Source organism: Neofelis nebulosa, chromosome 5 (genome assembly GCF_028018385.1).
Source record: "Neofelis nebulosa isolate mNeoNeb1 chromosome 5, mNeoNeb1.pri, whole genome shotgun sequence".
Classification (NCBI taxonomy): Eukaryota; Metazoa; Chordata; class Mammalia; order Carnivora; family Felidae; genus Neofelis; species Neofelis nebulosa.
The window spans coordinates 122971516-123043604 of NC_080786.1; the positions used below are offsets into that span (position 1 = coordinate 122971516).

Here is a 72089-nt window from a genome sequence, read left to right on the forward strand (position 1 = left end):
TTTTCCCATTGAATTAACAGTCCACTCATGAATCAGTTGTTTACAAGGTAGGTCTTCACTGTTTTCCACTAAAACAATGCTGCATGGCTTCTGGTCATCATTCTAGTATAAGTAACTTTTATGTGTTTTAATTTCAATAGAGATATTTTTAGTAGTTATTTAACCATTAGGGACACAAAAATGTGCTGTGCTTTTTCTTTGCTAAACTTCTCCTCATTTGGAGTTACTCCATAAATTTCTATAGCCATTCTCTGTGTCTGTTACCAGCTCATTCTCTTTGATCTACCTTGATATATTTTATTTCATAAAAGTCAGGTGCTTAGCTATTTTTTTTGTGCAGTCTCTCTCTCTCTCTCTCTCTCTCTCTCTCTAGGAAGGATTTGATTCATGCCTAGTTTCAGAAGATATGGAATGGTCTGTGTAACATTTCCATTTGGATGTCTTAAAGATACTGAAAAATCATGGCAAAAACTAGTCTACCTATCTTAACTGGGTTATTCCAAAAAACAGAAGTCAAGACAGGGATTTAGGAGCAGGTAGCCTATTGGAAAGAGTCTTCAGAAAATAAAGTGAAAAACTAGAGAGTGAGATGGTGAACAAAGACTGAAATGTGTGCCATCAAGCTGGTCCTGCAAGTGGGTTCCTCTTGTGACCTATTAGGGACTATGTAAAATACATCAGTATAGGCCCTCTGCAGGATAAGACATTGAAAAAGCGAAAGAAAAATATTTCTGAATTGAAATTCTGCATTCTAAAAACACTGACTATAAAAGTTAAAGGATAGAAAAAATATTAAGGACTAAATGTTGCCTGTTTTTTTATTAGGTTGGCCTATGAAGGATTACACTACTTTTTCTTAGGCAAAATTCTTCACAGGACCCCATGGGGGCTAAGGCTCTTTACAATCTTAAAAATATATATATTAGGGGCATCCAGATGGCTCAGTTGATTAAGCATCCAACCCTTGATTTCAGCTTAGGTAATGGTCTCATGGTTTGTGAGATCAAGCCCCATGTCAGGCTGAGCCTTCTTGGGATTCTCTCTCTCCCTCTCTCTGCACCCCCCTATTTCTCTCTCCCTCTCAAAATAAATAAATAAACTTTTAAAAAATATATACCTTGAAGCTATTTACTTTTAGACACTGGGTGATAATGTGCTTGCCATAAATGGATGTAACAAGTGGCCGTGGCCTTTCCTTGTATACAAATAAAATATTCATAGTAGATTGGTCAGTGAAAAATGATCCTTTGTTGAACACTAGATTATAATCCTTTGCATGATATTAATAATTTGTTCATGGTTTCATCATGAGTAGATAACTATTTTTCCATTTGTCTCTTTTGTAAATCCATTAATAAATTAAAAATTTTAAAGGGTTATATTTTTATATAAAAGTGTTTTTAAATTACTTTTTAATTCATTATTTCTGTAGAAAAATGCTGCACAAAAACATAAATAAGGATAGCCTTTTTTCATGGTTAATTCTTATTGATGCACAATTTGAATGCCAAAATAAACATAATGTAAAAAAATGGTCAAACATTTTATCATTATAGCTGAAACACAGAAAAAATCTGATGTGACTAGATTTAAACTTTACTAAAATGAAATAGTGCAAATTTCATAGTTCTTCTTCCTGTCTTTTTTAACACGCCACTGGTTTAAAATAAAAGAGTAGATAAACCCCTTTAATTTACCGGAAAAAATTCAAGACCTTTGTTTGGCACCAAAAAACTACAGAAATGGGTTTTTAAGCTACATATTTATAATTTCTTTTAACCGCTGTACACATTACTGGATGCCATACATACTCATGATGAAATTAAAACAAAAATAGTCTATATAAATTTTTCTTCTTTGCCATTATGTATAATAATAATACAAGATACAAGTCTCAGATTTGTAATAAGGAAATATAGCAAGTATGTATTCAAGCAAAACAGAAAGGACAATAAGTCTATATAACAACATATCACTATATTAAATGCTGCTTTCTACAACCATATACAATTAAATACTTCCCATACTCATATATGTTATTATACTACACAATTTTTAACAGTAGCAATTATAAAAAATATATTTAATTAAGCCAATTTTCATAATACATTTTATTTATTTCAAAATATTTACTATCATAAATAATACTTTAAAGAATTACTTTTTGTATTTATTTTTGCAGACATTCTTTTATAATTTATTTACTATTCTCTCTTAGCTTTGGAATTACAAACCTAATGAGCAAATGTACTTTTAGAAATGTTGATAAATAGACCATATTGCCCTCCAGAAAATTTTACCAATATTTATTTTGCAAGCTATACATTGAATATGTATTTACCAACAATTCTGCTAAGACAGAATATTATGCTTTTTATTTATTATCAGTTTAATAGCCAAAAGACTGTATCTTTTCAATGTCTAAGTTTAAAGTTTTTGTATTAATAATTTGCAACATTTTCATGTTTTGATTAACCATTCATAATTCTTTAGAGTTGAATTTCCAGGCCAAATTTTATTAACACGTTGTACTTTAGTTTTCTAAATCTCATTTTATAATTTATTTAGAGACTCCTCCTTTTATATATTAGTGGAGATCTGTTCTTTGATGTTAACTGTCAATTCCAAACATTTTGAAGGTTTGGAGCAACCAGATCCTATACATTATAGTGGGAGCCTAAGATAGCATAACGGCTTTGGAAATTTTTTTACCAGCTTCTTATTAAAATTAAGCACTTACCTAACATATGACTTATAAATTCCACTCCTAATCTCATCCCAGATAAATGAAAACACATGTCCACACAGCACATATTTATAATAACTTAATTCATAATACCTGAAAACTGGAAACAACACAGGTATCCATCAAAGGTGAATTCATAAATGAATTGAAGCATATTTCTTTTTTTCAAATGCTTATTTGCTTATTTTTGAGAGAGAGTGAGAGTGAGCAGGGGAGGGGCAGAGAGAGAGGGAGACAGAAAATTCCAAGCAGGCTCCATGCCGTCAGCACAAAGCTGGACATGGGGCTTGATCTCACAAACTGTGAGATCATGACCTGTACCAAAATCAGAAGCTGGACGCTTAACCTACTCAGCCACCCAGGTGCTCCCGAAGCATATTTCTATAACACAATACTATTCACCAATTTTTAAAAAATATTGAAACAGAAAAAAAAAATAAATGAATCCCAAAAGCAGTATATTGGGTAAAAGAAGCTTTATACAAATGATTATGCACTATATACTGCTATATTTATGAAGTTACAGAAAGGAAAAAAACAATAATCCACTACAGAAAAATATATACAAATATATAATAGGGGTGAAGTAAGACTGGTAGAAAGAAAGAGGGAACTTTGGATGCAAAGGAACTATTCTGTATCTCTGTATAATTTGTGTGCACACAGATGTATACGTTTGTAACAACTCAGTAACTGTATATTAAATATTTTGCATTTTATGTGAACTTTGCCTCAAATCTACAACTGTAAACAAACATTGAAATATTGTTAATGATATTCATGATGAAAAATTTAGAAGAAAATATGCTTATTCCTGAAATTTATTGAAATTCTTCATAAAATAAGATATATTAATGGATAAATAGAGGAATGGCTAGATTAGTAGATATAAAGGAAACATGGTGATATGTTAATGGTCAAATTTATTTATTGATCACTATAAAATTCTGTATTTTATATATGTTGGTGTGCTATTTGCTTTTATATGTGAACCTGATTAAACCACAGTACCCAGAGATTTGGTCAAGTAAGTCTGGATGTTGAGGTGAAGGTATTTTTTAAATGAGATTAATATTTAAATTACTAGACTTTGAGTAAAGCAGATTATCCTCCTTAATATGGATGGGCCTTATCCAATCACTTGAAGGTATTAAGAAAAAGATTGAATTCCCTTGAGGAAGAGGGAATTCTGTCAGTCCAGATTTGAACTGCAATGTAATTTCTTTCCTGGGTCTTCAAACTGCCCACCTATTCTGCAGATTTTAGACTTGCCAACCTTCCCATCCAATCATGTGAGCTAATTCCAAAATATAAACAAATAATAACCTATAAGAAAGTTTTAGCAAGGTTTCAAGATGTGATTAATGTAAAACGTCAATTGGATATTAAGCTACTAGCAAAAGAAGTTTCCAAACATGAAATTAAGAAATCAATCTTATTCACAATAACATCAAAAATAATAAAATATTTAGGAACAATTTCAACAAAATAAGTGCAAGACATATGCACTGAAAATTACAAGATATTGCTGAGGGAAATTATCTCTAAATTGAGAAGTATATCATGCTCATTGATTATAAGAATAAATATCGATAATATGACAATTTTTTCCAAACTGATCTACAGATTCAATGAAATTCCTGTCAAAATTCTTGTTTTGTAAATTAGCAAGCTGATCATAACATTTATCTAGAAAAGCAAAGGAGAGCTATAACAATATTGAAAAACAAGTACAAAACTGAAGGATGATCTGAATTCAAAACTTAATATAAAATATCTTATTAATAAAGTATATAAATTGTCATAAGGATAAACAAATAAATCAGTGCAAAAGAATAGGAAATCCAGAAAAACACCAGTATATTCATGGTCAACAGATTTTGGGTAAAATGTGCTAAAGAATTCAATGAAAAAGGGTCAGCTTCTCAATGCACAATGCTAGAAGAACTGGCTGTCCAAAAATATACACACATTCCATAGATGTAAAATGAACTTAAATCCTTACCTCACATCATGCAAAACAAAACAAAACAAAACAAAAACAAAAACAAACAGAAACCCTCAAAATGAATGACAGACATGCATAAAAACTAAAATTATAAAACTAATAGAGAAAATACAGGTAACATTTTGTGTGATCTTTACTTAGGCAAAGATTTCGTATAGACGACACCAGATGTATAATTCATAAAAGACAACATTAAAAAATGCAACTTTCCTTGTGGAAAGTTTAATTTAATTTCCTTGTGGCTAAGAGCTTCAATTTTTTGCTGAAAAAAAAAAAATGGAGCCTGCCCTCTTTCTTAGAGGCCACCTGTAGTTCCTAGCAATCACCTGCAGTTTGTAATTGCTGCCCTCATTTCCTTGCCATGAGGGCTTCTCCAGGATTTGCACTTAACTTCTTCAAGCCAACAATGAGAATCTCTGGAGCAAGCCTGTTAGCAATAGTCATGATGTGACACAATCATGCAAGTGTCATTCCATTAGCTTTGTGTTGTTCTATTGTTTAGAAGCAAGTAATAGGAATTGAAAGCCATCGGGGGCCACCCTAGAATCTGTCCATCACATATGGAGTCCTATTAACTAAGTAAAATAACTGGCTACTTGAATTATTAATATGTATGGCTGAATGAGAAAAATAAATTTTGGTGTTGCATTGACTTTATACCTTAAACTAACATTCTTAACCTATTGTTCATATCATGATTACCTGTGGAGCTTTAAAATACAGAAATGCTTGAATTTAACCCCGAGGTTTCCATTATACAGTATTTATGTAAGGTAGATTTGGGGCCCCACATATGGATTTTAGAAAAAGTGTCACAATTCATTGTGACATATGCATCTCCACTTGCAAGCCACTACTAGACTATTTCCAGAAGTTGCTTCTATATTGATGATTTCAAGGGAATAGTTTTAAATTTTAAATTGCTCTGATAATATGTTTTTCCTTTATGACATGTCTTCTTTTGTATTTCATTCTGTGTGTGTTTCTGTGTGTGTTCTTTTGGTTGATGCTTGTCTCCTCCCCTCTTCTCCCAATTCCCACAGGAGACACCCTAGGAAATTTTAATGGTATTTAATGATTAGCTGCCCAAAACCATATATTTTAGAATATAGCTACTGTGGTTCTAGATTATTTTTTCTTTGATCCATAGGTTGACTCAGAAGCCATGAATTTCTAATTTGTTTGCATATTGCAATGCTAGCAAAGAAATGTACCTGGATATTTGTTAAATTTCCTGGAATTAGAGTTTGGCCCATAACTTTCTTCAAACTCTCAACAAGATCTACAGCCAGGTAAGTATGACTCAACGGGCAGAGTAATCTAACCCTGAAGCACATTTTATTGAAGTATTATGAAAAAAGAAGGAAGGAAGGGAGGGATGGAGGAGGGAAGAAAGGAGAAGGTACAAGTAAACATAGAATATAAATGCTTTCCAGGTCAAGATACTCAGCATCATTAGCAAACCAGAATCCTCATTGGTGACTACTCGTAGTCACTACTCCTTCCCTTCTCACCAAAGTAACCACTACCTGGCATTTAACATTAATGTTAATAAATTAATAAATTTAGTTATTAATAAATAGTTTAACAAGTTGTCTGCTTTATATATATGAAATATACAATCAATATTACTTACATCTGATTTATTTAATCAATTTAATGTGCTATGAGATTCATCCACGTTATTTAGGTATATTAATTTGTTATTTTACATCGCTGTAAGGTATTCATTACATGTATATAACACTTAGGAATACATCTGTGTTGATAAGGATTTGGGTTCCAGAATTATAGTTATAAATAATGTTGTTATGTTATTATGTAATTCCTTTTTGTAGGCAGTATATACTCATTTATGACAGTCCTGGCCAAGGAGTAGAGTTGCTGCATCAAAAGTTAGCATAAATTCAGTTCTTCTGGATACTGCAAAAGAGTTTACCAAAATCTGTATAACCAGTTTACATTCCCACCAGCATGAATGAAGGCTTCTCATTATAGTATTAATTAGCGTTTGTCTGAAGACTAAAAAAGTAAACATCTTTCCATATGCTTCTTGTCCATTGGGTTTTTTTTTAATAAAGTGCCTCCCTACTTTGTCACTGATTGGAACAAGCAGTTCAAGGACTCTCAGCTGATTCATGAGCTGATAAGTAGAAGTGTTCTAGGGAATAAGTCTCTCTTCTCTCTTTACTCTTAGATATTGACTGTATCAGTCATTATTCACTATCACTTCTCTAATGCTATCAAAAAGGTTATTTTTTAGTAGTTTTCCAAGTTTTTCCTAATTCTTCTCAGTAGGAATCTGTTAGTCTGACTTACCTTGACCTCCTTTAATAGAAACAGAGAATACAATTCACTTTTCAGCAATGTCAAGTATTTTTGTTATTTCTAGAATCAATTATCTAGTCTAAAATTTTCACTTACCAACTTGCATGATTTGACAAGGAAGAGAATTGTGTTGAATTTTTTTTTTAATTTCCAAATGTTACAATTTTGGATCTAGTGTAAGCCCTGTTTTATTCATAAAATGGAATAAAATAATATTTTTCATCATTTTAAAGTTTATAGTTTTTGTTAATCCCTTACAGAAAGATAGAGCTAAGTGAAATTTTAATTTATTAAGATGCCATTTCATTTAATATTAACTTTGTAATTTTGATGCTTTTAGAACAACTTCAACACATGGAAAAGTTAATAAGCTTAGTAGTTAAATAAGAACAGATTCTTGAAATATTGGTTGATTGATTGGGCAGAAGTTTACCTAGTAAATTAGATGCCACAACATACCATATTCTGTGCTATGCAGAAACCATCAGTCTAAGCAAATATTGATATTAATTTTTATACCAGAGTAGCATACTTTGGTCTTATGACATTATAATCCTATTATTGCACAAACACTGGATTGATTATCCAGAGTGATCATACACATTGTTCACAAGAAAGACCTCTAACTAACTTCCAGCTATCTTTAATATCAAAAAGGCCAAATGCAATTTCTTAATTGATGTATAGTTGACCAAAAGCCATTTTTAATGAAAGTGAACAAGAAAAAGGCGATTTTACAGACTATTGGATTAATTAATTTTAATAACATTTATATTTATATGAATTTTTTAAAAATCACATAAATGACTAAAACAATAGCCTAATTGATATAATTATTACAAGCAACGGCTTGTAATTAGCAGAGATTAACTGCTACTTTTGTTACAGCAGGTCTGATTTGATTATGCATGGTTTAAGAGTTACTTGATTTAATTATTTGTTTTTGTCCTTGTTTATAATTTATGTCATAGGACCATTCTCTATACATTCAACACCATGTTAAAAATTCATTTTCTAGATGGGAGATAATCTTTCCATCAATTGAAAGTTCAGTTTGAGCTCTTATTTTATCTATGGCTGCATAATTTAAAAGGTTATAAGAGCTAGTCCACAGAACATATTATTTAGCGTATTATTTTCACCTATTTTCTCTTTAGCACAGACTATTTTATAAATTTTACCACTAATTTTATAAGTATAATGCTTTCTTATGTACTTCATACAAGTGTCATTTACAAATTACTAACAGATATAATCTATTGTGAAAACAATTTGCACTATAATAAACATATATTTTTTAAACATAATTGATATAATTTTTATCTTTGGCAACAATTCATAAAATATTTATTTGTTTTAAAAACACTTAAATATACTGGCATTTGTCAAGCCTCTCGTTTCTTTTGCTTTGAACTGTCCAATTTATGTGACCTTCTGTTAGCTTTTGAAAATATGCTCTCAACACTCAGTTCACCACTGAGTTCCAATTTGTGATACACAGAGGGAACTCTAGGAGTCCATTTAGATGACAGATAGAAACATGTTCTTTTTCTTTCACTGAATATCACTTTAAGAACATAATAGGGGGAATGTAGCTTTCACAATATCCCTGGATTCTCAAGAATTCTGTGTTCAGCTAAATCCATTGAAAATTAGAAGACTGTAGATAGCTGATTTCCCCAACTTTATTCAAATGTATTGAGTCAATTTTGTATATTACATGTATTCAGTATCCATTGCCAGCTTTCAAATGTGTGTAATTATTGAATGATTTTGATTTTAGATCAACTGGAATTAACCTCCTTTTAGATCCCTATTTTAAAATGTTTAATTCTATAATATTCTATTGAAATAAAGTCAGTAGCTAGAGACAGTCCATTAATACACCCAAAAAAATTAAGAAACATTTATATATGCCACATTCCTCAAGAATCAACTGTATTGAGAAATAACTTTTGCCAAGAAAATATTTTTAAGAATCCTCATTCCCTCTATAATTAATGAAGTTAGTTAAGTCCCCCTTCTTTAGCTTGGTCCTGTATGCAATCACATTGGATTTAAAAGAGCCTTTTTCTATAATCAAGCACTTTATAATTTCAGACCTAAGGCATCTTTGTGAATAAAATGCCTATGAACAACAATGTTGGGAATTACATCTGGTCAATATGTGCTCTTTGTAGAACTATGAGAAAGGTTCTTCCTCAGCAGTGAACTGGTAAGGTGAATAATTCACGTAAGAATTGACATTGCTGGAGGCCAAATTGCTGAAATATTTCTTGATTAGAATTATAAGAACATGAGAGATTTTTGGAGAGAGAATAAAGGTCATTTGGTCCATCAAGGCATATCCTTTTTAGTACTCCATTTCCCCAAGGATGGCATCTAATTGTTTCTTGAATGACATTCCTGCTTTTTGCCTCAACAACTTTGCCTGCAGGCTCGTCTAAGCATTTATTATTCTCAACATGAAAAGGTACTTTCTGAAATATGTGGTGAATTTATTTTTTAATTTCCATTTATGTCTTTCTGTCCTATAATCTGTATTGAAATGGAAATAATAATTTGGGTTGACATTATCTGTGGCAGTTAAGACTTTATATGCTTCAAATCAGACAGCTCCAACCCTGTCCTTAATATTATATGCCCAGATTTATGGTCCTAACAACCAGCACTGCATAGCAAACAGTGGTAGGGGTCCCAGTGAGAACATTTAATACTTTGAAAATTCACAATCCCTCAAGTATATAACTTTCTTTGCAAAATAAAGACTAGCACTTACTGAAAATAACTGAAAAGTAAATGAATTAATTGGTGTGTAATTCCCTGTCACTTGCATATGTGCATTAATATATATATTTATACACATGTTTGTATATACATGTGTATATACATATATACACATACATATGTGTAATATATATGTGTGTGTACAGGTGTATGTACACCCAATTTAGTTTGGGTGTGTGTATCCTCTTTTTTTCCTTGAAGGAGAGTAATGAGAAAAACAACTAGAAGTTTAGTGCTACCTAATAGATATTTTATTCTGTATTTTTTTTACCCAATATCAAATAATGATTTTATCATTTTTGGCTAAGTATTTACAAAATACAAAACATAATATTCAAAACTTCCACAAATTTAGAAATATGCATGTAAAATACATCATATTTTCAAGTTAACTAAATGTAAAAAATTTACTTTTACACTATTTTATAGACACAAAGAAGTTAAGTCTGAAAACTCATACTTAGTGAGATCCTAAACTGCAACTGGACACCCTTTTTGTTTTTGTTTTTGGAAATGTTAGGAAGGGGAAATCGTTACTTACCCAATATACAATTCTCTTTTTAACATTAAGCAAATATTGGAAGATCAACCATTCTGTTGCAATGACACTGTTTGGCATGTTAGTTAGCCAAATGTTATAAATGAATTTTATATATTATCAAGAAGTTTCCATTACAAAGAAGGTTAGATCTGGAATGAGCAGTAATCCAGGTTAACCAATTAGTTAAATCAATCATTGCCTAACATTATACCAGCCACAGTGAGTACTTCCAGTAGATCCAGTTAGATCGAGGTTCAGAAGTTTGTTCCCACTTATGAAAAACAGTGATGTGTTTTCCCTTATTTATGCATGAAAAAACATGTATCTATTACTGGCGATAGCAAATTGCCAATCAGAAAAGAATTTAAGACACACGAAAATGTGAATGAAATATAGTCTTCTTAAAGTGGGAACTGAAGCCCTGAAGAGCAATCTAAATTTCCATTTTTCAGTTACACCACCAGTGAAACTTTACATTGTGTGAAACAATTTAGTTTGGGTGTTGTTAATTGCAAATGAAAGCATTCAAGCGGGTAATCTAAATTTTATTTTTAAATTAAACTATACCGCTTTAGTTTTTACATATTTATGTGCTTCATATCTGTGTGAGCCTGGATAATCCTAGTTATCATGTTACCCCATAAACTATATTTTCAAGATCATGATAAAATCATAAATAAAGATATTTCAATAGTAGCAGTGTAAAGGTAGGCAACACACATGTGCAGAGATAAACACTAAAAAAGAGGTAGATGGACTAGGGAGCCCATGAACATGGTCTACTGGCTGGTCCTGGCAGCATGTTGACTTCAACAATAGCTAATAGAAACATCACATCTCATGTTAGCTGATTCTTTTTTTTCAATCATATAGTATGGTCTGTATTAGCACAGTTACCCCACATAAATTTATCCATGGGATTGACGGGTCTTTTACAATATCCTGAATTACAGTGTCAGTTTAGACTTCTCACTTGTGAGTTACATCTAAAAAAGGACATAGGTGAAGAAAAATATTTTCTTTCTTTTTTTTTTTTTTAAATCAGGGTCCTTGTCATTAGATTTTATTGCCATAAGAGTAGGAGAAATTTTCCTATGATCATGAGAGATAGTTTAATCACAAAGGAAGTGGAAAGTTATGACAAGAGAATTCTTTTTCTTTTATCACAAGAGCAGCAGGACTCTCCCTTTATCCTAAATAAAGTGAATCTCTTTTCCCATCTTTCCTTTTGAAACACTTTTGGAATAGAGGATCATAAATTTTAGAAAGGAAGAATATGATTCTGAAACAGTTTAGAATTTCTAGGCATATTTTCTAATTTGAAAAATTGTTTAATTTCTAAGATCACTTTTCCAACTATAAAAACCACCCTAATGTTTTTAATCCCTAATGGCTGAGGCATTACAAAACTTAAAATAGAAAAATACAGTATTTCATAAATGTATTTATCCACTCCTGTGATTCCTTGAGTTCAGCATACCGAAGATAGGACAATATAAAATCTTAATGTATGCAATATGTGCAACGTAAAATAATGTAAGACTTTAGAGTAAAAAGAACTCTTAAGATTTAGTCAACAGTCATTAGTTTAAAATGACAAGTGAAAATTGACTTCTTAATGGATGAACTATACAATTTTTATCAAGCTATGCACACTACGCAAGCTATCCAACTTCTGATTAATTTTATGTTGCCCCTTGATGTGGAACATCAATGACTTTATTTGAAGTTAACAAAAAATAGTAGTAGTAAAATGACTTGTTTGTGTATATTCTCAAACTTATATATTTCTTTTTATGAAAATTATACCATTTTTCTAAATATTTCTAATAATAGAAAAACTGTGAATTCAATAAATTTGCATCAGGTCAATTATTCTAATACATAATTGGACTGACCTTCCAACTTCAAAATATTTTAAATAAATTTTTGTTATAGCAATAAAGCTTAGAATATGAATAAACATGCACACTTTTAAAGATTTAAATATTACATATATTATTCAGCCATTTTTCAATGGTTAACAATTTCATATAGTTAATAGAGTACCACCTAACATAGTTAATAGAAAGGCACTTTATTTGCTAATATGTTTGGAAAGGCCAAAAATCATGAGTATGATTAGAGAATTGTATAAACCCCTGTCTTTAATAATTCAATCTAAATAGTTTATGTTATTTGAAGTAGATGAAGATATATTTGCTCTTTATGTGTAAATTATTTCAGCACAATTACAAGTTCTTGATTTACAATGAAGTGTAAAGATTACTGCTATAACATGAGGTTCATGCTTACCACATACCACAGTTATTCTAATAAATGACACCAGATTTCTAAAACAAATAATTATCTGTGAGTAAATTGCACTTTGGCTTGACATTGCCTCCCACAGAAGCTGGCATATCCCTTGCCAATCTCTTTCTTCTCCCTGATCTATCCCTTTTCAACAAACACATTTAACAGCTGTGGATACAAACAAGGCACATTTGGCAAAAGTAGGAACCAGATGCCAAAGTCTGAATGTATGTTCTATTCAAAGCATCAGGGCCTGTTGCTAACTCCTTGGTGTCACCTCTGTTGGCTCCTTTTCTTAATTGTGTACTGGCAGGCAACAGAGGCGCATCTGGAGATTTTGTCGAGGTCATGTAGCTGTGGTCTGGTCTTGGCTACCTTGTGAGATTGCGACCATTTTGAGGTAGTTTCCTATTTCTAAGAATGTGTTAGTAGAAAACGATATGAAAACACTACACACACACACACACACACACACACACACGCACACGCACATGCACACACACACACACTGTTATGAAACATTAAAAGTGCTCGTTGAAATAAAATTCCCAAATTTAAGAATTTCAAATTTTTGCCTGAGAGCAAAACACTGCTATCTGAAACAGTTAAAACACATCCTTGCAACATATATTTGAACATATATAAGGTACGAATTAATATTAAATTTTCTGCATGATAAATTATTTTCGCTACCTGGGCAGAGGATTAGCAGCCTGTCATAGCTCAGATTCTCTTCTGCCTGAAGCCAACTTGTATGCATGGAGTTATTTGGAATTTGAGCCCAGGGAGGAACAGAATGGTGGGGTGGGGGGGACAGGTACTAAAATAGGAAGGGTAGGAAATCCAGCAAAAAGGAGGCAACTCCTGATTAGTACTAGATCCCACAGTGCTTTTTGGGGACCCTTCTGAAATATTTTTTCCAGAGATGCACATTTGAGGGAGGAAAGAGGGAAACATTGGTTTTCATTCCCCAGTGGCTAAGAATTATTTCCTGCTCTCCCATGCCACCTGGAAATTTTGGGTTGTGCATGTGTGAATGTTGACCAGATCTTCCTATTGTATATAAGAGAAGAAAGCAGTATTTTACATGTCATGGGCTTATGTCAAGGCATTGTCAAATTACAACCAAAAGTTGATGGGTTCTGGCATCAAAGGTGGGACTTATGAGATTTGAAATGGTAAATAAACAGTCCCAAACACCCAGCTACAAATAAGAAAAAAAAAAAAAAAAAAAAGCTTCTATTTAATTTGGAAAGCCGTAGGCACTAGAAATCACACGGAAGTAATTGTTGTAAAAATGTTTATTTAAGATGTTATTATCAAAACACATTTAAAGCACCTTAATTTATTGAAGACAATGTATTAAGAATTCTTAGCTCTTTATATATATCGTCACATCAATGCTCACAATAACTCTAAAAGTAGATATTCTTATCATTATGGTTTCATTTTATAGTTGAGGAAACTAAGAATACAGAAAAAAAGTAAGGCGGTTTTCCCAAGATCATTCAGATAGAGAAGCCCCAAACTGGAATTTGATTTTTTCTGAATGATGCACAAAATTCAGTCTCTGTTAGCAGAGACCCTTCTTCACCAGTGACTTAAAGATCTGTTCCTCAGCACAGATGAAATGTCTTGTTCGTTCCAGTGGATAGATGGTCTTCTGAAGTTGCTCCACTCAAAAATGCCTAATGCTGGCCATACATGGTGCTCATGCTTCTCCTTCCTTTCTTCTTTCCCCAGCTCAGGTGACCTTCCAGTAGTGTCTCCTAGCTTCTCCCCTCAGCATCATCCCCCCTCCAGCAAGCACCCATTCATGTGGTTAGTTTTTTATGGTTTTCACAAAAAGAATTGGCAAATAAACCATCTCAAAACCAAACAAAAAAGATGAAATATTCATTTCTCAACGTTATTGAAATAACAATCTATTCTTCAGAGTAATGATGGGTGCTGTTGACTTACTGGAAAAGGAAAAATGAAGGAAAAACAGACAATAATAAAGGAACTAAATAATCAATATTATTATCTACCATCACTTTATATGTGGAATAATCGATTTCTACAAACTGTTTTTTAGAGTTTTGTTAAATTTTAGGTTTAGAAACAAGAAAAGAACAAGGGTGACTTAAATGTGCATTGGATAGCATAGATAATTTGATTTATCTAGTGTGGTAGCACATAGTATAAATTAAAATGAGGATATACACAGAGGTATATGGAAGAAAGCTAACAGTTATCTTCAATCTCACCTAGAGGAAGAATTTGCATTTTATAGACAGAAGCAAAATCAATTTAAGTCCTCAAAGAGGAGGGTGGGAGCATATAACATTTGAAAAAGAAAATCCTAACAGCAATGTTGGAGTTTGGTGTGAATTGAAAAATCAAAAATCAAATGACTGAAATAAGAGAAACAACATAGCTGATTTCTGTAAAGTGAAATATGAGTTTGTGAGGGATACAGATTTATTAAAGACAAAATTGCCAAGATTCATTAATGGGAAAAGTTGTGGAATATATGAATATATGTGATTTTAAGTCACATATGAGAGAAACAAGACTTACTTAGAGTGATAGAGATATTAGATAAGACTGAGAATTTCAAAGAAAATATGTGGTGCACACTAATTTATTATTTTATTTATTTAAATTTGTTTTGCTATATAATTCAATCCATTTTGGATTTGTGAATGAATCAGCAAAAATGTATTGATGAGTAATATAAATGAATGACTCTCAGAAGACAGGAGAGAATATTGTATATTATCAAATCCAGAAAAAGAAGGAAAGAAAGAGAGAGTAAGGGAAAGAAAGAAAGAAAGAAAAAAAGAAAGAAAGAAAGAAAGAAAAAGAAAGAAAGAAAGAAAGAAAGAAAGAAAGAAAGAAAGAAAGAAAAGAAAGAATATAAATGGCTGATCCCAGTAAAAAAATAAATATAAAAAGAGTTTAAGACAGAATTGAGCATACTACAAGCCTTCAGATGTTTTTCAAGTTAATGATTAAAGAAAAAAAAAAAGTAACAGCGAAAGAGACGTAAGGTAACCAAAAATAGAATAGGAGAATCAGAGATATTATCAATATAGAAAAAATAGTGGCATTGGCATCCAATCCTGCAAAAAATCCAAAAATACATATATGAAAAAAAAAACCTTAGTGTGAAGTGACTTGACATCATAGAATGATTCCAGTGACACAGAAAGAAAGAACACTAGAATGCAAGAGATCAGCAGGTATACAGAGAAATACAATAGAAAGCTATATCAAGTTAATTTTACACTAACATAGGAAATGTGGTTTACCTAATTCATCTTTTAATCTCTCAAAATTCATTGTAGAGATACTTGAATAAAGCAAATTCTTATGTGACACAAAATGTCGTTACTGAAACTTTATAAAGTGAGCAAAATAAATGAAACATGTAGTTGTACTTCTGAGAGCTAGCCATAAAATATTAACACACTATGAGGCAAAGAAAATACCTCAATAAGATTGATATATTAAAATATATAACTGTTTAACAGATTAAGGAATTGTAGACGTTTTCCAGATAAGCATGTAAAGCCCTTTAATTGTAGACTTCAAAATTTTAACTTGGCCAATGAATATAAGATACATAATTACATATGCAGTCCATTTTGCTAAGTAACAAGACTCCAAGCATTTGAATAGATTTTTGTCTAGTGAAAGGATTAACAAACTGACAGCTATTCTCCTGCCTCCTATGAGTTGGAAAAATGGTACTGATGTTCTAAGACATACATTTTTGTTGTTGTTGTTCAGTCAGAACTTAAAATATACTAAGAATTCCACGCCTCTGAGAAGGTTATTGAGAAAGCAGAAGATACTATTTTGACATATGAAGCAACTAATAGAAATCTCTATTCTATACTGACATTCGGGTTTATTAACATACTAATAAGGGAAGCAATATATTGTCATTTCTACTTTACAGTCATGAAGGAACTATTTTAAATATGAAGCTACATATTATTGATTGGGAAACTTAATATATGAAAATTAAAGATGTTGTTTCATGTAAAAAACTACATGTTCATCAGTTCAAACCAATGATACTTTTAATATGGTTTAAGTTTCATTTTATTAAACACGTAGGTATTATGCTTGAGAAGGGTGGTGCTCAGAAAAAATATGTTAAAAACTTTGCTTAAGATTTGAATTTTAATTATGAAGTGCCCTTGTTCCTTTAAAATGTGCATTTATTTTAACACACACAACAGATCAATGTCCACTGGTTGAATCATTTTTTTTTTGTATTTTAATGATAAAGCTGTAGGTGGTTTCAAGCAATATTTTTGCAATTTTAAAGTCGAAAACTTTTACATTATGAATACTAAATGGTCAAGAACTAAACACGAAGGAATGAAAAAAGGAGTAGCAGATGGAAAGGATGTGAAGCCAACCATACTTAAGGAGCTGAAGCCAATTAGAAAGGTATCACTGAAAGCTATTCCCCAGCCAACCTAAAATGGAGAGCTAGTATAATAATAAAATGCCATGGTTGATAGTTCCTAAGGCCTGTGGAATGTCAAGAAGCAGTAAGAGTGCAATGTTAGCACCTTAATAAGCAATTTATGAGTAATTCAATGCAAGACTGTTTCTGTTTTTGGATTCTAGATTGAGCACTGGATGAAATGGAAAACAGTTGGGCAATGCTATTAATCTGTGCACTAACCACATGTTCAGATAGCTTCTGTGGGGCTGATAATTGGCAACAGGTTAAAAATGGAAGATCATTACATGTTAAGGATTTAGAAAATGTAATGGTGTGTTCCTCCAGAGAAAGGAAAAAAAATGAACCTGTGGAAAAACTAAGGATTGCTGAACAAGCAGCAAATCATTTCATTATTAGTTTGCTGTGGTAGATTTCAGATTTGTATGAAAAATTAAAGAATCAAATATATAATTATGAACTTTACAAGCTACTTGGAAGGAAAGGAAATATTTTGCATCTAAGAAAAACCTGTAAAACACATTTCAAATAATTTCTCAGTAGTTGTGATGTAAATGAGTTCATACATTGTTTGGGTTTGAAATATGCATAATGAGATTTGCTTTCAGTTTGTGTTCTAAAGCATTTTTGAGATGATATGATAGCTTATATGATAATTTTAGTTATGCAGTATGGCTGATCTCATTGTTTAAGAAACTCAGTCTTTGTAAAGAAGTGGAGTTATAAAATATTTCTCTCTTAATTATTTGAAATAATTTTAGCATATTTAATATAAAAGTATTCACTTTAAGTTCTTCTGAGGAAAATCACTGTAAAACTATACATTATTCAAACTGGTTGCTCATCAGATGCTTTGAAGTATATTATTTCAAACTAGAATAACATTATACATTCATATTCATCTACATAGATTGAACATTCATATGTGGAGATAAAACAATGTAATTGAAATTTAAACATTATGACTGAAAAACTTTGGGGAGAGTAAATTAGGAAAACATGTTCTGCCTTCTTTGACTTAATATATACTAAACTTACAATATATTAACTAAAGATTCTTTTGCAGTGGAAAGCTTACTGAAGATTTTTAAAACTCTGTGTTTACCTGGACTGGGCACTCATTTCACATAGAGAGCAAAAGTAAGTTAATCACAAATGAATGTTAATTTTAAGACTAGAACCTAGTCAATACTTTTAGGTTAATAAAGAACTGTATATATAAAGATTCTGTATTAGAATGAGAATAAAGTAATTGCTGTTCCCTAATTGGATATTGATATGTGTGAACATCTGTACTTCTGACACCTGTTTTGTTTTTTTTTCAATATATGAAGTTTATTGTCAAATTGGTTTCCATACAACACCCAGTGCTCATCCCAAAAGGTGCCCTCCTCAATACCCATCACCCACCCTCCCCTCCCTCCCACCCCCCATCAACCTTCAGTTTGTTCTCAGCTTTTAAGAGTCTCTTATGCTTTGGCTCTCTTCCACTCTAACCTCTTTTTTTTTCCCTTTTTTCTTTTTTCCTTTTTTTCCCCTTTTTTCCTTCCCCTCCCCCATGGGTTTCTGTTTCTGACACCTGTTTTGAATATTGTCTATGAACTACTAAATTTTTCTTACTTTCTGTAAAGTTGTTTAAAATATAAAAATGCGGTTACACATTGGAAAATATGTTATCACCTGGAAGGTTATAAATGGTATTATCTTTACCTTATTAATGCAATCATCACTATTGCTTTCAACTGGAGAAGCAAAAAGATGCAAATAGCATTAGAGTTTTACGTACGGTCTTTCTATTAACCTATATTATTTTCCTCACAGAGGAAAAATACATTGAGACAAGAAAGTGCATTATTCATCTTGGTTCTGTTAATAATTATGCTTTTATCTACCTATGAGAATTGAGGTAGCCTCTTTGGGCATTACTTTTGCCTTTAGATTATCTAGATTTTCCAAAAACTTGTGAAACACAAAGTGATTAACCAGCTATACTGGAGACAAGTGTACCACTCTTGAAGGGCACTATAGCACCACAGGAATTTAAATGAGATACAAATAAGTCAGTCAGAGAAAGAGAAAGACAAATATTATATGATTTCACACATATGTGGAATTTAAGAACAAAACACTTGAGCCTAGGGAAAAAAAAAAGAGACAAACCAAGAAACAGACTCTTAAACTAAAAAGAACAAACTGCTGGTACCAGAGAGGAGGTGGGGGTGAGTTAAATAGGTAATGGGGTTTGGGGTGTATGGTTGGCTCAGTCGGTTAAGGTCCGACTTTGGCTCAGGTCATGATCTCAAGGTTTGTGAGTTTGAGCCCTGCGTTAGGCTCTGTGCTGCCAGCTCGGAGCCTGGAACCTGCTTCTGATTCTGTGTCTCCTTCACTCTCTGCCCCTCCCCCACTTGTGCTCTGTCTCTCTCTGTCTATCAAAAACAAATAAATGTAAAAAAAAAAAATTTAATAGGTTATGGGGATTAAGGAGGGCACTTGTGATGAGTACCGGGTGTTGTATAGAAGTGTTGAATTACTATACTGTATGCCTGAAAGTAATTTTACACTGTATGTTAACTGACTGGAACTTAAAAATAAATAAATGAGATAGAGAAAGTCTTTGTCAGTCAAATGCCTGTGCAGAAAAAAGGAACATGTAGCTAGAAGTAGAACTTTGAAAAGTCGCTTAGGGTAAAGGCCCATATGATCCCCTCAATGCGTGTATAGCCAGATGATACCACTTGTTTGCTCAGCTACTTCTAAGAAGGCTGGACTTTCACACCTATGAGACATTTGTTTGGGTCAGTATAGTATGCAGGTTTGGGTCAACAATTCATTTACTTAGGGCAATGCACTAGAAGCTGAGTACTTCCAGTAGAGAAGTACTGGGATCTCTCTCTCTCTCTCTCTCTGTCTCTCTCTCTCTCTCTTTCTTTTTCTTTTCCCTCTTCCTCTCATCCTCATGGTGCTTAGATTCTTTTCTCCATAAGAGAAATATTTAATAAATGCCACTTAAACAGACATGACCCGTTATTAATTAGCTTACTTGGGGTGTAGTAGTTTGAATTGGTTCTGAATCATCTCTAAAATGCTGTGGGTTGAAGATTTAATAAATGTGCTAACTACCTGTCTCCTCTTCATTTGTGAAGCATTCACAATTGCCACAAAAGCATTAGATACCTACAAGACCCGGCTCTGTCCTGATTTATTTTACCAAATGATCAGATCAAAGAAGCTTCTCTCTGAGGGGCAGGAACAGCATATCATGTTCTTCAGATTTTCCTCTCCCACTTTAACCAGGGGTTAAGGGATAAAATGAAAGCTTCCTGTGGTCTTTAGTAGTTTCATACTCTGATTTCCAGAGGCGATCCTATCATGCTCTATTATCTTTTTGGCTAGTTAATATAAACGTGTTAAAAATAATCCCTCATTTATAAGTGCTAATTCCCACACTACTCTGCATATTCCCTTGAATTACTAGCGCTAAATATGTAATTTTCTCTTACTATGAAACAGTGTTTTTGTATGTGAAATTATTGTGAAGAGGAGGACTACTGTTATTTAATAGTCTGCATTTAGAAATAATAGGTATAATTTGATTTTCAAGCCATCTGTGCTGTTTAGTATATTCATAAACTGGACCCTAATTATCTTTTACATATGAATAGAAGGAACTTGGTATGTCTTCAGTGTTATGTGATTTTCCACCCAGATTTTAACCATGCCAATCAAGGGAAGACTGCATGTTTTTAAAAAAAAATGGAACTTCACTAAAATTGTTCACCATATTGGAAAATTGACTCACCAATAGACTCTGTTGGTGTTAGAGTTGTGGTACAGCACACCACAAGCATTTTGCATTTTTACCTCCTTCAGGGTGATCCTAAGTAGAAATGCAGGCTTCTAACTATGTTATTATATCTTATAGTAGAATCATGTCTGAACATTTATATACTGATGCACATTATTTAATATAAACGATTTCCTTCTGTTTACCCATAGGAATCCTAGGCTATTGCATTGATTTTTAAAGTATCTTTTAAGTTGTTTATATTTTCTATGAATTTCACTTCACAATTTTAAAGTGGTATCACATAATGTTTATTATAAAATGGGACTTTGAAACTGATATGTGTCCTGAGAAATATTGCTCTGAATTAATCTCATTCCCATTTCTCCCCCAAACAGTTTCACTGTGTCATTTCTGAGTAATCTGCCCTGACACTCCATAACGTTCTTGCTTTAATTTAAATATTGCTATTCCTGAATGTACTACTTCATCTACATCCCTCTTAAGTAGATTTATTAATTTATTTCTCTTATATTCTATGTACCAATGCCATAAAGGAGATATAGGTAAAACTTTGTTTCACGTTGCTGCTTGCCAGTGGTCTCACATCCTTCCTTCTTCATGTATAGTCCAGTGCATGGAAAGGTCATCAGAGTTCACTGCATTTCATCCCTTCATGTTATTGTCATTTATTGAAGTTCACTTATGAGTTCAGTACCTAACTCACCTTGTCTTTCTCCTCCACTACTCTTCTCATTGTCATTGATGACTTAAACCATCACATCAGTGATCCATCTAAACTTTTATTGTTTCAATTTCTTTACCTCTTTCTCCAGGACAGTAATCTTTCTTGACAAAACCATAGGCCCCCAAAACACTTGTTTATATTTTTGTCTTTTCATTATTGACTTCAAATATTACTTCTTTTATCCATCTTAGTCAAAAAGTGAAAACAGCCCAAATATCCATCAACTGGTAAATGGCTAAACAAAATTTGGTGTATTCATAGAATGGAATATTATTTGGCATATTAGTTATATTAATTAAAAGAAGTACCGATACATACTACAACACAGATAAACTTTGAAAGAATTATGTTAAGTTAAAGAAACCGGACCCAAAGACCATAGATTTCATTTACATGAAAAGTTCAGAGAAAGTAAATATTTAGGAAAAAGATCAGAATAATGGTTACCTGGGATGGAGGTGGGGATAGGGATTAACTGCAAAAGGGCAGGTGGAATCTTATTAGACTTCTAGGAATGTTCTAAAACTGGGTTGTAGAGATTGTTGCACAAATTGGTAAATTTACTGAAAACTATTGAATTGTACACTTAAAGTGGGGGAATTTGTTACATAAATTATTCTTCACCAGCCTTATGTGCCCCTTCCTTCTTAACCCAACCTAGAGCTAATTGTCATTCTCTATAACTAACTGAAAACTGTGGCTAACTCCATTACACTTCTCTCTGATGCATTAATCTAACTTTTTAAAGCTGCTGACTGTTCTTAGAGACAACCACACAAAGTGCTAAGTATTTCAAAATTATGATGAAAAATGTCAAGTTCTTATCACCGCTGCCAAACAATCATACCAGACTTCTTTAGTAAAGTTATTTTCTGAATTTCTGTTTTACAACATCCCCTGTTTCGTCAGTCTCCTCTAAGCCAACTCGTCCATCACTCCTCTAAGCCAACTTGCCCATCACCCTGCTACTACCCTTGTCATTTCACTCAGCTTCCTGTACCTGAAACCACACACTATGCTTTCATTCCTATTAGCATGGAATAATAAGTGATTGTCCCAATCTAAAGAAAACTTCTCTATTTACACCTCTATTACCCATGTTCTAGTACCCATCCTATATTACTAGCAAAAACAAAACAAAACAAAAGTAATCAAACAGACATCCCTCAATCCTGTACTTGTATCAGTTTTCTCCTTTAACATAATTTTATTCCTTTCCATGGAACCATTGACATTGTTATGGTCATACAATTACCATTGTCATATACCATTCCTTTAGTGGTCACCACCCACCTAAAGAAAATTTTGTAAACCCGTATCATTCAGTTTTTGTCCTCTCTCTCTATTCCCCTTTCCAGGGCTCAAAAAGTTGTGCCCGCCTATTGTTTCTGTTTCATCCTAATTGTTCTTCAGTACACTATAATTAGGCTACCAGTATATTGTAATTCCTCTACCATTAAAATTAACAGCTCTTATTAAGGCCAACATTAACATATTTTATTTTGTCAAAATCAATGCCTGGTTTTCTGTCTCTTCTTACTTAACTTCTTAACAGTATTGTATGTTACTGGAAATTCCCTACTTCATGAAAGTCTGCATTTGGTTTTCAGAATACCACGTGCACATAATTTTACTCCTATGTCCCCAGTACATGATTTGAAATTTCACTGCCAGTCCCTCTTATTCTTCCTCAATTGTCTCCAAATTTATTGATGTCATAATTTTAAAAGTTGCAAAATAAATACATTTTAAATATTTACCTTAAAAAACTATGCTACAGTACTTTTAAAAATATATCCTTTGGAATCTAAATGTCATAGGTATTCAATATTTATTATCATCCCTTGGGAAAAAATACTAAGCTTTTCTTTACAAGTAAAAAGTAATTAAATGCTTTTTTTCTTCTTGAGCTTGAATTTATTCCACTTCCCCAACAAAATTTTATCCTAATATATTATTTACTCTAGAAAGACTTTTATTGATAATCCTATTATAGTTTTCAGCCCCAAAATTATGTAGATAAAGTAAAAATAATTTTTGAAAGTTTAGGTTATCATAAATTCCTATACATTAAAAATATATCTTCCAGGAAAATTATTAGATTAGAGTTACTCAAAACAACATAAATATATTGCACACTTTGATATGTAACTTTGAAGCAAAAAGAATAGTGTTGTATTTAAAATGCACTTCTTTTTTTTTTTTAAGTTTGTTTATTTTGAGAAAGAGAGAAACTGTTAACAGGGGAGGGGCTACAAAAGAGGGAGAGAGAGAATCCCAAGCAGGCTCCATACTGTCAGTGAAGATCTCACAAACTGTGAGATCATGACCTGAACTGAAATGAAGAATTGAACCCTTAACTAACTGAGCCATCCAGGAGCCCCTAAAATTCACTTCTTAATGAGATGAATGGATCTCGATAATATATTGGATCATCTATCCATTGTTCATTTCTATAGATTTAAACACTGGAAAAAAATTATTTCTTTAAAAAAATATGAATTTGAGGAGTTTTTAATAGGAAGTCTTCAGAATTATATGACAAAAGGCATATCATGACTAGTAAAAAATAACATTCCTTTGGCTAATGATAGTTTAGGCTTTATTTTAACTTTGTTGAAATTAAAAATTAGAAACCAAATAAATCACAAAAATATTTGAAAGCCCAATAATTTAAATTATTCACTTTCACAGTTTCTGGGAAGGAAGTATACAAAAAAAGTTTTTTTACTTAGAGTTACCAAGTGACTTAATTTTATCTGTTATCCTTTCATTTATAGGTACATTTTTAAAGCTGCCATAATCAAAAAGGATTGTGAAAATTGAAATATCATTAATTTAAAAAATATCTTCAATAATACCATGTTTGATGAAAGTATTTTTATCTATTCATGTGCTTTCCTTATATTTTTGGCAAAATTCAAAAATGCAGATTATCTCTTTCAGGTTAGGGAAAATGTTTGCTATATAACCTAAATTGCAGAAATAATCAACCAAAGCAGACTTAGTTTTGCAAATTTACCCTTTAAAATATTACCTGACAGGGTCTAGTTAGAGAAGATGACCAGTTATCACAATTTATTAAAACTATAACTTCATTTCTAGAAAGTCTTCAGATTCCTTCCATTATACCAGATACTGTTTTCTTTTTTATCCTGTGTCATTAGGAGCCAAAAGGACAGGTGAGAATCTTGCTTTCCAATTTAACAGAAATTTCTTATATCCCCTGGTGGAAGGATTACTCCCTTGGTTACCAATAAGACCTCTTAAACCAGCAGAGCTCAGATTCAGGGTCAGACTTCTTAAACCAGCAGAGCCTCTTAAATCAGCAGAAGTCCAGATTTTGGGGTCAGAGAATAAGCATTTTACAAGTGGTTTTCAGTTGTAATAGTGATATATACTACTCCCAATTCCATTCCTTAGTTCCTGGACTCATGTATTGTGGCTTTGGAAGAGACAACATGGTATATCTTCCACTGTTTCAGTGCATATAGGACTGAAAACCCACTTCTTAAAATTATGCTCACAGTAAGTGCAGTAGGTGAATATTGAATAGGCTGCTGAATAGCCCCCTGAGAGAGTAGTTGTTATGGAAAGGGTCTAATCAAATCATTATGCCACTAGATGTAACACTGGAGTAACAAGTTATGATATTATGTCTCATGTACAAACAACATTGGTCATTGCTGCTGTAAGAAAAGACACCCAACCATCAATCACTATAGATTTGATGAAAGGAGGCCATGTCTTTGAGTTCCTGCTTAACCTATACTCCTACTGCCACGGCTACTTTGTCCATGAATTCATGGCTGCATGTTATAGGCTAATTTGTGTTTCCCCCGAAACTTAAATATTGAAGTCCTCACCCCCAGTACTGTCAGAATGTGGTTTTATTTGGTGATAAAATCTAAAAAGAGGTAATTAAAGTAAAATGAGACCTTTGTCCTTATTTAAAAAAAAAAGAAGGGAGAGATAAAAAAGAAAGAGGAAGTGAAAGAGAAAGATTTTAGTACAAACAAGGTCAGAGAGGGCCAGTGAAGGCAAGGAAGAAAACAGCCATCTACAAGTCAAGGAGAAGCTCTAAGAAAAACAAACCCTGCTGAGCCTCCAGAATTGTGAGAAAATAAATTTCTATTGTTTAATACACCCAGTGTGTGGTCCTTTTTTATGGCAGCTCTAACAGACTAATACATTGGGGTAAAAGGTAACTCATATCCACAGGCCAAGTCATTATTGAACATTTGATTTTAAAATCCTTCTCATCAGGTAGGTTCTTTTGTATGTGACCACACTCTCAAACCCTAGGCCCATTTTCAGAGGTCTATTATTTTATCAAAATCTCTGATTTCATTAACAGGTGATTGTTTCCTCTGATAGAGCACAGTTGCAAGTCAAGGTTTATTTGACCTAAAAAGAAGGACCTTATTCCATATTTCTCAGGAGCATTACTGTAGTTTTCTAATTCAGGTTTTCCACAGAACTGTTTGGCTTATACAGATCAATTACACATCCAATTCATTTCTAGGGAATAGATGATCAATACAGCACTGGATCAGATCATTCTGAATGCCATTTTGCCCTGCTATCTATCATAGTAACTCTGCCCTTCTTGCTCTTGTTAAATACCTCCTAATTAGATTATGCCACCATGAGGTCCTATTTCAATGGCATCATCTTTGACTTTTATCACTAATATATGGGAAAGGTCCACTACAGTAATTTTTTTAGAAATACTGGTGCAATATTCAATGATCTATTTTTTCAGTGTATTTCTCCTAATGAAGTACTTACTTTACTCTGTATTTGAATTGCATATTAGGTTATACGTCATATGTGATAAAACATGACAATGTTTCTATTTTCCTAAGTATTTAAAGGTCTTTTTATACATCATACAAAGACAGAATCAGCTTCCTGTAGTCACACAGTGACATGCACTCAGAAGCCCCCCACAATTGGCTTAATGTTCAGCTGCCCAAGAGACAATGCAGTATACATGTTAGCAAAGGAGATAAGTACAATATCTGTCCTCTCTAATCCTTGCCTTCCTGTTTTCATATAGCATTTGTGAGGCCCCATGAGCACAGTATTTCAGGTGACCCACAATTCATGGAATTCAACAAGAAAGAAAACAAATACAAGGTAAGTTGTTACATCTATGATTGAAAAGGAAGGGTGCTGACAGCCCTGAGGGATCATACTTTCTATTCAAGCTAAGACTTAATTCAAATTTTGAAGATGGCAATAGCATTCTAAAAAACTTGAATGACCAAGGAACCCTATCCCTTCCTATCTTGCTTGTGTTACTTCCCTGTGTTTGTTAATAACCACACTGAAAATGATGTCATCAAAAAATATGGCATCATCCAGATTTTCCCTACTCATCAGCAAACCCAAAGGAAGAGAGTGTTGAAAGAATATGCAAAGTATGAAGAAATAGAATAAAAGCAGTCGAGCTAATCTGGAGCAGTATTCTGAGAAAATGAAATACATGTGCATCAAGAGCTATGGAATACAAATTTCAGTGATTCTATATGGGTTAAATGCTCTTATATATGTATGGAAAACTGAATTTCACAATATAAAAATGAACCTTAAAATCCATGCTAATAATTTAAAATTTCAAATAGCAAATAAGTTAATACTACAGGTCAAGAGAGAGCCCAAAAAGGGAAAGGTCTTATAATATTTTTAGTGACTTTAACAGAACAGTTCTTCTACCTTGAATGAGGATATGTCACATTTTTATTTTGCACTGTGTCCCACAAATCATGTAGTGGGTCTTGTATCAAAGTATTTCTGGGATCTTAGCCATAATAGGCCACTATTGAATCTGGGTTTCAGGCAATCAACAAGCATATGATTAGAAACATAGCTAGGTAATTGCAAAAGGCATGTAAAGGGGTTCAGAGCATGAGACCCCAAAATTGTCACTTTGACATAAGAAATTATTTTGAACTGAAGGCAACTGAAAAGAAGCAGTCACAGGATAAGCTCTCTGTCCTTCCCTTATCTTCCTGAAAGAAGAACATAAATTTCCCTTGTGAAGGTGTACCTCACCTGTTTCCTCTACCAGGATGGAGATAACATCTTTATCATTAGAGTTGAGATGGCACCGAGAAAGGGTCTCTATAAACAAACTTTATTAACTTGCCCTTGTCTTCCATGGTTTCCCCATATATTTGTATTTTCCCATATATTTATTTCCCATGATTTGCTGTCCCTAAAAAATCTAAAAGCTTTTTCTTTTGCGTGTCACTTCTTTACAAATTTATTATCCTTTGCTAAGATGCTATTACAAGCCCAAGTTCTAACTACCCTTTTGAGTTAGTCATCACTGGGGTTTCTCTGCTGACGATCATTGCATGTGCTAAGTATTTTTATTTTGTTAATCTGTCTTTTGACAGTCTAATTTGGAGGGCCCTATCTGGACAATCAAGAAAAATAGAGGGAGAAGTGTTCACTCCCCTATATATGTGATCAAGACTTTTTTTTTTAATGTTTATTTATTTATTTTGAAAGAGACAGAGACAGCACAAGTTGGGGAGGGACTGATAGAGAGTGACAGAGAATCCGAAGCAGGCTCTGCACTGCCAGGTTCAAGCTTGACATGGGGTTTGAAACCACAAAAATGTGAAATCATGACCTGAGCTGAAACCAAGAGTTGGACGTGCAAGTGACTGAGCCACCTAGGCGCCCATGGGCAAGACTGTTAAATATATCACAATGGCATGTTCAAACTCGTTATATCTTGTCTTGATATAATAGGATTAGTATTTGTTCCCACATGTATGTACAAATACAGATATCTGTATACCATGTAGATCTATGTATCTATCAAGCATTTTATTGTAATTTTCCTGAATTTGATTTTATGATCAACTATTTAAGTAGTGATAAAATCTGGCTGTAATCATAAATCTAGAAATTTCGTGAAGTCATTACAGTGTGTTCCCCACCACACACCATCCTCTCCCAAAAAGAAAAAACTTTATCAAATAAAAAAAAAAGCTACAAATGACATTTGGGAGTTTGGGATACTAGAGACATTTGAATCTTCTATATATCACCATTGCAACTCTACATATCCAGATGTTTCCCAGTCAATACCCTTCTACTTACTACCTTCACATCTTGGTCTCCACATTCAGTTGATTGGTAGTGAGTTACATGGGTTATTTACCCTGATTATCATGAGGATGTAGGGCTACAATTATATAATGGATATAGGAAAGAATGTGTCACATACAGGTGATCCAGCAGAACTTCTCTTGGCTGGCTGTAACTGTAAATGGTCCATACAACAGCTATAGCCTGCTAAGAGTAGGAATCAGTATATGGTAGGTATGGAGAAGTGGCACTCAGTTCTCTTTAAGGAAGGTTTCAGGAAGTGTCATTAGCAGATAGCTTCTAGCTGTCAACTTCTTCAGTGTTGGCTTCAGCTGCACAGATTCACTTCTCCCATGTTTCCACTCTTCTAGAAGAAGCTTCATCTGATGGCACAGGTATAGAAGCCTGGCCATTTTGTACTGGCAAAGGGTAACTCCAAAAGGCAACCTTTGCCCCAGAACTCACTGCTGGGTCGGTAAAGACTTTATCATGCCTATATTGTGCTCTCTCTTTGCCTGATCTTGCTTCCTCTTTCTTCTTTCACAAGGGTCATCCTTAATATAAATCCTGGACCCCAGACTTCTTACCTTCTCTTCTGAGGAACGCAACCTGTGACAGAGAATAACTGATCCTTTATTGATGAGAGTCTGGGTCACTCCAGCAGGTAAGCTACTTAAACCAGTAGAATTACTAGCTAGGGATCTAGAATGAGCTTAGGAAGGCAATGATGAATGTCAATTATCACCCTGGGACCAACTGCAGCATTAAGAGGGCTGTAGATCATCTCAGTAACACTCTTCCTATGCTGTTTGATTTTTTTCTACTGCTGTAAAGAAGGTGACAGTAACATTCTTTTTATACATATTCCTTCATGTGATTACAGATGACAAAGAAAATCCAAGAAAGAAAAATTATTGGATCAGCTTAAAAAGTATTTATATGGTTTCATATTGTGAGAGGAGAAATCAATGGGCTAGTAACTATACTTAACCATGAAATTTTCTGTGGTTTATAAATATTTAGTTTTATTTTGTTGTACATTTATTAAATCAATTTTATTATTTACAAATTAATGCAAGTTGAATGGCTCTAAGAACTAGATTCCTCATTTGGTGCCCAAAGTAATTTATAACACTGGAGAAAAGTAAGAGAAGTATGTAAAAACACTTGGCAAATTAACAGAAATCTTGATAGCAAAGTTGTTGTGGACTGTTCTGAAATTAGGTAAGGTATTCCCAACTTTATGATAAGAATAATTTCTAATTTTTTTAAGTGTTGTTTGGAAAAACAAAAGAGATGTAACATGTGCATTTGTTTCTGAAAAGAAAACGCATTCAGTAATTTCTTAGTGCAGCACATCTCTGGAGAAAACATTGATTATCTTTCAGGGTTGTTACACTTCAAATGGCATGACCTTTAGCCTCGGAACCTGAAATGATCACTCTTTTGAGTAGCATAGGCATTGACATCATGCTTTCCAATTTGGAGGCATATTAACCAGAATGGTTCAACCATTTAATCTGTTATTCTCTATGCAAACATGTATTCAGACATTAGTCAATTTTTGCTTACCATTTACCTTGACCTGGGCAATGTTGGTGTGGAAATATTTTGGTGAACAAAACAAAACAAAATATAATCATCTTGTTTCTGCTTTTTAAGTAAAGGGTTTTTTTTCTTGGTTTTGTTTTATTATTTTGTTAATAAATAACTATTTAAATATATGATTTACAAAAAGAAAGTTGATCTAACATCTTTTGGGAGAATTCTGTACAAGATCCTTTTCTGCTTCAACTCCTACTTACTCAAACATTAAGTTCTAACCTTACCGTTATAAATTATGAAATTATTTCATGCTATAAACACCCAGGAGAAAGAAACCAGAAAATAACAGGTGGCAATAAAAATGTATTTGTACATCTAATATGCAGCCAGGGCAGTAAATCAAGACACAAATGTTGCCTTGTGGGAGGAAAGAGCATCCAAAGACAAAGACAGAAAGCAGCAGTGTGGCAAACAGACATTAAGATGGCCCCATGATTTCTGCCTCTTGTATAATGCTCTTGTGTCATCACCACCTTTTCCACACCATCCTGACCTTGACTGGGCCGGATACTTCCAACCAATAGTATAGCAAAGGTGATGGGTTGTCGCTTTCATAATTAAGTTGCTTTGTATAAGATTCTGTCTTGCTAGCAGACTCTTTCTAGTCTCCCTCTCTTCCTTTGTTGGCAAGAAACAAGCTGCCATGAATCTTATAATCACAATGAACTGAATGCTGCCAATAGCCACAGAAGTGGCAAAGCAGAAGCTTTCCCAGTCAATTCTCCAAATGAGAAATCAGACCTTGCCAACACCTAGATTGCAGACATGGGAAATCCTCTGCAGAGAGCATAGCTAAATGATGCCTAAAATTTTAACCCACAAAAACTCTAAGATAATGCATGTGTTACTTAAGCTGAAAATTTTATGGTAGTTGGTTACACAGTATAGAAAACTGGGGTGCCTGGGCGTCTCAGCTTGTTAAGCATCCAACTTCGGCTCAGGTCATTATCTCAACAGTTTGTGAGTTTGTGCCTTGCATTGGGCTCTGTGCTGACAGCTCAGAGCTTGGAGCCTGCTTCAGATTCTGTGTCTCCCTCTCTCTCTGTCCTTTCCCCACTCTTACTCTGTCTCTGTCTGAAAAATAAACATTAAAAACATTAAAAAAAAAAAAAGAAAACTAATACAACATGTATGACAATCTCTGAGCTTTCATCACACTAGCAACAAAAAAAAGAGAGGCAGGAGAAAATAAATGAGGCCTGTTCTGTGCCCTGAAATTTGAAATATAAAAAATGGCTGGTTACAAGAAATAAAAATGGCCCTACTCTCCAAGTCAATGGTCTACTCAAGTGGGCAATATCTCACCATTATAAACCTAATGATATTCCTCCTGTTGCTTCAAATTCTTAAATGGTTTCCATTTTTTTTATATAACAAAATCATTGGAAAATTTCATAAAAGTCCATATGGAGCTCTCACCCTATTTTATCAAGTACCCTTTGTGCTTCAGCCACACTTCTCTTTTTTCAGGTCTGAGAAAAAAGTCATATTTATCTTTGACAAGATCTCATGCTTCTATCATCTTGAATTAGGTTCTCTTTATTTTGCCTAATAAAATTTTACTCATTTTTTTATACCTTTATAACCAACCATTGCTTCCTCATGGATACTTTTTATGATCCTTAAGACTAGGACAAATGCTCTATTTTAATTCTTATTACATCATATTTCTCTATGATATCTCTTCATGAGATATCTCTTCATTGCTCTATAAAATCTATATCTCATTACCACATCACAGAGGGTAAGAGAGTGAGTAGAGAGGCAAGAAAAAAAAGCAAGTGCTTGAAGATTATTTGTTTATTGAAAGTAAGTATCCAAGTATGATTATTGTAATATTGGTTAAATATTAATTAATTCTGAAGTACTAAATAATGGCAAGGAGAATGCTTTTCACAGCGACAACACATCTGAAGTCATTGGGAGATTTAGAAGATGTAAACTTCCAAAGACTTCTGGTAGCAACTTAAATGTATGGATATTTCATAAAGCATTTACTGTGGCAACGAGTATAAGCATGTATCCAGAACAACTTCTTATGTTAGTATTCAGAATATTTAACATTGTTTTAACATATATCAAGAAGATTAAATTCAAGGAAATATAAAACACATATTACGATAGTCCAGTTTGCTTCCCACACAGCAAATTGTATGTTTAAACAACTAATACAGCATTTAGTGTGATTCAGTGAAGTATGTTTTCTGAGACTTGAATCTTTCTTTTTTTCTTAAATGTATATAATAAAAAACTGATCTGTCTTTAATTTCGCAAATATTTTTCAATCAGGTACTATGTTCTAAGAATTATGTTTTAAATTTAATTTGGGACAAATTTTTTTCACAAAAATTGTAGTGAACGACAAACGTTAAGAGAACTTATTAATAATTGTAATCTGAGAATACAACCACTGACAAGTTCTATTTCTCTGGACGGTGTATTCATTTTCTAAAACCCATTGACTAGCTACTCTTTGCTATCTTTTTATACTGGAAAGAGTAGCTATTCCAACAGCTGTGCCTTAAGTAATTTCTTTCCTTTTATACTCAGTTTAGTCTGAAGTATATGGTTTTTCCTGACTTCTTGAAATATGCTGAAACAGCAGAAGTCAACATTTATTGAACATTTGCAGATCTCACTATGCAATAAAAGCATTCTTTTTAAAAGGACCACTGTATATATTATTTATTTTTTTTTATTTTTATACTACCTTCCCAGCAAAAACCACAAACATTTGTACATAAAATTTTAAACATGTAAAATATAAAAACAGAAAATGAAAAACCAAGATGAGTATGAAAGGGTATATACACATTGAAGGAAAAAAATGAAGAAGAAATAAAAAGAAGGAAGTAGTCTTGGTAAAATGAGTAAATGTTGCTTACATTTTGTGCAAAAATTTATTATTTGGCATTTTAGCAAGAGTAAGTAGATAACTATTCTTAGAAAATTGAAATTCCAAAAGAGTCAGCATTTTTATATGATGTTCAACAATCCCGTCAGAGCTTTGTAATCCTGACTCTGTTTAGATTCATATTTTCCACATTTCAAAAATATGTGTACCATATTCCAAAGCCCATAATCAGGTATGCTGGCCAATGTGGTCAGAGGTACCTGAAATCTCTGAAGTTTAAACTTCATGATAAGAAAACAGAGATTAAGAATGTTATAACTCTACTTTTATTTCATATATTTTATTTTGTATAAAATAAAATATTTTATATAAAATATTTGGATCTAAATCTAAAAGGTGTTTTCACAAATTATCACAAATTTCGTGGTTTAAACAACACTCATTTAGTATCTAACCTTTCTAGAAGTCCAGCGGGCTCAGCTAAGATTTGGCTTAGTGTCCCAAGACTGAAATCAAGGAGTCCACAGGGCTCTGTTGCTCTCTGGAGGCTCTCAGGGAGAATATGCTTCCAGGTTAATGCAGATTGTTGACAGAATTCAGATCTAAGTAGTTGAAGAACTGACATCCTGTTTTCTTGCCGGTCTTTGCCTAGGGGTCCTCCTCAGTTACTACAGGCGGCCTGCAGTCCCTGGGTGAGAGCCCTGTCGCCTCAGAACTGCAAAACTGCATCAAATCCTTTTATGCTTCACATCTCCCTGACCTCCCTTTCTGCTTCCTTTCTGCAGTGCTTTTCTGTGTGACTCTCTTCTGTCTTTTAAGGACCCTTGTGGTTACATAGAGGCTATAGATAATTCAAGATGATCTCTATTTAATCATCAGCTAATTTGCAAATTTAATTCCATATGTAAAATCCCTTTTGTCATGTAACTAACATGTTCCAGTGATTTGGCTGTGGAAATCTTTGGGATGGGACATTATTTGGCCTACACTCATAAACAAATATACCCTCATGTATATCCTATGTATGTAGAGATATATATACACTTAACATATACACTTGACATTATTAACTTCTTCTAAACAATGAGCTAGTGTCACCACTTTAATTGAAAATGTTTTAAAATTAAGATAATTGCAATTTAAAAAATTACATAGTAATTAATAATTCTGTTTCTGATCTTAAATCTAAGTAGAGTGCTTTGCTTTGCAACCATGCAGAATCTTAATTATTGTGCCAAATTTCTAGACTATTTGTATCAGCAATATGAATTTCCCCCAGAAAATTTTACACCTGCCCTCCAATAACTAATTTCTTTACCTATAAATGAGTTCACATCGAGCTTCTTCAAGATATTAATATAGGTAGGTATGAAATTTTAATTGAGTTAACTTAATTTTAATAAACGTTTTAACATTCAATCATTTATTTGATAGTTAAATGTGAACAAAATACACATTTGTGTTCTGAGGTATTACAGAAAACGATGAAAAAAAAAACCTTGTCTCTTAACAAGCTTACTTATATTTTAGAATATCCACCAAAATTATAAATTAAAGTACCAATAAAGGTTAATGGCCAACAGTTTTAGAAACATTGATGAATATGATGTTATCAGAGATAGGCCACAAATAATCGATACAAGAAAAATTATACAGATGATCCAAATGAACATTCTTGAGGAAGGAAATGTCATAATCTAAAATGTGAGAGTGAAAAAAGTAAAATTAAAAAAATAACATGTGAGAATGAGATGTCTAAATTTGCTAAAGCTTAAAAAGTAGATTAGATCAAAATTAAAAGAAAACACCATTAAAAGAAACTTCAGATCAGAGCATATAAACATTCTCTGTATATTGTTACTTTCACTCCTCCTTTATAAAGTGTACCTACTATTTAAAAATGACTCCTGCCGGGCGCCTGGGTGGCGCAGTCGGTTAAGCGTCCGACTTCAGCCAGGTCACGATCTCGCGGTCCGTGAGTTCGAGCCCCGCGTCAGGCTCTGGGCTGACGGCTCAGAGCCTGGAGCCTGTTTCCGATTCTGTGTCTCCCTCTCTCTCTGCCCCTCCCCCGTTCATGCTCTGTCTCTCTCTGTCCCAAAAATAAAAAAAATAAAAAAAATAAAAAAATAAATGACTCCTGCCTCAGAAACTTAACTCTATGTTCTTCATTCTACCCTTCTACCCTTCATTCTACCCTACATTCAAGACCCTGCTTTTACAATATGCCTTCCTGTTTTCAGTGTCAGTTACTCTCTCCCCTTTACTTTTCAGAAATCTGGGCATCCAGTATCTACTTCTACCACCACAATAATCTGCACATAAGTTGATTTATTTGCTGAAATCAAGATTATTTGATATAAACTATTTTTTTAATGTTTATTTTTGAAAGAGAGAGAGAGGGAGAGAGACAGAGTGTGAGCAGGGGAGGGGCAGAGAGTGACTCAGACACAGATACTGAAGCAGGCTCCAGGCTCTGAGCTGTCAGCACAGAGCCTGATGCGGGCCTCGAACTCATGAACCGCGAGATCATGACTTGAGCCGAAGTTGGAAGCTTAACCTACTGAGCCACCCAGGAGCCCCAACTCTTTTTTCTTAGTCTCTATCACAATGCAAATTGGTCACTCTTTAATCCTTCTATCCCATATCACAGTCATTTTGCAGATCTGTAGCTGTGCTTGACTTCTTTGCACCCCACTTTTGAACCAATAAGGTATGGCCCAAAGGACAGAAACATCTTATAGAAATATCTTTCTTTAAACTACCCAACACAATGGGGTTTGCGGGTGTGGAGTTGCCCATAAAGAGGGCTGTGCAAAGTAAAGGCAGATCATTGAAATTTATAGTGCAAAATTTGGACATTTCACCAGCTTGGCAATATACAGTGTACTTGATAAATGTTAAATAATGATGAAAGATACAGGGACTCATAATTTTTCTGTCTGTTCAACAGTGTTCTGAATTGTTATTTGAGAGCAGAGCAAAGATATTTTCATGAATAGGAAGAAAGAAAGAGAAAATAATAACACTTCTTTTTCAAAGAAGTCTTTTCTTACTAACAAGACTACATTTACAGATTATTTTATAATTAGGTGGCTTTTGTGCACAAGAACTTATATTCATAATTATTGTTAACTTTGTTTCTTAATGAATGTATGAATCTTATGAATCAATACCATACTAAGCTACCAGTCATTAGATCATTTTTAAAATATAATTTCACTTTTACATGATGAGATTATGATATCGGAGACTTTGCTTATGAATTTTAATTTCTGAAACATAGGTCTTCTCCAGAATGGAGAAGATGTAAATGCATCTATTTGCATTTACAGTAGTATCTGACCCATTGTTCTATACTCATTATTTGACCAAGTCTGTTCTTTTGTAATGTTTTTTTTTTTTTTTTTTTTTTTATAAACAGAAGTGTCAGCTACACTCTTGTAGGGAATTGGGGCTTATCTGTGGAGTTAGCTTTCTTCTAGGCATTAAGTTATTTCATTATTTTTGAACTAATTATTGGACTATTTTCTGCTCCTTTGTATGTGGATAATAAGTGGACGCCAAAGCCAATGAATGCTGTAAGTCTTAGCACATTACCTTTTATTTAATTTAAGAGACTACTAGGTTTACTCATTAAACAATATTTTTTTCTGCTTGCAAAGACTAAAATACATAAATATAATTTACCTAAGCCTTTTGGTAACTTAGAACTCTCTCTTGATTTTCTTGCAAGCATACTTTTTTTCTGGCAACAAGATATCCCAGATATATATAATTTCTGCTCCATGTCTTGAAACTACTCTTCAAAGATTGGCTTTAGCAGTTTAGAAATTGACATTTAAAAAAATATATATTCCCATTTAATAGTAAGAGCAAAAATAATGCTTCCAACTTACATAATAAAAATTATAGTAATAGACAAAAAAATATAAATACTCCTTTTAGAGATCTTATTGTATATTAGGCATAATCTAAGTATTTTTACGTATTCACATTTAAATAGCAAACCAAGCAATGACATAGATTAGAAAAGAAGCTCCTTTGAGCCCCTGCCTGAAAAAAATTATTCAGGTTAAATAATAAGGAAGCATCACAATTTATCTATCTATCTAGCAGAATTTCTGAGATTCCTAAACAGTGTAGGAAGAGCTTAAGTTAGTAATTACATACACCTTTTCAGCACAATTTATTCAAATAAATTTAAAATTCTACACTAGTATTAATACAGGATTGGAGAGGCTGATTCATTTGAGGCCTAAAATTCCTTAAAGGTTGATATTTGAAAAATAAATGACTCGCACCACATCTCTGCATGTGTTCTTGCCTTTGCAAGTCTACAAAGTACCCCTTCACTTATCATTACCTCACTAGCTAAATTATTAATTTTACCAAAGTATCTTTCATACTTTTGCAAATATGAGCTAATATTGGCAATTTTAGACAATGTGCACACACACACACATCCACAAACACATCTACACACACAGGTTTCCAAATTTCATTCCTTCTTCATATTGAGATAAAAAAAATACTTAGATTCAGAAGGAAAGAAGTGGGAGGAGGGAGAGAGAAAGAGAAGAGAAAGAAGAAGGAGAAGGAGACGAAGAAAAAGAAGACTAAATTGTTGCAAAAGCAAGAGGAAGACTATAGATAAAGAACAAGATAAGAAGAAAAATTAAAAGGTAGCTGTGGTGCTGTCAGAAGCCAAGGTTGTGAGAACAGAATAAGCAGCAAACAAGACAACAGAGTAGAAGATAGTTGAGAATAACGAGACAATATTCAAACAGTCCTTTAGCCTGAGGAAAGGACACAATGCTATCTTCTCAAGTGCACCCAGAACCCATCCTGTCAATCAGAGTAGAGAGTGGAGAATGGGACAGCAGCTACTTGAGCTTAAACATTCACCAAGGGCCCAACCTTCTATAGCCACTAGACCATATCTAGTGATGCTCAGAGTCATTTTCCATTGAATTACTACAATGGCCAGCTGATTATTCAATCCTATATTATATATTGTCTTCATTTATTTTAATATTATATTGATAAATATGACACAAGACTAAATGAAGGAAATACAGTATGGTCTGGTTTCCTAGTTTAGTATGAAATAATAAAGTATTAAAAAAATTTAAAATAACATGCTAACCCCCAAACTTACCAACTTCTAACATTTTGTAATAGCCAAAAGCTTTTCCTATTTTGAAAATACTTTTAATTGAAACATTTATTCATACAGAAAAATACACCAGACAGGGGAATGCAGCTGTATGAAATTTTACAAACTTGTCTGGCAAATCTATATCTCCCAGCCACTGTGCCTCCAAAGGTAACAGCTATCCTGACTTCGAAAAATATAGAGGAGTTGAATTGCTTATGAACACTAAATAAAAGCAATCACATAATATAGATAATTTTTTGTCTTGCTTATTTTGCTCAACCTCATGTTTTAAGAATTGAACCTTGCTGTTAAATGTATAAATAATTTACTCATTTTCATTGTTGTACTGAAATTTGGTAGTCTTGTTTAAATTTCTACATATGTGGTGATCATAATTGAATTTGGCATCCCAAATGTGGTTCAATGATGTAAAAGTATAGTTAAGTGTTACATTGGCATATTTTTATAGTTCATTTTTTAAATAAGCACAGAATTTTGGACAAACCCCTTTATACTCCATTTATTTGAAAATAATCCTTGGGTCCTATATTATTGATTGATTGATTTGATATACCTTTTACTTAAAATAGTGTAAAATTTTTCAAATAGAAAATAATTTACATACTTTATATGAGTGTGGTACTTAGATGTGAAATAGATCCAGTGAACCTGTGTTTTGTGAGACTTCTTTGGAAAGGTTGCTGTCAAAACATGGAGATGATAGATGAGGGATTATGGAGTTTGGACTATAAAACATAGATTGGCCTGATGGGGATGGAGGGGCCAGCAGATTTAACAATTTATGATTGGTACAAAGGGTAGAATTTAATTTATTGTGGTGACTGGTTGATGAATCTGGAATTATGAGGGAACTAGGAAGCATAAAGCAGAGGTTAAAGTTGTAATAGAGAAGAAATGAAAAAGTTAAGAATGCACGTAGTAAGCTCATTGAAGTTAGAGATGGAAAACCAAGAAAAAACAGTTCCTAAATTTTGAAATTGCTCATAGTATCTGAAATTGTCTCAGAGGAAGAATACACACATACATACATGTGAGCATACATGAATACATGCACACTATGTGTACACTCATACATGCACACAAGGTGGCTGTGCGTGCAGTGATTCATGAGGTGAGACCTGGAGTTAAAATGAGCTTGATCAACCACAGCCACTTTAGCAACACTAACTCCAACCTCAGCCAGCTTAATCTTCTTAGAACATAATAAACAGTCAATAAGTGGTTAGCAATTGCTACTTTTATTGTTAACTGTTTTATTGTTAGCATAATTATAAATAATTAGACAGAAGAATTTCAATTCTAGGCTTTTCTTAAAAAATGAAAATCTTGATACTAATGTCATTAATGATGACAGCCTAGATGAGGGTAACGATTAAAGTTCATCTAATAACCCTGAAGAGGTTAAAACCCTTTGCTACACAGGGGCGCCTGGGTGGCTCAGTCCGTTAAGAGTCCGACTTCAGCTTAGGTCATGACCTCATAGCTTGTGAGTTCAAGCCCCGCGTCGGGTTGTGTGCTGACAGCTCAGAGACTGGAGCCTGTGTCTCTTTCTCTCTCTGCCCCTCCCCCACTTGTGCTCTGTCTATTAAAAGTAAATAAATGTAATCAAAAAAATCTTTATTAAAAAAAAAAAAACAAAAAAACAAACCTTTGCTACACAAATAGAGTCCAGAGCCAGCAGCATGGGTATCACCTGGCAGCTTGTTAAAGTTGCAAAATCTCAGGACCACACCAGATTTAGTGACTTAGAATCTGCATTATGATAAGAATTTCAAGTAGTTCTTACACACATCAGATTGAGAAGCACTGAAATAGGTTACTGAGCATATTTAACTTAATAACATGTAAAAAGCCCTAAAAATATTACAAATTACAGAATTTATAATTAGAAAGATCCATAGAGATCATTTACTTCAAAGACTACATTATACTTCATGAGGAATTGAGACCCAGAAGGGTTAAGCTATTGCTTCAAGCCACATGGCTAGCTAGTTATAACTGCTTTAATAATGATGGATTCTCCCAAGGTAGTTTCAGATTTTTAGCTTTTAACATTTGAAAAGTATTGTCATATTCAGTATGAAACTTAGTCTTAAACTGACAATATTATATTTCATCTAGCTAATATATAGAAAAGAGAAGCAATTTTACAATTTGTAATATAGAGGAAATCCAAAAAAATATTTTTCATTGACTAATGTTTTTTAAGACTACCGTATAAATGTGTTAAATATATATTTCCAGGGGAATTCGTTTCTGGGGCTGCCATAACAAAGTCCCACAAACTGGGTAGAATAAACACGTCTCGGTTCCGAAGGCTAGTAGTCTGGGATTAAGATCTCAACAGGGTTGTTTTCTTGTGAGGACTGTGAGGACGAACCTGTTCCTTGACACTCATCTAGCTTCTGGTGTTTTGCTGGCAATCTTTTGTGTTCTTTGACTTGTAGAAGTATCAGCCCAATTTCTGCCTTTTTCCTCATGTGGTATTCTCCCTGTGTGTGTCTCCATCTCCAAATTTCCCCTTTTCATAAGGACACTAGTCCTATAGTATTGCAGGACAACTTCATGACCTCATCTTAAGTAGTTACCGTTGCAACAATCTTATTTCCAAATAAGATCACATTCTGCAGTACCAGGGGTTAGGATTTCAACAAATGAATTTTGAAGGGACATAGTTCAGGCCCTAACACTAGGTTTTATATTTCCTTGAGAAAAGGAGAAGAAGATTTCTTATGAAACTTAAAATTTGAAATTGTTATCAGTGACTACTAAAATAAATTGGAATCATGAAAGTTTTTTTTAATGAACATCTTTTATTCCTATTTAAAAATAAATACATTAAATAAGAAAAAGACTATTATAAACTCTTTTGAAAATATACCTTAATTTTCCCTAAAATATCTATATTTATGTATGTAAAAGAACAATATACAATCAAGCAAGTGAAAGCAATTGTTACATAATTATTTAAAATTCAAGTTTTTATAACATTTTTAGCATATTTTATAATCGGAAGCTTCAAAATTGATTACTCTAAAATTTCTTCTTTCTATAATAATTATGATAATAAGAACATGTATTCCTCTAGCTAATACTTTACTAAATCGAAATTCACATATTTCAGGAAGAAGAGAGAAAACATCTGCTAACATGATCAATGAATTCTGTTTTTAAAACCTATGAATTACATTTTGAATTCCATGTAAAATAGGTATATAATTTAATTATTAATAAATACCCATTTTCTATGTTTCTTTGTAAATAACATGTCTGGTGGGTATATAATTTCTTTCTTGACTGATTCAGGACATCTAAGACCTGACTATCCTTGCCAACTAACATCATTTATTGCTTTTTCCTACAAAGCAAGAAAAGATCTATAAACCAATGAACTGAGAATAACATTCAAACTATTTGCATGACTTCTGAAATCATTTATGTTTGGTCCCTTGCTTACATGTTCACCCTCTTTTCTTATAGCTATTTCTCAGCATGTCCCCACAGGATCTCTTTTTAATTCTTTGATGGTGATGCTTTCTCTAGCCTCTGAAAGTTTGAATGGTTTGCTAATGTTACAAACCTCTCCTGCACCTTCTTTGAGTGGATAACTTCTTTTTTATCTTAAGAATTGTGTATGTGTAATTTGTTTTGTGAATCCTTTAGGTCTCTGCCAGATGGCTCCCTCCCTGCTACATAAGTCAACAGGACCACAGTCCATGACTATTCTGTGTTATCTTGACTTCCCAAGCATTTATCAGAGTAATTGCCTACTAACTTGTTTTACCCGCTTTGTATATGTCATGCTTCTCTGGGAGGTAACTAGGTCATGTTTACCCCTAAAATAACTATAATTAATGTATTAACTAGTGATCAACAAATGTTTACATGGCTTATGGCTTACTCTGTTTATCTGTCATGCAGAAACATGTGACCAATGATCCCTATATTTATTATTTATAACAACAATACAGCATGATGATAATGGAAAAAAGGTATTCAAGTAAAATTTACTGTTAAAATACAATATTAATTTAAGCTAAAATATCACTATAAAAGTTAATTTGACACATTAAAGTCATGCTAACATAAACCATTGTGATTGCTGCTATTTTCATTTAGCTAAAGAAAAGGGAGAAGATTGTTGACCAAACAAATGCTTTAAAGATTCCTGGTTTATTTTGTCTCTCACACATCCCCCCCCCAATCTAAAACTGCCAGTTTCTTTGGCCTACACTTAAGGCAATCCAAAAAGGGGTACTGACGAAAGGAAATAAGAAACACATTATTCTAAATCCAAGAAAAATTAGGAAAGAGAGAAGAGATTTGGAAACAGCAGCAAATAGCTCATGAGTCTGCCTCTTGTGATTTCTGTGCTTTTAATGCAGTTTTAATTTTAATCAAAATGTGAACACTCAGAGAATTGGGAGTGGATAGAAAGAAAAAAGTAAGGCTTTTCCTGTTGAACAAAACTAATTCATATTAAACAATGACAAATCAACCGTGAGTAATGTGTGTTTGAGAAATAAAATATAATCTTCTGCTCCATAATTTTATATTGCTTGGAAAATATTTATTAGATGATTAGTATGAAAACCATTGTGCAATAATATTATCTCATTAACAACTCATAATAACTGTTCTAGTTATGTGTTAATATCAACATTAAAAATGTTTTTTTAAGTATGTTATTTTTGAATTAATTTATTTGAGAGAGAGAGAGAGTGAGTAGGGGAGAGGCAGAAAAAGAGGGAGAGAGAGAGAGGGAGAGAGAATCCCAAGCAGGCTCTGTACTGACAGCACAGAACCTGCTATGGGGTTCAGTTCCTTGAACTGTGAGATCATGACATGAGCCAAAATCAAGAGTTGGGTGTTCAACTGACTGAGCCACCCAGGTGCTCTCAAAATGGTTTTTAATGTTAAAATAGCTACTAATCTCAGTAATAAAAAGGAGCATAATATTTAGTGTTTAAGTCAATCCTTGGACATGTTTGGAAATAAGTAATAACCCTGACCTATTTGTTTAATTCTTATTAGTGTCCTCTTTTAAAAAATATGCATACACTGAGCTTAGGGTAGCCATATGGAAGGTAATAAAACCAAGTAAGTAGAGTCAAGATTCAAACTGAAGTCTCTTTGTTCTCTTAACCACTAAACCAGTGTGTCTCTTCCTAGAATTATACAGGTTTTGGCATTTTTCAAAACTGAATACAAAAATTGATGCACAAATATTTTCCTTTATGGAACACATGTCTAACTAACAAGGCTTTCCATTTTACTTCCCACAGTATGTGCAAATTAAACCACATTTTCCCCAGTCAATTTCAATAACTTGGCTTGCTGTATACTTTTTTTAAAAAAAAAATTTATTTATTTATTTTGAATGAGAGATAGAGGGAGGGGCAAAGAGAGAGAGGGAGAGAGAAAATCCCAAGCAGGCTCCACATTGTCATTGCAGAGCCTGATGAGGGGCTCAAACTCATGAAATGTGAGATCATGACCTGAGCTGAAAACAAGAATGAGTTGCTTAACCTACTGAGCTACCCAGGCACTCCTCTATACTTTTTTTCCGATATAAAATATTAGATACAAGGACAAAAGACAAGTCCTATCAGGTAATACTGAAATGCTTTAGCTCATCAAGACAATATCAAACAATATTGAGACATAGAAGTATAGCAGCATGATTGATATATAGGGTTACAACATTGCTCTGTGCCCGATTGTGGAAGGAAGGTAAAGGGGGGACATCTTTGTGTGGTTATTTATTTTCTTGAAGAAACTTCAAAGTTCTCAAAAAAGGATACAAATTAAATTAAAATAAATGAATACTAGGGAAATTTATAAGAAGATGTTTAAATGAGGATTTTTTTCTATCAGACTTCAAGTTTAGTGTAAGCATATATGGTGCAATATAGAAAATTCAACCTATTTTTTATTAATTCTTAAGTAATTTTTATGGCCGCAACTTTATGGATGTGTTTCCAACCGGCAGAAATATTTAATGATGGTTTTGGTATTTAAATTCAAATACTTCCAAAATAAGAATATTAGCCACTGGCACAAAATTAAATTATTTTAACATCAGTTAATTACAGATATCCCCAGCCCCCACCTCATTTTCCTCTAGAAATATATGTAAAAAATGGTTTACATTACTAACTCCTATCAAAAGTGGTTTCTACTGTGAGAATATCCTCAAGCAAATCTCTTTGGATCTCTCCAAAGAAATAGCTGTGGGACAGTATCAACCCAGAGGAGCATAGTCTCAAGGGTTACAATCACTTCTGCCAATCTGCTCTATCTCTGAGTTATCAATTATAGACATTGTCACAAATTAACCTGAAAAGCCAAAACAGAAAGAAAAGAAGAAAGAAAGAAAGAAAGAAAGAAAGCAAGAAAGAAAGAAAGAAAGAAATTCATCCATTTTTTTTAAGTTTTAATTTTAAATTCCAGTTAATTAACATACAGTGTAATATTAGTTTCAAGTGTACAATATAATGGTGCAACACTTCCACACTCCTGGTGCTCATCACAACACGGGCACTCCTTAATCCCCATCACCTGTTTAACACCTCCCCCACCCACCTCCTTTCTGGTAAGCAGCACTTTGTTCTCTATAATTAAGAGTCTCTTTTTTTATTCATCTCTCTCTCTCTCAATCTCTCTTTTTTTTCCCTTTGCTCATTTGTTTCATTTCTTAAATTCCACATAAGAGTGAAATCATAATGGTATTTTTCTTTCTCTGACTGACTTAGTTCACTTAGCATAATACTCTCTAGGTCCATCCATGTCATTGCAAATGCAAGATTTCACTCTTTTTGATGGCTGGGTTACATTCTATTGGGTGTATATACATTCATCAGTCAATGGACACCTGGGCTGTTTCCATAATTTGGCTTTTGTAGATAATGCTGCTACAAACATTGGGGTGCATGTATCCCTTTGAATTAGTGTTTTTGTATTTTTTAATGTTTATTTTTGTGTATGTGTGTGTGAGAGAGAGAGAGAGAGAAAGAGAGAGAGAAAGACCATGAACGGGGGAGGGGCAGCAAGAGAAACAGAATCCAAAGCAGGCACCAGGCTCTGAGCTGCCAGCACAGAACCCAATGCGGGGCTCTAACTCACAGACCACGAGATCATGACCTGAGCTGAAGTCAAACGCTTAACCGACTGAGTCATCCAGGTGCCCCAGTAATTTTGTATTCTTTGGGTGAATACCTAGTAGTGCCATTTCTGGATCATCGTCATTTTTTACATTCTTTTTCTGTCTCTCTTCCTCCCTTATTTCCTTTCTCATATACTTCTTTTTTCACTCTATTTTTTTTTTATTTTTTCTCTTTTGTTTCTCTTTCCTCTTACATTTATCTTTGGTTGATAAGTAGACAATTTCTCTTTCTGTTTTGCTTTGGGTGGTCAGAAATCTGGTTAGGAACTACATTTCTACTAGATGCTGGATGGAATGGGCGAAGAAAAAAGCAGGAGATTTAAATTGAAAAACACACAATCGCTGCATTTGGAATTTCTATTCTTTCTTTTCCACATATGTAGTCCCACACTAGAAACAAACCAAAAGTCTGTTTTTGTTCATGAGGCATATTTGTCTGTATGAATTTTTCTATCTGCTAATCATAGAACTGACTCTGGACCAAACCATTTTTTGATGCAACCACAAAAAACTACAAAAGATAGTGTTGTTGACATTCTAGGTTTACTGACCCAGGATGGTTATTGTGTTATTTTAAATTATTTAAAGTTGATGGATCAAGTTTGATTTACATATGATAATAATAGGTTATTTCTTTATTCATGGGTTATAACTATCAATAAAATAGGCACCAAATAAAATTCTATAGAATGTGTATTTAAAACTTTTGTAGAACATTTATTTCAATTTATCAGTTAATATGGTGATAAATATGCTTTTTAATAATATTTTATCATCATTATCCTAACAAGTAAATTTCTTCATAATATAGTGCTGTTTTTCTTTCTTTCTTTCTTTCTTTCTTTCTTTCTTTCTTAGTGCTGTATTTCTAGTAAATGTGTTGAGATTAAGATAACACACTCTGAAAGAAGTCTTCTGCAAATCTATTTCTTAGAAAAATACAGGGTGCTTTTCAGTGAAGAAATGATAAAACAAATGTGTTTCTGTACCTGCCTGAAAATAGATATTTGTTGTTGCTGCTGTTATTGTTTGATTGTCATGTAAGTCCTTATACTCATTAAAAAAAAATCTTAGAGGGGCGCCTGGGTGGCTCAGTTGGTTAAGCGTACGACTTCAGCTCAGGTCACAATCTCGCGGTGGTGAGTTCGAGCCCCGCGTTGGGCTCTGGGCTGATGGCTCAGAGCCTGGAGCCTGCTTCCGATTCTGTCTCCCTCTCTCTCTCTGCCCCTTCACCGTTCATGTTCTCTCTCTGTCTTAAAAATAAATAAACGTTAAAAAAAATAAAAAATAAATAAAAAAAAATCTTAGAAAGCACATAATATAAAAAACTCATTATGTAAAGATACTGACTTTTAATTCATGTAGGAGACAACATTTTGCCAAATAAAAGTGGAAAATCAAATGCCTTTATAGATCTTTTCAGAAATTTCTTCTTCCAAGACATAGAAACAAAATTCTCATAATGCCAAAATTAAATTGATTGTAGGTGGACCTTACAAGAATCAGAAGATAAATAAAGTATCTTTTGGAAGGGTTGCAAAATATATGTGGTATGCCCTAGTTGATAAACTTGTAGAGATTTTGGTTTTTACTAATGCCATTCTAAAGACTACTTCATACATATTGTAAATTTTGAAAAGACCGTTAGTAGGATTTCTTTTTAAAAATAGACTATCTTGAAATTAGCAGTATATATGAATGTCCCTATCATGTCAATTCAATGAAAAATAACCTTCTCTTTCTGGTTTTAACCTTATTAAAACCTATTTCCCCTAGTGTATTCATATAATATACTTATATATTTATTATCTTAATTTTTTTAATTTTTTTAACATTTACTTATTTTTGAGAGAAAGAGACAGAGCACGAGTGGGAGAGGGGCATAGAAAGAGGGAGACAGAACTGGAAGCAAGCTCCAGGCTCTGAGCTATCAACACAGAGCCCGACACAGGGCTCAAACTCACCAGCGGTGAGATCATGACCTGAGCCGAAGTCAGGTGTTTAACCAACTGAGCCACCCAGGAGCCCCTATTATTATTTGTTTTTAAGTTTATTTATTTTTGAGAGAGAAAGAAAAAGAGAGAGAGCATGAGCATGCGCGCCCATGAGTGGAGGAGGGGGAGAAAGAGAGAGAGAATCCCTAGCCGGCTCAGCCCTGTAAGCTGGGAGCCCAACCAGGGCTTGCTCTCACAAACAGAACTGTGAAATCATGACCTGAGTGGAAATCAAGAGTCAGTCGCTTAATTGACTAAGTCATCCAGGTGCTCCAGATAGCTTAATTTTTAAGTAATTTTATTATTTTTTTTCATATAGGAACAAAGCCATCTTTTAGAAACTATGGATTTATGCTTCTAACTTTTGAATAATAAGGATACTTTTTCCTAATCTTGGAAAACTCATAAAAATCAAATTGAATTTCTGTTTTAACAATATTAGCTCAGTCAAGAGTATTTAACAAAATGATAGTGTTTCAGAAGGTTATGATCTAAAATGTATAATTAGCTGAGCTTTTGTTGAAAAGAAAATGTATTTAAAATTTAAATTTGTTGTCTTATATAATTAAGCTTTCTTTTGTAAAGTAATGATATATATGAGATCATATGATATATGTGATATATAACCACACACATATATGTATATATTCACATAAATTTATGTATTTAAGTAAATATTATTAAGAAAATATATTTTAAAGTTTTAGAGTAAATAAAATTTAGCTAACTTCATAAGAAGATGTAGTATTTAAAGTTACATTGTATACATTATACAATAGAAATACATACAATACATATATACATGTGTACAATAGATATACATTATATCTGACATTCTTGTAACCATTGTGTGATTAATAACATTTCTATAAAAATACTGTTTTAAAAAATACCACACTGAGGTGACATCTCACAATAGTGAGTAGTCACTTCATTTATTAGTTCTTCAAATCCTGTAAATTTTTAATAAAATAATGAATAAAGGCACAACTAAAATCAGTTAGAAAATAAAAAGCAAAACATATTAAGAAATCAACCTGTGACAGAACAATGTGAGGAGATCTGCTCACCTGTTCCCCAGTGCAACAGATGAAAATTAAAATAAGGTGACCTTTAATATCTCTGGTGAGTGTCCAGGAACAAACACAAAATAAGCAATTAAATATTTAAGAAAAACCTCCAAAAATTTTGTAAGAAAATGAGAATATATAGTGTTTTAACCAAGATCATTTCCTCTCTCTGCCATCCCAGTGCAGTGAGGTAGGCATTCTACTGTTGACTGTTTGCAGCCAAGAATCAGTGATCTAAGAATGTCTCCTCAGCTCCCAACCAAGGACATTCTTGTCAGGGGGAGTAGGATGTCAGTGTTTACGTCCTGCCCCCATCTACTTATTGCCAAGAGTAAATCTCAAGTAAATGCTTGAATGGTTGGGACATCCTTCTCCCAATTCCCCCCATGGAATGGAGGCCTCACCTTGGGCACAGTGTGTTGGAAATACTGGGGCTCTGATGGCTCTTACCAGTTTTCATATGAGATGGTGGTTTCACTACAGGAGAGGAAAGGTGAACAAACCCTGTTGCCCAAAAATATCACCTTCTAGAGCTGGAGCTTCAGAACAAAACTTGCCAGTGTCCCCATCCTGGGCTCCAGAGCCCTGAATTGGAAATTTTGCCTGGGGGAAGATCATAGAACAAATAGCTCCTAATTTCTTCCCAAAAAACTGACTTCATTTACAACAGAGCGCAAAGAAGTTCAAGACTAAGTATATTTTTAAAGAGAGTAGAGGTGTGGTGATGGGCATTTGGGAGGACTTTCAAAAGGCAGACTAGGGGCACCTGGGTGGCTCAGTTGGTTGAGCATCTGACTCTTGGTTTCTCGGCTCAGGTCATGATCTCAGGGTTCATGGGATCTAGCCCGCATTGGACTCTGGACTGACCACGAAGTGGATGCTTGGGATACTCTGTCATTCTCTTTGTCTCTCTCTTCCCTCCTCACTTGTGCTGTCTCTCAAAATAAATAAATAAACTTAAAAAAAAAAGACCAAAGACTGACTAAAATGTAGTAGGTTTCAGGAGACAATCTAGGTATAAAACTGATGGAAGAAGCCCTCCTTGGGTCTGAACAAATATCAAACACTGAGACCTTAAAAGCTATTTCTTCAAAGGAGACAAAATTTGGTAGGATTAGTATGTAGAACAATTCATGCTCTAGAGGACTACTGATGACAATAGACAGAGAAATCAGCAGGGAATTAATTAGTGGAATTCAGTAGCTGATGCAGTCAGGAAGAGCACTGCCCAGTCTCCTGGTATTTCAAGATTCAGGGTGACTGTGGGAGTGCCCAGTGAGCAGTCTCCCCTAGGAGAAAATCAGAGGGATAATAATGTATGTAGGAAAGTGAGGAGAAAACATCACGAAAATAATCCAGCCGGTCACCAAACCAATAAAACTCTGCTTACTATAAGAAGCCCAGAGATGAGAAGAAGGGAATAGTACCCAGAATTACTACACTATATTATCTAAAATGTACAGTTTTATCTTTTTATTTAAGTTTATCTATTTTGAGAGAGAGAGAGAGAGAGCAAGAGAGCATCAGCAGGGGAGGGGCAGAGAGAGAGAGAGATAATCCCAAGCAGGCTCCACACTGTCAACACACTCCGGGCTTAATCTCACAAACCATGAGATCATGACCAGAGCCAAAATCAAAGTCGGACGCTTAACTGACTGAGCCAACCAGGTGCCCCTAAAATGTACAGTTTTCAACACAAAATTTTGAGGCATGCATGCCAAGAAAGAAGTATGACATATACAGTGAAAAAAATATTTTAAAAAGCATACAACAAAACTGCCTGTGAGATCTACCAGAAATCAGATTTTTCAGAAAAATATTTCAATAGCCATTATAAATATTTTCACAGAACTAAAGGAAACTATGATTAAAGAAGTAAAGTCAATTTTGACAATATCACATCAAATAAAGACTATTAATAAAAAGAAAGTATAATAAAGAAATAAATGTAAACTCTGGAGTTTAAAGGGATAATAACAAATAGAAATTCACTAAACTGGTTCAGCAGTAGATTTGAAATGACAAGAAAAAATGAGCTTGAAGCAAAATCGAGGGAGCTCATTCAAGTTGAAGAACAAAGGAAAAAGGATAAAGAAAAGTGAAGAGAGCCTCAGAGAAGTGTGGGAAACTGTTAAGTACACCAACATATGCCTAGTGAGAATACGAGAAGGAGAGGGAGGAGCACAAAAATTATTCAAAGATATAAGACCTGAAAACTTCAAACACTAGCTGAAAAACTATAACCCACAAATCCAGGAAGCTCAATGCAGTCCAAGACAAAAAGTACAAGACCTGCAGATAAACCGATAATAGTAAATATGCTTTGTTCACTCAGCCCTAGAATGGGCAGATGCTTTCAGGAGTTATCTTTTTGGCATGGGTTGGATGCTACAAAGTGCTCAACTACTGCTGCAACAGTGTTTAATAGCTTTGCCATATCTCATAGGTATAAGCTGGTCCTAAATCTGAATCTTTTAAAAAATGTATCTTTACCGTCACAACCAATCAGGAGAAAGATACCAGTGAATCAATTTAAATATAAACTAATCAATTAAACTTCCAACTCCATCCCTTAAGAATAGCAGGACTGTCTGTGTGGACTGTATACCACACATTAGTATTCATTAAAAAAGTCTCTCCAATCACATTTTTAATTATAAACCCAAAGAATAACTGAAAGAAATTCCTCAAAAAGTGCAAGACCCCATGACTTGGTCTTCTAAAGCTGGTATGGAACAATGTGATATGGATGTTTAAATCACCACTCTATTTATTGCTTAATGGAACTTCAGTATCCTATCATAGTTAAAAAGAAAGAAAGAAAACTGAAAATAACCTAAAGGTCCATCAATAGTCAGTGGGTCATGCAGTTATTAAAATTAACTCTGTGTGTGTATGTATGTGTGTGTTGTCTTGTTGGTATTCAGGACACATTTTTTTTTTTTTTACACGTTTATTTATTTATTTGAGAGAGAGCACGTGCACTAGCTGGGGAGGAGCAGACAGAGGGGGACAGAGAGAATCTCAAGCAGGCTCTGCACTGCAGAGCTCGACACGGGGCTCATGGGGCTTCAACTCATGAACTGTGAGGTCATGACCTGAGCCGAAATCAAGAGTTGGACACTTAACCTACTGAGCCACCCAGGTGTCCCAGGGCATATTTTTAAGTTGAAAATTCAGGTTAGAAGATCATATGAATAGTGAGATTTCATTTGGGAGAACAAAACTATCTGCTTTGCATAAGAAACAGAAGTCTGAGAGATAACGTAAAAAAGGTTAATAATGATTATCTGTTTGAAATGTTTTTCTGTGTCATTATTTTCTATTTTTCCACCTGTATTTTCTCTTATTTTTATACATTAAAGCTTATTATAGAAGTGTAGCTAGGCATAACCAAACTGTTAGTCCTGAACTTTTGTGCCTGGACAGAGGGTACCTTCATTTACATCTTTTACATTTCAATTATGCAGAAATCTGTATGAAGCCAGTAGTCAACAAATCTCACATGATGCCTAAATATATGTGTTTTTTTCCCCCATGCCTTACATTAAATCTTCAGATCTTATTTATCTTATTGCTGTAAATTTGTACCCCTCTACCAACTTCTCCCTATTTATCCAAACCCCCAGCCCTGAAAACCACTTCTACTCTCTTTTGTATGAGTTTGATTTTGTTTTGTTTTGTTTTTAAGATTCCATCTGTAAGTGACACCATGCAGTATTTGTCTTTTAGATTCTGATATCCCCTACAGTTCGCGTAGTGCTAGAGAGAGTGGATGCTTCCCACAGCTATTTCAGTTCTGTCAGTGTTCCATATCACTATTAGCCTTCTGACACCTAAAATTTTGGGAATTTAACCAATTCCCTATAATTAAGCCCCCTCAGTTAAAATAACCAGTGTAGCTCCTACTTTCCTAAGTAATGCTGACTTACATTGTCAATGTGTTTTAAATTATATTCGTCTATTGTCTATTTGTATAAAATGTTTAGTAATAAATTAAAGGTAAGCATTTCTAAAAGAATGTTATACATTTTTGATATAAACATATCAGGAAAAGCATTTAATATGGTCATGCAACCCAACAGAGGTAATTATCAATGATAAAAGGATCACTGTAGAGGTCATATGTATTATGATTATTTAGAATCATAGTGCCAAATGATTACACATTCTACATTCGAGTTGTACCGTACTTGGTAAAAAGACTTCCCTGAATATTCGCCCATCTACCACAAGAGAAGAGATCTTATAGTTCAATAGTCTCTATTTTCTATAGGACCAGAGTACAAGATTAAGGAGATTGATGTTCCTCCATGTTATGTTAACTGTGGACCAAACAAAATACCTTTCTTCTTCTGTAAGTCCTTCATGTTCATACCACTAAAATGAATCTTCACCCTGTCGTCTTCCATTTTGAAATACAATTAATAGGTATAGTCGAAAGGGTATTTGATTTCATATTTCTAGGGGCCAAAAGAGAAATATTAGTTTCCTAGGGTTGTCATAACAATATTCCACAAACTGGGTGCCTTAAACAGAGAAATTTATTTTCTCAGAGTTCTGGAAGGTAGAGCTACAAGTTCAAGGTGTCAGCAGGTTTGATTTCTTCTGTGTCCTTTCTCCTTTGCTTGCGGCTGCTGCCTTTTTGCTATGTATTAATATGTTTGTCTCTGTTTCTCTTTTTTTTTTCTCTCTCTCTCTCTTTCTCCTAATCTCATTTTATAAAGACATAAAGGCATATTGGATTAGGAACCACTGTAACGAATGTTCTTATTTACCTGTTTCAATTCTATATTTTCAAATATAGTCCAAATATAGTGAGGTACTGGGGGTTAGGGCACTGACAAGTGAATTTTTAGAAAACACTCTTAAGCCCATAACAAGAGAAATTATCCAAGAAATTATTTGACAAATCTTTATAAAGAACCTCTAAGATTTTTGCTCAATCCACATTCATTGAGATCATTAGCGACAGAGCTCATCCCAGAACTCAGATCCCCAACACACACAATTTCAAGATCCTTTCCATCTCTTTACTTTATTTCCATCGTTGTATCAAATGCACTACTCTGAATTAGGAAATTGCAAATAATATACGCGATTGGCATACTCAAAGTATTTTCTACTTTTCTATTATTTATTATGGTTTAGCACTACTGTCAATTTTATAAAAATCCACTTTTCATTGAGATTTATTGAATAGGCATGAAACTTATGAATACACTAACATACTGGTGTTCAATAAACATTTTATCCTCCATGATTCCTAAGGATTCCTGTGTATTTTTCAAAGAATTCCACAAAGAGTTCTAGAAAGTTTCACACCAGAATATTGCCAAAAGTCTCTAGATGCATTCCTATCATCAGGTCACATGAAAAATAACAAAACACGTATATATTACAACATATTTGTAAGCCAATTGCAATTCACACCTGATTTGTAGTATTATGAGAATAAGCATGGAGTGAGAAATAAGTATAGACTTAATTTAATTTCTTAAAAAAAAAAAAAAAAAGTGGTTCTATGCGATAAAGCCCAAACCATGCTGTTCTAGTAGAATGTAAATTCTGGTTAAATCATGCAAATGACAAACTGCTTAAAAGTAAATACGATCAATAGTAAATTAAAAAGGCTTAAAGCCAAATTGGAGAGAGCCAAAAAAAGTGAATTCAAATTAGCTATGTATGTTTTAGGTTTTGAGTTAGAAATAGTAGGCATGCTATGATTCAGAATACTTATAAATACGTGTCATCCACATAATATTAAGTTATGCCAGTCATGTATTTAGTTGTCCTTTCTTTGGATCACAAAAGTCATTTTAATCTTCTGGTAATCTCTGTAATACATACTTCCTATTCTACAAAACCAACTCTTGCCAATTTAACATCATTGGATCTGTGGTGCCATTATTAAATAGCATGAGTAAATAGTTCTTCCAATAAATGTATTCTGAATCGAAGACATATAAACCCAATTACTTGCCTTGTTTTCCACAGATTTTTGATCTTTCACAAAATGCTTGTTTCTTCACTTGGCACAAGCCTTTTGAATTAATAAACATTAGGAAACCATATGCCAGATCTGCTTGAATGTAAAGCATAGTGTTTTATGGCAGTAGGCAGTGGGCTAAAACAAGAATGTGTACATATCCAGGGGTCTGATTTGAGAACAAGGTCAAGGCTTTAGAGGTAGGACAGAGGAATATGCTTCCAAACAGAGTTTTGAGACTAAAAACTGATTTACAGGTGTATAGTCAGCACCTGGCATTTTTACTGTAAGTGATGATTCCAAACCAAAATCTAATACCTGTATGTCTATATGACCAGGGCCATGGAAGGCAGGCAGGGAAAGGCTGGCAATTATTCTAGAATGGCAATTAACATTACAGAAGTCAGATAATCTGTATTGCGGTGTTGTTAAAGTGAAAATGGAATCTCAATAGAGAAACTTAAATGGCAAAACTTAAGGACAGATAAATATGTATGAGGACAGGAGTACAAAGACAGAGCTCAGGTACAATCAGACCTATGATATGTTCATTTGTTATTTGACAATGTGAATAGACTTGTGTCTCATTGAATATATATGATTTATTGCACGCAGGCCTCCTTGGGCACTGAGATGCCACAGAAGCTGTAAAGGTTCAGAAGCTTGGATAGGGCATTGATCTTTTAAAACACTCTCATCATCACGGAGCAAACCAAACAAATTCTCTCTCTTGTATGTGAAGCCAAATGGGGTATTAACTGCTACAGGATCAGAAAATCATTTCCAACAAAGACTATTCAAAAGGTAATACTTTCTTTCAGATTTTCCTAACTTTGCAAAGGTGATGAAAAAGCATATCAGAATAATGTAGGACAATGGTCAGTCACTTCTATTTGGTATATCTGGATATGTATTAAATAGATATACATCAACTATATCTACTTACTTCCTATGTAATGATGATCTCATGGCTAAGTTTCATTGTTATCGACTCCATACCTGGGGAACCAATGTATACAGTGGTTTTTGAAGTTAAATTCTTATGCTAGCAGTTCCTGACATCACATACAATTCTCTGCCTACATATTTAAATAATTTCATTAAAGGTTCCTCTCTGATCTATAGTTTGTTGTAATTCCTAACTATAAACATGGTTATAACTTCTGTAGACTGTAAAATATGAACTAAGTGAAGTCCCTAATTTCACAAAGTTCACGTTCTAATAAATAATAAGGTAGGCATTCTTCTCGGGGAAACTAAGAAAACATGCTAGGGATTCAAACAGAGGAAAAAGTAAGCATGTGAGATTTCAGATAGACTTATACCTAGCTGTTTCCTTCTACTTCATCCTCACTTTTTTCAACTCAATCCACATATTTTCTTTCACTAATTTGATTCACACTTTATGAATCAGAGATCTAAAACTATAATTTGAACCCTTGCTAGAAATCTTTACGCAAATGAGACATGAACACAAATTCAGAGTGTCCCAAAATGAACTCACCACTGTGTCTTCTTTCCATTCCTCAGAAAGGTTTTTCTTCTCAAATCCTCCACCTCAGTCAACAGCCCCATATGTTTTTCTACGAACCTGAAAGCTAGAGACATCCAAGATCCCTCCATATCCCTCATTCTCCAATTCTTGTTATGCAGACTTTTTCTCCATTCACAATATTATTCTGTTCATTCCTTTTTTCTGCATCTCCATTGCTCTCCTTTTCTATAATCTCTAGTTTTCTATTGGCTTTACAATGTTTCACTTTATTCTAATGAATGCTAAATTTAGCAACCAGGTTTTTTTCTAAAATGCAACCTGATCATCTCAATTTTGACTTCAAGTTCTTTCAGAGCTTCTCACTTATAAACATATGGAACACTTCACGTGGACTGTATGATTCATTGTGTTATGGCCTGTTCCAGCTGTCCAACCTTACCTGTCTTGATAACTACTCTGTGTTGTATTTAGCAATATTTAACCACAAACTTGTCCTGAATTCACATATTCATTGTCAGGCTTTTGCATATTCTCATTGCTTGAATATACTCAGATTCTGTATACTACCGCCAAACCTATTCTACCCCATAAAATTTCCTGTAACTCCCACAGGCAGAGACATGATTTCTTCCTGTCTGTTTTCACTCTGCATATATTTCTATTAAAGCAGTGACTACATTGTATCAAACCAATTCATTTTTGTTTTCATCTGCTTTGTCTCTAGAACATATGCCCTGGAAAACAAAGACTAATCTTGTCATGATTGTGAATAAATAACTTAGCATTAAGCTTGTTACTTAAATTATGTTCACCAAAGTACTAAATGCAGCTAGATGTTTCTGACAGATTTTAAACTAGTGTCCTTTATACCTCTTCTCTCTGGAAATAGGATAACTTTAAACATGTGAAGTTAGTCAGTGGAGTGGGCTAGGACTCACATCATCCAGTTGCAGGCATTAGGGAAAAGAAAATTTAATGAATCAGGATAAGTTAGGTTACACTAAGCTGACAAACAACCTCAAAACCTCTGTAGTTTAATAATTAATCTTTACACTTTACTCATCAAATCAGTTGTGAATATGAGTGTCCTTCTAGGTCTATTCTTTTCAATGTGACATCTTAACAATCCACATCAAGGGAGAATCCAGAATCCAGAATTCTCTATTTCCATAATCAGGACGACAGAAGAAGAGAGACTGGAGAATATCATACTAATTCTTATGTATTTCTGCCAAGAATTGCTTTACTTTTCAGTGGTTTATTTTTCATTGACAAAAGTAAGTCATACAAACTTCAAGGGGACAGAGAAGTGTCATCATCCCATATGCCTAGCAGAAAAGAATGCAAGAAATATTGCTTTCAACAATAATGATACAGGAACTAAGTAGGAACCAGCAATCATTAAAAATAGGCTTTAATATTAAATATTTGCATGCGACTTTTGCACATTACAGTGAAATCATTTGATGTTGATCAGATATCAACAGTATTACAATTTAAAAAAATATGTGGGGCTTCTGGATGGCTCAGTCAGTTAAGCATCCAACTCTTAATTTTAGCACAGGTCTTGATCTCACCTTGGTTAGATAGAGCCTCTCACTGGGCTCTGTGCTAATGGCATGGAGCCTACCTAAGTTTCTCTCTCTCCCCCTCTCTCTGCCCCTCCCTGGGCAAGTGCTCACTCTCTCTCTGTCTCTTTCAAAAAAAAAAAAATTGTGGTTCACTTATTTGTGCTTCTAATTGGATAGTGTCTGTTAGGGCTAGCTTAAAAAAGAAATTGTGATTTAACATGGCAGGATGGCTGCCTTTAAAAATACACGGCTGTGCACTCTAAAACATCTGGGCAATATTAAAACTTTAACTTTGAGCACTATAAAATGTATTAAATATTCGTATTAGTTCATACAACCAAATTAATTGCACATTTTTAATTTTTCCCAATTTCAAAAACTAACTTAGAATATGTACTTACATAGTTGTTATTTAGAATGGAGGGACTTATATCATGGTACAATGTTAAGCCATGCAAGCATCCTTTCATTCCAAAAACATTACATAGATGTTACTATATTTAAGATACTGTATTTTAAAACAGTTATGATTGCTACATAAATTAATATGCAAATAGTGTATAATGTCTCATAAGTGGAGTTCCATTGTCTAAATTTTTATGTGTTCTTAGTGATTATGTTGTAAGAACTGCTTCAACACACTGGGTAACTATAATGACACTGCCCTTTTCTACCATCTAAAAGAATCCAAATAAATAAACTTCTTTTTGTCAATGTTTCTCTAGATTTCCGGGCAATCTTTTGGTGGTTTTCTACTTAGTATTAATTCATTTGAATAAATCCTAAACCATCCCATTTCCCCGAATACTTTGATTTCTTAGGATGACAGCAGATGTTCTATTGAGTAGAAAAAAAATCCCTCCAGTTTTGTTTCTGCTTCTCCTCCCTATTTCAGTCACACATCAAATACTCATGACAGTTAACTTTCTTTCTCAGAAGGTGACTAGAGTTTTCTCTTGCCAGCTGCTTTTAAACAATTCCTTGTTTCTTTCCAAAGTTGATGGGATTAACGATTTTCTCTTTCTCTTTTCTCTGTCTTCTGATTTAGGATATTCACAGATAAGTGGCGTTGCATATCATAATTCAAGTCTGCATTTCAAGCTGAGGAAGAACTAAAGTAAGCTAGAAGAATCTCTTCTTTAGGACCACTGAGAGTTTAAAGAGTCTCTGGAGACACAAGATCATAAAATTATTTCACAGTGATTCTCTGCATGCTTCTCTTATTCTGCTTATTATTTATTTATCTTACGCAATTTTCTCCTTAGCATTTAATTTTGAGTATGTTACTAGGCTACAAAATAATAATTTCATAGGCCCCTAGCCAGCCCTAAATTTAGTAAACTCTTTGATGTGTGGTAAATTTAGTTCTATTTAATATTGGTAGACTCTACTGGGACCTTGGAGAAACTGGGGGAGATTTGTAACAAGAACAGCAACGAGTGTTACCCTACTCCATCAAGGCACTTTCACTTGTCTTTGTAGAAGGACCTGTCATTTTGAAGTATTGTTAGAAAAAAAATCCTGGCATCATAAAATACCTGCTGAGAGATTTATTTTATTTATAATTATAATTTTGCTTTTGTCTCAAGTGTTGCCAAAACATGCATTAAAAGTAAGTTACTTACTCTTAAATTTGCCTTGGTACTTTAAAAGGAGATGCCGGAAGATTTTCATATGATCACAAATTCTATAATTAAATAATTTAGCGTATGTAATAAAGGATATAGAATAGAAATAACTTTTATTTGCAAACAAATTAATATATGCATGTGCATGTCGTATATATCTATGTATTCACAAACCAATTATATTTATTGAAGATACAGGATTTTTGCTCCTTTCTTTTGTTAATGTAACCAAGAAAAATGGCCAATTTATAGTCTTATGACTGTCCCTCATATCAATATTAAATTCTCTCAACTGAATTTCTAAAGAGGTTCTACAAAACCTAGACATAATTATTAAAAATATCGACTCAAAAATTATCATCCCTAATATCCACCTAATGTTATAATTTTACTGATTGCAAACCATTATTTCACTGATTATTGTAAAACACCAGTAAAAGAAAAACTAAAGGGGGCATGCATTTATAAGTGTATACGTGAAATTTAAAATTTTCAGTTAGCTTACAGAAAATCTTCCAAGTTCCCACTTTATCTGTGAATTTTGACAGTTAAAGTGACCTAGATTAGATTTTGCACTGGTGATCTGTGGGCACTATCAAAAGTTAATATCCTACTGCAATTGATTTAACTAGTGAAAGTAAACATTCATTTTAGTGAAATTCAATAACAATTTTAAAAATAATAAACAATAATTAACCAACATTTACTCTGAACCACAAAATATGCTAACACTTCATTACATTTACCCTGTGAGATCATTGCTGTTTACACAATTTTCATATAAAAATATTTTTAAAAACTGATTCCACAATGTCAGCCTGAAAAGGGCTGTGAAAACTTTGCAATGGAGAAAAATTTATCCACTGAGGCCAGAGGAAGGGGAGCGTTATCTTCTGTAACAATTTCTTTTATCCTAACAGCACACTAAGTAGATAACCTGACCCAATGTGAGTAGTATATTTTGTGTTTTTCAATACTGAAACATTTCATGCTTACTAGAGAATCAAATTTATATTTTGATTTTCTATTTTCTTCATGGTTAACTTTTTCAACTTTTGAAGTATCGTTTCAATTAATGTTTTCTATTTTATTTTTTTCTAAGTGATAAGATCAGGCTACAGATAATACACTTTCTGTGATAAATGTTTGTCCTATTTTTATAGCTGGTTCATTTTCCTAAGAAAACTATTACAACATTGCTATATTAATGAATGTAAATGATTTTCTTTTAATTGCTTCAAGATGAAACAGTATTTTAAAGGTATCTACAGCATTTCTTTGTTGTTGATTTCTTTTTACTTTATTATGATATTTTTAAATTTATTTAAAAAGTCATAAGATCTATTATATTATGTGATTTAATATATTAAACTTATTTATTCTAAGACTTGCCTCTACTCTCATAGACACTACATCTATACAGACCACTACCTTGACCAGTATAACTGACTGTAGTGATTACCACGCAGCTAATAAGTGTTTAATAACTCAGAATGTGTGTATTGCTTGCATGTGTGCAAATTAGGCTTCTATGTACTATAGTCTTTTGCCAGAAAAAAGTTTGATAAATAATTATGTTTGAATGGATGAGGTCCAATATTCCAGAGATTATGAGATTTTTGTGGTCTGGAAGCTGCAAAATGGCAAACATGATGTCAGTAAGGATGCTCATTTTGTGATTCTTATTCAATACAGTTCATATCATTTCAGAAGTCATATTATGAAGAAAAAGAGGACAGGCATGTGTGGTTTTCTTCTTAAAATAAAAAATGTACTGAATTTTGGAGTTTTCAAACACAATTCCAACTGGATCTGAATCAGCATTAAGCAACTTCCCCACAGTCTGGCACAGGCCAGCACAGTTGGCATTTTGCGCTCTGCAAAGTCCCAGAACTTGACAAGGGGTTTTGGATGGAGGTGTAGTGGCACAGCTGTTTGGGGGAACCTGATGGGGAATGTGTCTCAAATATTTTTCTAGCCAGTATGAACCACTACTTTCTTTTTTTCTTTTTCATAAATAGTTATCAATTTAGAAGCAAACAAATATAAAGAAAGAAAGAGAAGTTGCTAGAATTGGTTATATTTATCATTACAATTTTAAAAGAATATTATGAATATTATATCAGCAAAAGGACAAAAAGTAACATCAACAAGAAATAATCTAAAATAAATAGGAAGGTGACTCAGTGTGTGTGTGCCTGGGTGTGTAATTTAATTACATTTTATAGCATTCAATTTTTTCCCCTCTGTTTCTGGTGAAAGTGAAAGTCACTCTTGGGGCACCAGGGTGGCTCGGTTGGTTAGGCATCTGACTTCAACTCAGGTCATGATCTCACAGTTCATGAGTTTGAGCCCTGCATTGGGCTCTGTGCTGACAGCTCAGAGCCTGGAGCCTGCTTCGGATTCTGTGTCTGTCTCTGTCTCTCCCTGCCCCCAAAATAAATAAACATTAAGAAAAATTTTTTTAAAGTTAATGTCACTCTTAAAATATTTCTATTCACTTTGTATAAAACTAAAGGAAAAAATAAAGGTAGAGTGATGCTTACTCTTTTCTCATCATTCTAGTTATTAACAGAGTTGAAATAAAATCAAACCATTTACAACATATTATCTATAAATAGAAAAATCAGGTAATTGAACATATTCATTCAACAATAGGTAAATATTTAAGTGGGCATATGTGGGCAAAAGTAACTTCGTAGTGTTTTCAACCTGTTTCCTAAGGATTCTTGGACAACTAAGAAGGTAAACAATAGAAAATATAAACAGTAAAGATAATTTAGTAATTTCTGTCCAGCAAGTTTGAATATAATCATATGGCAATTAATGCTACCTTCCTGAAACTTTTTAAATAGTAGCTAAGATATTCAACTTCAACTTTTATTACTACTCATAATAAAGGACATGAGAATGAAAGTACATAAATTTATTTTCAGAAAAGCATATTTTTTTACAATAAATACCTTGAAATAAAAATTAACCTTTTTAGTGCATTGGCAGAATGTCTATTGCGACAGAGTATAATATGTATATTAATTCAGCTCACGTATCCTGAGCATGCACTATGTCTAAGGTTCTGCATTAGTTACCAGAGATATAAAGACAAGGATTGCATGTGTGCTGCTACTGAGATTACAGCCTAGTGAGGACCTGTTAAATTAAAATGTTGAGATAGTTGTAATAATGAAAATACAATTACGCCACAGTAGTATAACATAACACCTAAGCATTAAGAAAGTAGTATAGCATAACACCTAAGCAACATGTGAAAATGAATGGGATTTAGTCAGAGGTAGAATTAAAGATAATAATCAGATTAAAAGAAAATCAACCCATGGATGGCAGGTTGCAAAAATGTTCCTGACTCTTCATTTTTTGCCCACATCCACATCCTTTGTAATGCAAACTTGCAGTGCCTTCTCTGCACTCTGGGACAGAGTCATGTGACTCACTTTTATCAGTAGGCTGTCAGCAAAGCATATGCAAACAGAAACTTTTAAGGACTCTATTCTGCTTTTGCTTCTGAAATTGCCATGAAAAGAAGCACAGAACGCAGGAGGATGAGCAAATCGCGTGGAAGAGCTCATTCATCCCGGCGTATTGGTTTCTTGGGTAGCTTACAATAGCAGAGATTTATTCTTTCACAATTCTGGTAGTCAGAAGTCTGAAATCAGTGTCACAGGGCTAAAGTCAAGGTGTTGGCAAGGGTCACACATCCTCCAAAGGCTGAAGAGAATCTATGCAAATTTCTTCCAGTTTCTGGTGGCCACCAACTTTCCTTGGCTGGTAGCCACATCGCTCCAGTCTGCCTCTGTGGTCACAGTGTTTTCTCTTCTCTGTGTGTCTCTGTATAATCTCATTCTGCTTCTCTCATAAGGACATTTGTAATTCCATTTAGGGCCCACCCAGATATTTCAGGATAACCTCCTCATCTCACAATCCTTAACTCAGTCATATGTGCAATGGCTCTTTTTCCAAATAAGGCAACATTTACAAGTTCTGGGGATTAGTGTCTGATATCGTTTAGTGTGGGGTTTTTTTAGCCTAACACAGTCTTTTCTCTGGTCCAAAAGATTCACATCCATGACACATGCAAAATACATTTACCACATCCCAACATTCCCAAATGCCTTAATTAATTATAGCAACAACTCAATTCCAAGATCTTATCAAAATGTCATCAGATCAAATGTCTCATATCTCATGAGTTAAATCAGATATGTGTGAGACTGTGTATGATTCACCCTGGAGCAAAATTCCTCCCCATCTGTAGACTTGTGAAACTAGGAAATAGGTTATATTTTTCCAATATACAATGGTGGGACAGGCAGAGAACAGTTATAATTATTCCTATGCCCAAAGGCAGAAAATGGAAGGAGGAAAAAGATCACCAATTTCAAGCCACTTCAAATTGGCCAGCAGGGCAAGTTCCATTAGTTTTTAAGGCCTAACAATAAACCTCTGAGGCTAGAGGCTAGGCTCTAGCCTCTGGACTCCTGGTTTTGCCCTCTCAGCCTACTGCTGGCTTCACTTTTATAAGAATACATATGATAACATTTTAGATCCACCTAGATAATCCAGATTTGCTCAATCATATCAATATCCTTAATTATATCCCCAAAGTCACTGTTTCCAAATATAGTGATTTACAAGTTCCAGGGATTATGACCTGACATCTTTTGGGAGGTAGCATTTTTCAGCCTACCACATGCAGTCATCCCAGCCAAGTCCACTATAGATCAGTAAGTGCATCCAACTAAGACCAGCCTAAATCAGAATCACAGAGTCAAAGACTAAAGAAATGTTTAGCATGGAGGCCACAAATAATTTGTGATTTTTGTGACACAATATTATTGTGAATAAGATACCTGATATTCCATGAAAGTCTCAAAGCTTCATGGAAACATGATATGTTCTAAGAACCTAAAAAGATTCAGTGTAGTTAGAACCTAGAATTTAGAGTGAGGTTGGGGATAGAGCTGGTAATTGGCAAAACATGAGACGGGAAAGCAAGAGCTAGATGTTAAAGGACCAGGTGAGCCATGTTAAGACATTTCAAATTTGTAACTATTACAAGAACATTGGGAAATCATTGAAGCATTTGAAGCAGAAGAGGTATTCTAGATATTCTTTCAAAAACTAGATCAGACTCAGCACTAGCCAAGTGTCACAGACTAGAAGCTCAAGAAAAATAGGCCATTGGTATCCTTGTGGCCAAACAGAAGTCACATGGTAGTACCCGAGGCTATATAGGTTGTAGACTGAGGGGTCAAGGCTGCACAACAATTTATCCTAGAATTTTAACTGTTTTTCTTAACCTGGTCCTCTGAGCTTTCTTAGTATCTGGTATAGCAACTGAGAAACCAATTTCCTTCAGATAGCAGTGCTTTTGGTGGGAAGGAGGAAATCTTTTTATACTTGAACATTACATTGCATACTGAGGTATGGCATAGATACAAGGAAGCTATCAAATGGCAGCTCTAATTTTTTTTTTTTTTTTTTTTTTTTTTTTTCTGAGGCTCCTGGGTGGCTCAGTTGGTTGAGCGTCTGCCTTCAGCTCAGGTCATGATCTCGCAGCCTGTGAGTTTGAGCCCTGCGTCAGGCTCTGTGCTGACAGCTCAGAGCCTGGAGCCTGCTTCAGGTCCTGTGTCTCCCTCTCTCTCTGCCCCTCCCCTGCTCATGCTCTGTCTCTCTCTCTGTGTCAAATATAAATAAACATTAAAAAAAATAAAGTTAAAATTTTTTTTTTCTTCAACGATATGAGGAAAAAACATGTTTCCAGCATTCCTGGGTAGGCCAAGGTGTCCTACATAATACGTCTTAAGTTAGATCTACAGGGTGTCTGAATGGTGCTAAATGAAAGGAGGGCAGAGTGAGTATGACTGGTTACGGGGAAAGCTAATGTGGCTGGTGTACAGACAAGCTAGCTTGCTTACATGCTTATTCTGACTGCTTGTCCTAAGAAGAAAGTGTTTTTCAAGACCTATTTTGGGGTTTTAAAACTTACGTCTGATGCTCAATTCCAACAAGTTAATGAAGATCCAATAAAATGATAAGTTTTAACTTAAAAAGAGATGGGAGAAAATAAGACTGAAGCTTGGGAGACCAATTTATAGGGTATGGCAATAATGTAGGTTAGACACTTTGGAGGCCATAAATCTGGTACCTTAGATGGATTCAAATACTGTTTAGGCTAAGAAGTTGACATTTAATAATTAAGAAAAAAGGAAATTATAATTATCTTCATTTAAAAACTGAAAAAAAATCCTGTATAACTTATGGAATGTAATATTAAAGATGAGAGAAATAAATTTGAAAAAAAAAAGCAAAAACAAATACTTAAATTTTGCGTATGCTGGGTTTGGCGCACCTATGAGATTTCCAGGTAAAGATGACCAATGGACTACCAGATATATGGTTATATGTTTAAGAAAGACCTGTGGGCTGGAAAAGAGTTTCGGGATTCATCACTATATGGAGGGTAACTGAAGCACTGAAACAGATAAAACTGTTTAGGAAAATGTGTGAAGTAAGTCAGGACAGACTCTGAGAGCATTAAATTTAACAGGGTAAGTAAGGATAAGAAAAGGCATCATCAGTGAAGATAAGAAGCAGTGTGAGACAGATAGAAAGAAAGCCACAAATATGTGTTCCTTTGTTTGTTTGTTTTTGTTTTTTGTTTTTTTTCTAATATATGAAATTTATTGTCAAATTGGTTTCCATACAACACCCAGTGCTCATCCCAAAAGATGCCCTCTTCAATACCCATCACAAATATGTGTTCCAAAATAGCTGGCAGAAGATACTTTTAAAGGAGGAAGGAATTCTCACAGTCCTCTTGGTCCGTGCTCTTAATTTGCTTAACAAGGCAGACCAGCAATTCTTCTGTTTCCTTAGTCTGTTCTTAACCCCATTTTTTTTTCCTAGCAACTATTTGAAACATTTACATCCACTTTGAACTTATCATTCCTAAACCTACCTGCATTTCATTACTCATTCTCAGAGAAGACTTTGTCCTCTAACTCAAAAACAAAACAAAACAAAACAAACAAAAACCCAATATACCAGATAACTTTTTTTCAGTTTTTTGTCACTGATTAGGGTCTCTGTGATAGTTCGTCTTACTGGGTATTTATCAGAGATCAAGATTTATTAAAGGAAGTGGGAGACAGCCGGATGCAGCAGGAAGAGAATTAGAACCGTGACATTGGACAATCCCATAGAGAACTCCGGAACATGTATGCCCCATCAGAATTGTGTGATGTTTTGGGAAAATATACCTCAGCTTTAATCAGTCATTGATGTGGGCTGTCCTGGGAAGGCCATTCCCTTGAGCAAAGTGACTCTCTGTAGCTGAGGCCAATGCTGAACCAGATGACAGCTGTGACAATCGATGCCTCCTTGAAGGTGGATCAGAGCGGTGCAACTCCAGGAGCATATTAGCAAACACACCATCACACTTACATACACATCACTCTGTTCTTTCTTCCCATTATATAGAAGACATCTCCTCTCCTAGCCTAAATTGCTTTTCATCAGCTTTGCACTTTCAAGTTTTACTTAAAGCTCTTCTTTCATATGAGCTCTTTCCTAAACATATTTAATAGGCTTTATATATTTAAAAAAAAATGTTTAAAGAAAATCTTACTTATCTACATTTTCTATCCCAGTCACAACTCTTTTCTTAGAATACAACACAATACAAACCCTTACGTGACTTTTAAAGTTACATGTGACCATTTTTCATGGTTCTCTCTTTAATCCCATGTTCCCCTTTTACTTAGTGCTTATTTCTGCTGCAGTCATATTGACCTTTGTTTGTCATTATTTATTGGCTTTCTCTTTCTTTTTTTCTTTCTTTGTTTGTTTTTTTAAGAGATTGCCTTTGTGTTTCCTTTCCTGGAATGTTTTTCCTCCAGACATTAATATATTAATTACTTTCTCTTTTCCTCAAGGTTAAAGAGGATTTCATTATTCTCACTCCCAGGGCATTCTTGATTCTTTGACACTGTTTTATTTTTCTTCAAAGGATGAATCTATACCTGAAATTATATATTCTTTATTTGATTATGCATTACTTTCATTATCCCTTACTGAATGCAAGCTCTATAAGAGAATAACAGTCTCATTTGACAATGTGCCACCAACAGTAGCCCAATAATTCATAATACATGATTGTAATTCAAGTGATTTGTTAATTTGGTCCTTGTAACACCAGTACCTCATATTTTAATATAAGAGGAAACTAATGAATGTAATAGACTTATCCAACAATCATATCTCATGGATAGAGATATATAAACAAGAAATTGCATTATGGCATATATATTCAAACAATATATTCAATTTTAGGGCTTCAGGCTCAGTTGGTTAAACATCAGACTTCGGCTCAGATCATGATCTGCCGGTCTATGGATTTGAGCCCTGCAGTGGGCTCTGTGCTGACAGCTCAGAGCCTGGAACCTGCCTCGGATTTTGTGTCTCCCTCTCTGCCCCTCCCCCGCTCATGCTTTTTGTCTCTCTATCAAAAATAAATAAACATTATAAAATTTAAAAAAATGCACTCAATTTTACAGCAGGCATAGGGGCCAAATAAATTAATTCTACATTAATAATCTATAATATATTAATATGTCTTAAGGTCAGACTTCTAACCAACTAACTTTGTAGCATTAACAGTCTAAAAAAAGGCAACAACACGTAAATAGTTGAGACACATGAATAGTTCTCCTAAAGCCCAGCCTCTAACCTGTGTATACTTTCGGTTTAATTTAGACACTTATTGCCTATAACTCTTATGACATGAAGGTACATCCTTCAAATAGAAAAGCACAGGCCTGAAGAGGGGAATCAAACCATGTGCTGCATCTGTTGAGCAGGACATGGGCCCATCTGGTGCCATTCTGAACCCGGAGCTAATAGCATTACGTCCTGCTCCCACATCTGTGGACTCCCTGTTGGAGGGCCTAGTGAAAATGACCATATGGGTGGACAACATTTAACAAAGGAGCAGTGGCAACATTCACCCGCAAAGAGGAGCCCAAGTGATGCTGTCAACCGAAATAGAACGAACATTACAAAAAATACTGCAAGATATAAATGGCAGGTAGCAAAGCTTCTCACAGTTTTAAGACAAGAACAGAGTAAGTCTATTGCTTAACATAATTAAAGAAAGTTAAAAGAGGAACATTTAGTTTCCCTTTTGTCTCCATACAACTCACACCAACACATCTGGGAAACAAGAACAATTGGTAGGGGATGGGCAGGGAGGATAAAATTCCAACGTATATTTCAGAAGAAAGACATTTGTTCTGAGTTCCTACTGATGGTCTGCCTCTTTTCAGGCTAGTGGGAAGAAATGTATATGACGTGAAATCACCACCTCACACTCAAGGAGAAGTTAGTAATTAGAATAATTGCTCTGAAAGTTTGCTAAATAAGACAAACTACCACATGGCTTTAGAAAAAAGTATTAAAGATCATCCAGCCCATGCCAACTTACTAATGATACATTTTGGTTATAGAGTACATGAGCATACAGTTTAGAAACCTTCAGGGTGATTTTATGGTTAAAAAAAAAATGTGATTTTCAAAGGTATTGAAAGGACCAGATGATGTTACTGAGAGTAGCACATAATAGTATAACACTGAATAAGAAAAACAGTAGAAAGAAAACATCAAAAACAAAAACCAAACTTACTAGGGACTATCAAAGTATAGACAAATAGTTTAAAGCATTTTATGGTTTCTTGATGCTCTTGTTTTGTCAAAAGAATGCTCAAAATGATATGAGAATTCAGGTAGGCAGAGATATAGGGCATATAAATATTTCAGTTAAGAAGGCAAAACATTGCATCTTATATTCTAGAAATATTTCCATGAAGTCAAGGGAAGACTTGTTTGAAGTTTGACTAGTTGCTTACAAAATATGCTTCAATAAAAGGTCTCTTTTTCCAAAAAATTCCAAATAAATTATTCTACTCTTTAAATAATTTTCCCAGGGGCGCCTGGGTGGCGCAGTCGGTTAAGCGTCCGACTTCAGCCAGGTCACGATCTCGCGGTCTGTGAGTTCAAGCCCCGCGTCAGGCTCTGGGCTGATGGCTCGGAGCCTGGAGCCTGTTTCCGATTCTGTGTCTCCCTCTCTCTCTGCCCCTCCCCCGTTCATGCTCTGTCTCTTTCTGTCCCAAAAATAAATTTAAAAACGTTGAAAAAAATTAAAAAAAAAAAAAAGAATCTTTAATAAATAAATAAATAAATAAATAATTTTCCCAATAACCAAAATTATTTTATTTGTAAAACTTTTTTATGTTTATTTTTTTAAAAACTTTTAATACCTACCTATGTCCTTAAAAATAATGACTTCAGTTATTAAATTTTAAAACTGTAACAATAATATGCATCAAAATTTGTTGGAAACACTTTTCCATCTCATTTTAAAAGATTTCACCATAAATCTAAAACTTGTTGATTAGCAACTGGTATAGATGTTTGCTCTAGTCTCTGCCATTTGTGCAATGAATAAGTCCCTTGTGGAAGTGTGAATGTTTCTGTTTTCCTTCTATTCTCCATTGTTTTTTAAGAACAATTCCTATACCCCTGATCTCTAAGACCACAGAGAAACATCTTTATAAATTCTTATAAATTACTCATAAGAATTATTTTAATTTTCTACTTAGTGTTATATTAAAAGAAAAGTACAGGAAGATGTGATCATCTTATAGGAAATCAAACAGAACTAGGTCCAAAAAGTGTTAGAAATACTAAAAGGAGAATACAGGAAGAAATCACATCTTATAGAAAATCAAAGAGAATTAGGTACAAAAGTTTCTCCATCCTATCTTCCACAGTTCAAGTCATAACAACTCATAAAAACCAGGAATCATGAACAGATGTGATATTTGAGAATTAGGTAACAAAATTTTAAAGTGGAAAACATTTTCTCTTAAAAACCTGTTTTGAAGAATGCTGGGAACCTTTGAAAAATGAAAACTACAATCTGAGACGAGGGAAACTGAACAGCTGGGAACAGGCCAGAACAGTACATGGAATTAGCAGCCTGGAGAAACTTTTGCCCAGACAGCAGCCCAAGACTGCCTAGCGGTTTGGTTGTCACAATGCAAATGAGCTAATTGTGCTGAATTTCTGAGGAAGATGAGGGAAAAGAATAGTTTATCAGTCTATACTAGTTAGTATAGCTGATATGATATGTATTGGTGAAACATGATTTATCTTCTAGTTCATGTCTGACTCCAAGTATACCTACACCCAAATAAAAGAGCAAGAGAGTTAAAAAAAAGCAAAGCAAAACAAACAAATAAAATAACACATATTTTATTGTGTCAAAGTTCTTAAAAACGGAAACACATTTTCTTGAGCTATGTTTCTGCTTTTCAAGGCATTTTTGATTCAAAAGTTGTCATACTTTCATCTTTTTTCAGGAAAACCTTTTTCAAATGAATCTTAGCAGGAATGATAAAAGGAAAAAAAAAGAGTTACCTACATGTTGGTTTTCTGTGAAAGATTTTTACTCTGTTCTTGATCTGAAAGAACAATTTTAAATAACCCAGGGTTCATAAAAAAAAAAGTGAAAAAAATCTTGGAACTATCAGTATGGGTCTATATTCAAATATGTGAAAGGAAAGAAAAGCATATGGCCATGACTGAGAGACCTCAGAGTGGAGCACTTAAGGAAATCAGCATGAAAAATAAAATGCCCATTACCAAGTGATGATTTACTGTATAATTTATGGGAGGGTAGAGTATGCTTGAAACTGCACTTAGCACCTGGATGCCATGAAATATAAATTGAGATGAAATGTGTTCATGAAATTCCATTAATAAGAAGTACGATGCTGGTTTCCTTTCTATTTTGTTTCTAGTTTAACAGAGAACACTGGTAAGCCTAGGCAATATTCAGTAGCTTCAACTTGATTATTTCTTAGATGAATAAAGATCTTGGTTTTCAGAATTTAGAGATTGGTATAATCTTTCTTTCTCTCTTTTCTCTGTGTGTGTCTGTCTCTCCCTCTCTCTGTTTCTGTTCTCTGTCTCTCCCATCATTCAACATCCCTGACATATGCAAATCTAACACACCAAACCGTTTTATTCACATTATACTTTAGTGTAAGTCTCCTCCCACCCTGAATAATACCCCAAAGGATATTGTGAGCATGGCTGTGTGTGACCTCCAATAATAATAGGTCATAAAATACATCATGGCTTCCACTTTGTTGTCTCTTGTATCATTTGCTCCGGAGGAAGTCAGTCACCACGTCAAAAGGCCGACGTAGACATCCAAATGGTAGGGAACTGAGGCTTTCTGCCAATATCCAGCCCAACTTTCCAGACATGTGCGTGAGATGCATTGGAATGGATTATTTCACATCATTCAAGAATTCACATGACAGTACTCTGTACAACATCTGACTTTTTACTGAATATGATCTTTAGTTTTATTTGTCAACTTGACTGGGCTAAGGGATGTCCAGAGAGCTGTTAAAACATTATTTCTGGGGATCTCTGTAAGGATGTTTCCAGAATGTATTAGCATTCAAATTGAGGAACTGAGTAAAACAGATGGCCCTTCTCAATGTAGGTGGGCATCAATCAGTTTTTTGAGAGTCCAAATATAACAGAAAGGCGGAGGAAGGGTGAAGCAGTCTCTCTCTACTCAACTTGAGACATCCATCTTATCCTCCAACAGACATTTGCATTCTTACTTCTT

The 72089-nt window shown here is 33.9% G+C and overlaps 1 long non-coding RNA gene across 1 annotated transcript; it reads left to right on the forward strand.

The window, feature by feature from the left end:
• The first annotated feature begins 18177 nt into the window (after positions 1-18177).
• LOC131511438 (uncharacterized) lies at positions 18178-58940 on the forward strand. Its single transcript, XR_009261524.1, has 6 exons — positions 18178-18313; positions 26768-26847; positions 29363-29479; positions 52959-53039; positions 55287-55475; positions 58786-58940. It is a non-coding gene; the product is annotated as an uncharacterized LOC131511438 (long non-coding RNA).
• Positions 58941-72089: the final 13149 nt, after the last annotated feature.